Source organism: Balaenoptera physalus (assembly GCF_965194825.1).
Source record: "Balaenoptera physalus genome assembly, chromosome: 18".
NCBI classification, from domain to species: Eukaryota; Metazoa; Chordata; class Mammalia; order Artiodactyla; family Balaenopteridae; genus Balaenoptera; species Balaenoptera physalus.
The window spans coordinates 24,510,433-24,582,521 of record NC_138899.1 but is presented as its reverse complement, the minus strand read 5'-3'; the positions used below and the strand labels follow the sequence as shown (position 1 = coordinate 24,582,521).

Below are 72,089 nucleotides of genomic sequence, written 5' to 3'. Positions count from 1 at the left end.
AGTTGTCAACCTTGAGGGAAGGTTGCTAGTTTTCTGTACTCCCGTATCTGTTAGTCTTTGGCTTTACCCATGCTTAGGGTGAGTGCAAAACTGTGAGCTACTTCTGGTTGTTTCAGAAAACTCAATTTTGTCAAGACCATTTTTCAGGATAAGGGAACAGAGTTCAACTATTGTCAGCCAACAGCCATAGTAGCTGAAACATGGGCACTCCAGCCCAATAAAGGTGATATGGGCAGGGTACCAACCACATTTACTACATAGTATAATGGCTTTATATAACATAATTAGGCTTCAAATAAAGTAATCTTAAGTTGCCTTAGAAATTTATTATATAAGTAGCCTTAACAAACATACATGTGTCAAATTCACCCAGAAGCACACACATGTACTCATGTACACACAAACACGTATATATAGTTCCACTGTAACAGATATGGAATATGAAACATACATATTTAATTTTGACATAAATTTTTTAATACTTTATAATTTGTAAAGCATTTCTAATTAGAAAGGTGACTGATTCATCTTTATTATTTGCCTAGAGATTCTAGATAATGCCTGATTATTTTTTTTCCTCACACATTCCCTGAAGTAAGTTCTGGCAATGAAAAAATTTCAGATACATTAGCATTGCACCCAAGGTTGTGATAATTATTATTCAAAAGAATCTTGTAATATATAAATATTTAAATTTCATACTAAGTATTTCAGTTTTGTGGCTTTTAGCACTCTCTTTAAATTGGTGCTTAATATAGCCTTCTTTGACTTTTCTTCCATTTTAAAAACAAAATAACCAACAATAGTAACCATAAAGAATTCTGCTTTTTAAGCTTTCTTTAAAAGTTCAGCACCCTAGCAGGTGTTGGTGAGTCTTTATAAAGAAACAGAAATAGAAATTAAGGAATAATAACTGACTCCCTCTTTAAGGTACAATAATTCTGTTTCAGTAAAAGTTATTTCCTCTCTTAAGAACTTAGGCAATCTTTTGTCCAAATTAAATATCCGTTTATATTTTCTTATACTAGGACACCTGTTGGCACATAAATTCAAAATGCCAATACACTGCTTTAATTTTGTTTGTCATAGGGAACAGTCCTTTAGTGTTTTTCAGGATGCTGAAGATTATAAGATGCAAAACATTCTATGATCAAAAAGTTAATGGATGTCCAGCAGACAAATTCCTTAAACAGTGGTGAAGGTCACTGAAGATGCCCTTCACTTATGCTGAAGTTGTCAGACTTCCTTTTCATTCAAAGATTTTGTCTTAGTGTGTGGAGATTTTAATTTGGGACGCGAGTTTGAATTACTAAATGAGAAAACTCTATTTGTTGTGACCTAAATGAGATATGTGTGAGAAATTCATTGCTGTTTAACATTTGGGGTAACAGAAGCTTACACATTTCCTCATGCTACTCTGGTTTGTCTTCATTACACCCAGTGACAAAGAGAGACGTCAAATATTGTTACTTTTTCAAGACAAGTAATACTTTACAAGTGTGATTTTGTGCAATCCTCATAATAATCCCTTGAGAAAGGTTTTTTTTAATCTCTGTTATTTAAAACAAGGGCATCCTTTAAGAGAAACATACATTACAAAATAGAAAAATTACTATTCTTGTCCTATGATTTGTATGAGAGCATGGGCACTATGGGCTGATATGAAGATGAATCTTTCAAGCTAGGTAAGTAAGGATAAGTCATCTCTTTCACCTCTTTGAAAGCAATTGAAAAATTGCAAGAGATCTAAAAACCATGCAGAAGTAGAATAAAGGTATAAAAAGAAACATAGATTCTGTTTCAAATACTGTATACTGTAAAGTATGAAAAAACTATAGAAACGAGAAGGAAAAAATGTTACAATTGTCTTGATGAAATAAATTATTGATCTACTGGCATTTCAAAGTAGAAAGCCAATAGCTGTTTATCTACAGAATTACAAAAACACACACTCATTAATATTTAAGTAATGATCTAGGGATACTGAAAAACGTTTAGTTTTTCATCAATCTAATATAATACAGTGGTTAAATATGTTTAATATTGGGCCTTTATGACATTTCATTTTGATGAAAACTGATGATTCATGAAGTTGCAACATGTTTAACAGAAGAGTATTTAACAGAAAGTCAAAACATCTGGCTTCTATTTGTAAATTCCTCATGACCTTTCTGAATATCAGTTTCTTCACCTGTTAAATAAAGAGGCTGGATCAAATTATCTGTAAATTCTTTTTTGGATGAATATATTATGATTCTATGTATGGAAACACTCTGGAACCAAAATATATCTTTAAACAAATGTATTGAAATACTTATAAGGCCTGTATATTGAAATGTAAATTTTCATTAGTATTTTAAAATATATTTTATATTTAGAAAATCTAAGTAATTTTATTTTATTAAAATATATACACAGGGGCTTCCCTGGTGGTGCAGTGGTTAAGAATCTGCCTGACAATACAGGGGACACGGGTTCGAGCCCTGGTCCGGGAAGATCCCACATGCGGCAGAGCAACTAAGTCCGTGAGCCACAACTACTGAGCCTGCACTCTAGAGCCTGCAAGCCACAACTACTGAACCTGCGTGCCACAACTACTGAAGCCCGTGCACCTAGACCCTGTGCTCCACAACAAGAGAAGCCACCACAATGAGAAGCCTGCACACCTCAACAAAGAGTAGCCCCTGCTCGCCCCAACTAGAGAAAGCCCGTGCGCAGCAATGAAGACTCAACACAGCCAAAAATAAATAAATAAAATAAATAAATTAGAAAAAAAAAATATATATATACAGGCACTATAATATTCTTATAAAATACATTTCTCTAATATATAATTAAATATCGATCCCAGAATACATCTAATTTAGACAGCTGTTGTATAAAACATTACTCTATATCTAAAGGACTATTGAGATTTCACACATTCAAAATGAGAATAATTATTAAATAACAAATTCTTATTTTTTTATAATATAGCCCATGATTATTGGATTATAAGGATTTTTAATAAGCACTGAAAATTAAGATCACATTATTTTTAACTATAATTACTGAGAAATTTAATGTCTTTTTAAAGGGATATGTGGCTATTTAAATAAAAAGTAAAACTTTTGTTCACAGTTTTATATTATCATAATATCTTACCTCCTATTCACAGCATATTGTAGCTGTTTGAAAGAGTGACTGAGTGAGTTGTATGCTTTCTTCTTCACAATATGCGTTTGTACCAAGAAACTGTAAAAAATGTGAAATTGTTATAAATACGAGGTAAGTAATTTTGAAGCCTGATCCTCAAACCAGAGTTTCACATTTCGCATTCTCTGGTATATCTATCTGGCTATCAATAGACAGACAGATAGATGATAGATAGATAGAGACACAGATAGATAGAGACATGCCTGGAATGTAATGGTAGTAACTTTGAAATCTGATCATCTTCCAGGGAGGAATACTTTATTTAAATATATGTATATAATGGGACATTATTTTAAAAGGAGTTATTTTCATTGAAAAGTACAGTAGTTTAGAAACATGATCAACAGATTCACTCTTCTTGGAATCACTCTGATTGGAAGGATACACAGAAAACAACTGACTACTTCTCATTTTTATTCCTGAGACCACCAATCTCTTGTCTCTGAGCTCAGGTCCTACTCTAACATTAGTTACTGCCACCAACTATCAACATAAACAGTGTTCAAGCTTCACAACAGAGCTGTCAAATTTCATACTGTTAATCTCTTTGATCATAAAAATCCTTACATTTATCAGTCAAATATATTCCAATGTGTTGACAATGAAAATAATACACAGGCACACCTTGGAGATATTGAAGGTTCAGTACCAAACCATTGCCATAAGGCAAATATTGCAATAAAGCAAGTCGCACAAATTTTGGGGTTCCCAGTGCATATAGAAATTATGTTTACACTATACTGTAGTCTATTAAGTGTGCAATAGCATTATGTTTAAAAAACAATGAACATTCTTTAATTAAAAAATACTTTATTGCTAAAACATGGTAATCATGATCTGAACCTTCAGCAAGGCATAATCTCTTTGCTGGTGGAGGGTCTTGCCTTGATGTTGGTGGCTGCTGACTGATCAGGGTGGTGGCTGCTGAAGGTTGGGGTGGCTGTGGCAGTTTCTTAAAATAAGACAACAATTAAGTCTGCTACACTGATTGACTCTTCTGTTCAAGAACAATTTCTCTGCAGCATGCTGTACGGCTTGGTCACATTTTACCTACAGTAGAACTTCTTTAAAAATTGAAGTCAGTCCTCTTAGAACTTGCTGCAGCAATTCAGTAACAACTTCAGGTTTCACTTCTAATTCAAGTTCTCCTGCTATTTCCACTACATCTGCACATCTGCAGTTACTTCCTATATTGAAGTCCTGAACTCCTCAAAGTCATCCCTGAGGGTTAGAAACAGCTTCTCCCAAACTTCTGTTAATGTTGATATTTTGACCTCTGCTCATGAGTTACAAATGTTCTTAATGGCATCTAAGATGGTGAATACTTTCCAGGAGGTTTTTGATTGACTTTGCCCAGATCCATCAGAGGAATCACTATTTCTGACAGTTATACCCTTAGGAAATGTATTACTTCAATAATATGACTTGAAAATCAAAATTATCACTTGATCCATGGGCTGCAGAATGGATGTTGTGTTTGCAGGCACAAAAACCAACATTATCCTCATTGTTCATCTCCATCACAGCCCTTGAGTGACCGGTTGCCATTGTCAATGAGCAGTAATATTTTGAAAGGCATCTTTTTTCTGAGCAGTAGGTCAGATGATTAAAAGATTCAAGAAACCATGTTGTAAACAGATGTGCTGTCATCCATGCACCCTAATGTTGACTTTAAAAACCCTTCCCTAAAAGTCATTAAGGAGTTCAGGTCTTTTGAGCATTAGCTGCATGGTTTCCTTGCTTGGTGCCCTGCAAACGCCATAATTTCCTTCACCATAACCAGGTATCAGCAGACTGGCTTTGCTGCATGTTAGGCAAGCAAACCTGAGTTCAACTGGTATCTTGCACAGTAAAGACAAAAACCTCAGTTACCTAGGGGTCCTTTCAGCTGAGCGTGTGAACCAAAAAGCATATGATGAGATACATGATAAGAGTGTTTTTACATTTTGTAGATTAAAATCTATTTTGAATGTTTCAAATACTTTCTTTTTCATAAAATATTGTTTGGAATTTGGAAAATTACTAGCTTTTCTTCAGACCAGTGTACACTGGGACAGTCATCTTTAAAAGTTAATTCACTTGAGTCACTTAGAAAAATAATTGGAATTGAAGATGTACACTTTTATATAGTCCATCACATTTCAAATTACAAGCTCTTATGCATCAGAAAACAATGATTGTGCATTAAACCATTATTACCCCCAAGATTTCCTTCTCTGTACTCTCCTACCAACATCCTCACCCTCATATGCTATCTCAGCCAAGAAAGAAGGGGTTACCTGGATAAAATGAATTTACAGCTTTTCATTATAGATATCTGATTGTATTATTGGAGTTGCTCTATGAATCTGAGAACACAACGTGACTTTAGTTGTAAGTCTATTGGAACAGAGAAGAAAGTTCATGCTCATAAATTGAGCAATTCTAGCAACAAGAATCAAATAGCAAGAGACAGTTTTTTTTAGAATATATCTATGACAGGTAATTATCAAAGGAAACTGGGAATCTAACAGCATATAAGAATATGGAGGAAGATACCAGTTAGAAGACTCTAAATTTTTAGAAGTACACTTAAGCCCTTTCCAGCAGTGGGGGAAGGTGGGGGCGATGAAGTGGGAGGGTGGGGTCACCCAAGGACCCTAGATGCCTTTCTAGAGCATGAGCTTGGGCATGAGCTCCAGCTGCAACTGCTTCTCTTTGGGGCGGGGGGTACCAGCAAGTACAAACAGTACCCTCGTCTAACTGTTCCAGGGATGAAGAGGACACAGCATGTCCCCACCCCCATCAGCAGCCTCCCTGCCACTCAGACGCTGCTTGACTCCTCCATCTCCATCTGCTTCCTCCACTCGGAGTCCAGCATGTCCCCGTTCTCCACGTTCTCCCTGTCCGATGGGGAGAAGGAGCCAAAGCCACTGGTGTTTGCCTAGCAGCCTTCAGAAAGCTCTACTTCCAGCTTTGCTGAAGTTTGTTCAAGGACCTTGAGATCACCATGTGTATACACACATTCTGTCAAAGATGCTCCTTGAAGTCAGAGAAGGGTCCTGTGGGCAATGCCAAGCTGATGGTGGTAGAGAACACCAGTGCGGTGGCTGAGCAGATCCGGGAGCTCTTCATTCACTGAAAGCATGGCTGCACCATGGCGGGGATCAGGAAGCCATCTTCTTGGATGTGGACCTCCATGGTGCCTTTCACCATCAAGCTTAGTGCTTAGAAGGACCACAAGGGGAGCTGTGACTACAGCCCCAATGTGCCCCCAACAACCCCAGCTGCCTGCTCTTCCTCAAGATGAACCTGGAGGCTCATCTCAAAGAGTGTGAACACATCAAGTATCCTCATTCCAAGTACTGGCACACGTTCAATGGGAACCAGGACATGTATGAGACACACCTTGGGACATGCCACTTCAAGAGCTTAAAAGAGTTCCTGCAGGCAAGGGAGAAATGCTTCCATGAGATACACGTAGTGCTGGCCTGGAAGGTCCAGGAAAATCACTCTCTTTCTTCCATGCTGGGCAAAGTCTCGGAGAATACTGACAAGCTGATGAAGAGCCTTGAGCTCAAGTTTGATGTCATGGACAAAAAATAGAGCAAGCTCAGCTACGACCTCATGGAGTCCCAGAGGGAGGTATCTAATGTTGAATGACAAGTTGTCCCACACCAGTGCATGGCTGAACATGGGCATCCTAGGATCCTAAGACCCTCAGCAGATTTTCAAGTGCAAAGGAAACTTTCTGGTCCATTAGGGCCCCATCTGCTGTCTCTGTTCTATCCTATGGATGACCTGCTCTTAGGGGCTCCTCTGACCAGACCACCAATACATGGGACACATGTACCACCTTGCATTCAGGGGTGCAATCTCTACAGTGCTCAGAACACTGCACCATCACCAGGTAGGGTGTCCAGAACCTGCAGAAGGTGAACATAATCCAGGCCCACAACAACCCAATGTACATGCTGGTCTGTTTGCATAACATGCTCTTGGGTGGTTTCCTGAAGGCCATAAAGACCTGGGATATTATGGGTACCAAACTGCAGTTGAAGAAGGATCTCACAGGCCTCAACAAGTGGGTGCGGGCAGTGGTGGCTGTTCAAGCAGCTCCTACCAGACAAGCAAGATCTGGGACATTTGGAAGTTTAACTGCATTCATGTCCTGCAGACATCTGGTGGCAGTATCTACTCTATTAATGTGATGAATCACTTCATCGTGTGTGGCACCTATGAGAATCTCATGCATGTGTGGGATGTTGAGTCCAAGAAGCATGTATGGACCTTGACTGGCAGGCCACATGGGCACCGTGTATGCCCTGGTGGTCATCTTGATGTCAGACCAGACCAGAGTCTTCAGCACATGCTACCACCAGTCCCTCAGGGTTTGGAATAGGGACAGCATCATCTACACGCAGATCCTGCTGTATCACCAGGGCAGGGTGACTGTACTGGTTGTGTCCCGGGACCAACTTTTAGGGGCTGTGGGTAGTACTGTGAAGGTTTGGATTTGCTAACAGAGAATCCAGGCTGGGTCTTGGCTTTCTCTCCTGGCTGGCCACTCAGGTGGTCTCAGGGTCTCTGCCTGCCCTGTGAGCACAGGCAGACAACTCAGTCAGCCAGGAAATGTTTGGCCCCATCCTGGCTGCTGCCAGAACAATGCCAGTTCTCTCTCTCTGGGTGCCCAGTCCACTCTCTGTCTCTACCCCAGATGGACTGCAGGCCATTTTACTCATGTTTTCTACTGTTTTTAGACTGTATGTAGATTTGATTAGTTCCTGATTAAAATAAAAGCTGCACAGAATGTGAAAAAAAAAGTAAACTAATCTGGACAAAAGATACGGAGTTGGCTTTAGTTAGACAAAGAGTCTATCAAGGCTGATCAAATTACAAGTTACTGTTTATAAAAATTCTCTCAAGCTGTTTGCCTGGGCATGGAGCAAAATAAAATGAAATAGTTGAGTGGCTGATTTATAGAAGTGATAATTTTACTCGAGAAATCTAAGGTAATTTCTTAGTCTTTAATATAACAAAGATGACTGTTAATTCAATCAGTACATATCAATCTATACATATACAACATACATAAGCAAAATACACATACAAACATGAGAGCAACAAATATACGTACAAAATTATGGTCACTTTTATAAACTTTGGTCCTGTAATGTGGTCACTTTTATAAACTTTGGTCCTGTTATATACATGGTGCATTCATATGTTCTTCAATCATATTCTCTACATAGTATCTTCCAGTAAAAGCATATTACAAATCTAATGTATAGGGGAAAATATACATTTGCTAGGTAGAGACTGATCTGCTAATTATACAGATGAAGACTGCATTTAAAATATCTGTTTATCCCAAAGATGGCATTTGAGCAATTGATAAGTTTGCTGCTCTAGTTGGTGATGTCCATAACCTGACCTAATTAGCACTTTAAAGTTATATCCTGCTAAATCCATCAACATCGGCATTTGTGCTAGCTTAAGCAGTATTTGTGGAATTATTTCTGGGTTATATTTTCTTATGCATGGTTTAAATCTAAGAGCTATCATACAAGTAGTCTCTACACAAAAGTAATTCTGATCAGCTCTCTGCACTTATAAATCCCACACAATTGAGAAAGAAAATGGATGTTGTACAAAAGATTCAAATGACAACAGCTGCAGACAAACTGTGCACCTGGCACATTCCGACTCTCGTTATCACCACACAGTGCAACTGATGATTGGTTTCCTTAATCCTGTGATTGTATTCTGTACAATTTGAATCATTTTCCCATAACTTTTGGACCTCCTACAGGCATCTATGTCCCAAATTTCATCTTTCAATGCATTACATCATAGTATTGTAGCAGTATAGCATGGCACTGTAAATTGATATTTTACGTGCTGCCTCCGTATACATTTAATACTGATAAAAAGAAAACTACTCGTAACAGTAATGGGTGAGACAGGCAAATAAGAATTATTTGGAGGTACAGCAGCCACACTCAGTGTTATAAGTGGCAGTATTTTTTCTGGTTAGTTTCAATTTGACAAATATTTATCACAGCCTGCATTGTGGGCAAAAGCAAAAATGTAATCCCTGTATTCAAGGAGACAAAAATTACACATGAAACATTTAAATATAATTCAGACAGTAATTCTGTGCTAAGATGTTTGGTGCAAACTTTAAGTTTTATATATGTTCTAAAATGATGTAACTAAGGGTATTTATAAGGTAAATTCCCCTGCCCTTATGGTGGCATTCTCTTAGCCAATCACAATAGCTACAATTATTAAGCACTTATCATCTACCATCACTAACATAAACTAATTTAATTGTCCCAACTACTGTGTGAGTCATTTTATATTTTAGACCATCAGGTCACAGACGAAAATATAGATTTGGGGGAGGTTAGATATATCTCATTATTCCCTTCACGAAGTGCAGACAGGATTCAACTGCAGGATTCTATGATTTGGAGTTCATTTTCTTAAGCCTTTCACCATCCTGCCTAATTAGGTCCTAGTACGCACAGTATTTTTCCCCAGCTTTATTGAGATAATATTCAACATTGTGTAACTTTAAGGTGTACAACATGCTGATTTGATACACTTATATATTGCAGTATGATTACTAACTTAGTGTTAGCTAACACCTCCAACAAGTCACATAATTATCGTTTGTTTTCTGTATTGAGAACATTTAAGACCTACTCTCTCAGCAACTTTCAATTATACAGTACAGTATTGCTATCTAAGCTCACAATGCTGTGCATTAGGTCCCCACAACTTACAAGTGGAAGTTTGTACCCTTTCACCAACATCTTCCCATTTCCCCCACGTCAGTCCCTGGTAATCACCACTTTAGTCTCTATGAGTTCGTCTTTTTCACAGTATTTTAAAAAATATTTCTCAGCATTAGTAGACAAATTTTGCAAGTGGGGGGACATCTGTGATGACTAGAGGCGATGTCGTTACTGGCTTCTGATGGGTAGAGGCCAGAGATGCTGCTGATCATCGTACACTGTACAGGATGGCTCCCTACAACCAAGAATTATCCTGCCCAAAATATCAAGAGTGCCAAGGAGATTTTAGCTAGATAATTCTTTGTTGCAGAAGGCTGTCTTGTATGTAATTTGGTTAGCCACACCCAGGCCTTTATACAGTAGAATGCATTAGCATTCTCTCCTCCAGTTCTGACAATAAAAATGTCTGCAGACATTAACAAATATCCCCTGATGGATGAGCAGCTAACACCCCTGCTTGAGAGCCATGCCCTGGATTAATTAGCTCATAGTCAAGTGAGGAAGACAGAGAAATAGCCTTGCCAGATAGTCATGATAGTTCATATAGCTAAAACAGAGGGAGAGAGGGCAGCAGGAAATTAATGTTGCCTAGGTCAATTCATGGAGTCTTCACTATGATGTGACTGTGAAGGGGGTTTTAAGGATAAAAAAAAAAATACCATAGAGAAAAAGAGAAGCCATTCGATTCAATGAGAGAAGACTGTACAAAGTCATAGCAGAGGATGGAAAAATGTGGCAAATGCAGGAAGTGAGGACATGTATCAGATTATATATGTTTGTTCATGAGTTTATTGGTTTGAAGAAAAGGGGTTTTTTTTGACAGTACGGAGTATAACGAGGCAGAGAGAGGCTGAAGACTGAATGAAAAGTCCTGTTGCTGTAGACTAGGCAAGAGATGATAACAATGGGTACAGGTTGCTAATTGTAGAATTAAGAAAGGACAGTTTAGGCAGAAGGAACAACACACAAGGGGATATGATAAAGAGAAATACTGGGGGCACAGCAACTATTCCTTATTCAACAATACATCATGTAATTTATTCCTTGTATTCCAACATGGTTTCTGGATTCAAAGAGGCCATATTTATATTCTGTTTCACTTCCCCAAAAGCAGGGATAAATTCAGAAAGTTAACAATATATGTAATTGTCTTCACTTACATCCTTCCAGACAGCTTCTAAATCATGTAAGTAACATACTGTTGACTTAAAACAAATAAACTGCCAGTTACTTCTCTAGCAAAAGATGGGTTTATTTGAGATGAACAAAGAATTGCAATTTGCGGATTTTCAACCATGGCAAACCATACGCAGATCACTACACAGTGAAAGGAGAACTCTTTTAAAGAGAAGAAAAAGACATTGGGAGGGCTATGGTAAACAGAATCCACTGGAGGAACTGGGAGTTTGAAGAATAGTAGCTTTTTCATTGGCCAAGTTGTGACAGGCTCTCATTGGCTGAGCTTTTGCCAGGCAAGAAGAGAAAGTCTTCTTCCTGTTTGGCTCTACTATTAGTGGTAAAGTGTGAAATCTTCTCCTTCTGGCCTCCCCACTCTATTTTAATTGAAGTTTCTGTTTATTCATTTTTACAATATAATGTAAATACATAAAATAAAACATTCCTTCTCTTTTTTTTCTAAGTAGTGCAAAATATGAGTTTGAATGAGCTCTCCTACACCCCAAATGAATACACAGGTTACTTGTTTCTTACACAGAGCAACCAGCTACAGTTAAGTATTTAAAAGAGCCCTTATCTAGAGGGCCCGATTTCTCTCCCCTGAAAAAAATAATAAATTATGGAACTTTGGACTTCCCTGGTGGCGCAGTGGTTGAGAATCTGCCCGCCAATGCAGGGGACACGGGTTCGAGCCCTGGTCTGGGAAGATCCCACATGCCGTGGAGCAACTGGGCCCGTGAGCCACAACTACTGAGCCTGCGCGTCTGGAGCCTGTGCTCCGCAACAAGAGAGGCCGCGATAGTGAGAGGCCCGCGCACTGCGATGAAGAGTGGCCCCCGCTCGCCGCAACTAGAGAAAGCCCTCGCACAGAAACGAAGACCCAACACAGACAAAAATAAATAAAAATTTATAAAAAAAAATTATGGAACTTTGATAATTAGACAAATTATAAGGCTATTTTTTTAACGTTTTTATTGGAGTATACTTGCTTTACAATGGTGTGTTACTTTCTGCTTTATAACAAAGTGAATCAGTTATACATATGCATATATCCCCATATCTCTTCCCTCTTGCGTCTCCCTCCCTCCCTCCCACCCTCCCTATCCCACCCTTCTAGCTGGTCACAAAGCACTGAGCTGATCTCCCTGTGTTATGTGACTTTATATATATTTCTCTCTATTAACTGCATAACACATGTCTAGGCAGAAAACAAACACAAGACCTGAAAGTCGGAACGCCAGCAAGAAGATTTTCTTTTTCTCTGTATTTTATCTGAGTTAACAGAGTGAGTCCAATAAAACCTTTGAGGCAATCATTCCTGAATTATTATATGCTCCCGACTGCACCCTGGAGACACATACACTGACAGAATACAGGTGGCTGTGGAGTACTTCACTTAATTGGAGCAATGTTACGAACCAACATTAAGCTTTAGTATGACAGAGATTATTTTGGCAATTCAGAAAATCTAAGGTTTTCACTAATGGGTAAGTAAATAACTGTCTGATTCACATTCCTTCTGGTCTTTAGGATGGCTCCAGGCAGAAACGCACATTAAAAGTCTGTCTTAGCAGTTCTCACCTAGCCACCTATCAAACTCCTCTTGGTAGAAAAGCTTTGAAATGTTCTGTTTACAAATGTGCATGATTGGAAATCACTGTGTTAGTTCTCTAAGTATAATGGTTTTTAACCTTATTTGTAGTTATAATATAAAAGGTTCTGTTTAGTTTAAAAGACTTAGGCTTTAGAAGCAGGTAGGTTAAACACTGACTTAGGCTCTAGAAGCAGGTAGGTTAAACACTGAGCTGGCATCAGTATCTGTCTTTCAGCCTCCCCTGTCACCCCTGCTTCTGCCCCTGCCCTCAAGCATAGCATAGGATAGCAGTTTATCACGTATGGCAAAGGTGGGAAGTGATAGAATGCTGAAGAGGTGTTAAAGAAAAGAGACAGGGAAGAAAGAAAGGAGGTTAACTAGACATTACAGAGCTGTTCCTGCTCCCGGGAAGCTAGGTAAAAACCATAGCTCTGGCCCTCCCGCATTCATTCCACGTGGGGAATGCTGCTGATGTCGAGCTTTGTGCTGTGTTCCTGGATTGATGTATTAACCCTACTTCATTTCAGAGCAGGCACAGTATGTTACTGAAGTATGTATTTTCTATTTTACACTTTCTTCTGAATTACAAATTCTCATAAATCACATTTAGAAAGGCAGGTTGTTTATGAAAAAAACAAAATAATACATATTTCTTTCTTCCTGAAATCATGTGAGAGTATAAATGTTTAATGAGTTTTGTAACAACATTAATAATTCATTCTAATATACAGTAGAACCTGCCAAAAAAAAAAAGTTATTTGAGGCTGGATTTGAGAACCAAATATAAAAGCATTTAAGGCTGATCCATGGTCTATCTCTGATCAAGGAAGAAAAGATATCCTCCTACAATGCACCAAAGTTTTATATTTTTCATCCTTTTTAAAAACTGAAATAGCAAATAAAGTTCAATCAGCAAATGCAAAAAGAATGAATTTTTTTTACTTTTATAGGGAATCTGCGATTCCTTCAATACTCCCCCCTTCCCCTAGGCTAAACTATTTTAAATGTTTAGCTAACAACTGTTAATACTATGATCTAGTAACAGGAACCAGGCTCCTTTGAGAAAGAGGTGAATCTAGAACCGGGCAAGAAATATAAAAGATGAGCCATAAACATTATCTGGTGCTGGAAGCAAGGAAGTGTTAAACAAATGATGGCATTATGTCAAAGGGACACATAAGTTAACTGAAAGAGATTCCAATGTCCAAAGTCAGAAAAAAAATTAGCAACAAATAAGTAAAGTATTATTGGATTATAACCCAGAGTATAAAATAAATGTCCACAGGTCCATACTGATGTAAATAAATGATTGAATAAATATATTAATGGAGAGTAATGGACAAATTAACTATGCAGAAAAATTCCAAATAATTTATGTAGATACTTCACCTTCACAGACATCGAGTATAAATCCACACTCTTTAAACGAAGGCTGCACATTGTGATGTCCTTCCAAAGAGGATGGTACTGACACAGGGAGGAAAAGAGTAACTTTACAGTGGAGAAATTTGACAAGCACTATCTCAGCCAGGTGATCAAGTTTAATATGAAGAGTGATAAAGTTAAGTTGATGTATGTACCCCTGGTATGATGTGATGGGAATGGTGCTTTACCCCAGTGGTTTTTTTCCCATACTTCCAGCCCCGGTCGAATCATGAGTGAAACATCAGACAAATCCTAATTAGAGGTTGCCCTACAAAATACCTGACTAGTACTCTGCAAACTGTCCAGGTTACCAAAAACAAGAAAAGTCTGAGAAACTGTCACAGCCAACTGAAACCTAAGGGGACATGATGACACAATGTGGTACCCTGTGTGGAATCCTGGACCTGGAAAAGGACATTAGGTAAAGACTAAGGAAATCTGGATAAATTGCAAACTTTACTTAATGCATCAATATTAGTTCATTAATTATAACAAATGTATCTTACTGATATAAGATGTTAATATTAAGGAAAATGGGTGAGAGGTATATGGAAACTCTGGACCATCTTTGCATTTTTTTCTGAAAATCTAAAATTATTCTGAAATTAAAAGTTTATTAAAAATTAAAATGCAATTAATATTTCAGTTCCTCAGTCATAATAACTGTAATTCACATGCTCAGTATCCACATGTATTCTATTGGATGGCACAGATAGAGAACATAGCCTTCATTGTACAATTGTACAAAGTCTTTTGGGCAGTCTTCTTCTGAGCCATTTTTCAGCTTATTTCTTCTCTCTTTTCACTAACCCAACCTCCATACTAAGGTTTGAAGTTCTAGATGTAGGGGTGAAAATACCAGAAGACATATGCCTGGTCTTCTGTTGCTCTCTCCACACTTCATATAGTCACATTTAATAGTCTTGTTTAAAAGTTTGAAGCATCTGGTCTTGTAATTATTGTCCCAAGATTTTTAAAAAGGTTATTTGATGTACAGCAAATATTATGAAGGAATGATCCCCAAATCCATTTAATTATCTTTCCATTGGTCTCTTAAGAATTTGGTAAATATTGTACTTTTCCAAAAGTTATGAACCCTCTGGGATTTTGCTCACTGGCACAGAACTGCAAATCTTCATCCAGCAGATTCTGTAAAAAATTTTTATCTTGACTACAAGAGTGTTCATGTTTATTATAGAAACACATTTTGTATATCATCTTGAAGTAAAATCTTGAACCATACATAACATAAACACAAATGGCCAGAGGCGTCTTTAATACATACAGTCTGGATGTCATATTTCTAGTGTAACTGAACCACAGAGTTCCCATTTCTTCTGAATATCTATTCTTTGGAGGAAAATATATTTTCACCATTAAGGCAGGAATAAAAGCAAAGAAGTGGGGAAAAAAACACTGCAGAAGTTTATACATTTATTTACTATACATCTAAATCTGTGTAAATCAGAAGAATCTTTAAATTTAAAATGAATTTAATGAAAAAAGTAATTTTGCTACTCTAGGAAATATAGCATTCCCCATTAAAATATCATTGGTAGTAATAACCTGCTCCTTTAAACTATGACCCATCTGCAATAAAATTTTCTATAAGAATAATTCCTAAAATTTCTTCTTTTGTTTCATAGATTTTCACACTGTCACACAACACCTTCTTAATAATTCCAAGAATACACACTGTCGCAGTATCCATTACCTTAGAGCAATTGGGTCTAAAATTAATGTTACCATTATTTCCATATATTTAAGTAAATGGAGTAAAATACTGTAATTCAGTAGTTTATAAAACTTACATCACCAGAACTTCACATGCAGCTATTTTATATTACTTCTGAACCTCCCATTTGCTGAGGGATATAGGCTATTTATGTATCTTGGGAACTAATGATTAAGCTTAACCGAGTCATTACTGTGGCACATTCCCACCTGTGCCTGTCTGGTAAAACTGCAGGGCTTACCTCATAACATGTGTATGGGATTTACTGACAAGCTTCGTAGGAAAGAAATTATGCTAGAGGAAAGCTTGAACACATACAATTTGATCCAGTAACAATGCCTCAGACCTCACAGAGGACACAAGAGTCTTCTTATGAAGTGTTATCTGTCCCACAGAAATACACCCAGCCTAGCTCCATAACAAGGGAACAGATCCTAGAGAAAGGACCATTAATTAAATCAGGAACAGCCATTTCCCTAAAGCTCTCAAATACACTGGTTAGATGAGAACTTGTTTCAGTATTTCTATAATTAAAGAATATTAGGCAAAAAGAGTCAGGACAAAAGTCATTCTTTGTGGACTTCAAGATTCCAGTTCACTGATGGTGGTAGCCATGGGTGATGATGGAAAACAGTGACACTGGCATGTGTGAGAGTGTAGGACTTGGGAAGAGAGGGAAAACACAGCAGTAGTAGCCAGTGGACATGATACAGTAGCTGGTAATATACGTTTCAGGGCTTATATGAAACACACCCTGAGGACATCTCAAAATATTTGGACGAAACTTTGAAATGGGAGGAAGCCCCTATTTCAAATGAATAGCACTCTCAATGTATTATGTGTGTGCTTTTGAGTTAATGAGGAAAACAAAAAACTGGTATATACACATAGGGTAATACAGGATGAATATGTTTTGAACCAAAAAATACTGAAGACATCAAACACCTTATGATGTATCAGAGACAATTTTATAGGATTTTAACATAAAAGTGTTAATTTGTGATTAAACATACATCTTCATTTTCACCATTTATGATTTCTAAAATGAGAGATGGGTACAGGGTTTCAACACAGTTTATACGTTCCACAGGGAGTTTGTTTTGCTACTTTTTTTTATGCGCACTGAGTTAAAGATCAGTTGACTACTTTGTTGTCAGTTCAGTGAAATAAAAGATGAAATCAGCAGCAGGGTCCAATATTCTAAGTTGTCCCATTGTGCCTTTACTTCAAAATGGTCTAAAATGGGATAAAATATATTCCACCTTCTCTTCTTGTTTAGTAAAGATATATGGCTTCCCTGTCAGAGCCTTACAAAGGAAATGGAATCATTGACATAACCTAGTGAGTCTCAACTGGATACAACAATGCTTTAAATTATGTTTTTGGTTTTCTCTCTTATTTTGTATGACTTGGAAACTTTCATTTTTAATTTGTCACCTACATGGGAGGGAGGAAAAATAAAGATTGCTGAAACACTGGGCTTATTTTCATGATCACAATAGACATATTGAGCTGGATCTCTGTATCCCTCCTTCCTTTATATCCTTTACTGTCAGGGATCCTTGCCAAGCCCCAGCTAAACATTTTCAGAGAAGGCAATTAAAAAGCAACTAGTAAGCTTTTCTCTTTCCATGGAAAGAGGAATCTATGAGCAGTATATCAACAGTAGAATGATACAGATCTATTTTAGTGATGATTTATATGTAACAATTGTTGGGAGTGTATAAGAAACAGATCCCAAAATGAATGTGACTTTAGTAGCTGTTCCATTAACCCAAGATTCAAAAAAATCTAGGAGGGAGTCAGTACTGTTTTTCAAGATATTTTCACATTTGAGTTACTTGTTAGAATGTGCAACGAAGCTCTGTCATATAAAGTTTATTTTTTCTTTTTTTGAGGTTACAGGATTATACATAAGCCTCCAAAATGTTATTTGTTTTCTTCTTTGGAGGTAGGTAACGTAAAAATAAGAAAATATATTCATTTAATTTTTAATATGAAGACTTAAGGACTTACTCCTGTCATTCACTAGCAGTATGGTTATAAGAAAGTCATTTTACCTACCGGAACTTACTTTAATTTCATCTAGTGAAAATTAATGCACATATCAGTTTTTATCACTAAAGTGAGCATCAAGTTAACTTTGTAAACAACAGTGCTTATAATATATAAAGATTAATAGCAGAGCTGACACACTGGCTTCAAAGAGAACACCTCCAAATATGTTTTCTTTTGCCTGTGCAAGGTTATACAAACTATAAAATTGCTTCTATTTTCAGTTCCAGTATGTAAAGAGCTTGGAAGTCATTATTCCCACATAGGTCACAGAGCAAACTACCCACTCTGAAATTTGGAGAGACAGATGAATACAGAGAGTCACAGATGAGATATGCTCAGGTAGAACGGAAGCCATTGGAGCCATAAACTGGTAGAAGCACTTAAATGGTAATGCTGATGAAATGCCGGAGGCTGAGTGTGGACTAGTATGAAAATGAGAAATGTATGAGGACTCGGTCTTGGTGGGGGAGGAGCTCACACTTCCTTGGGCTTTGCCTCTTGCAATTCATAGTGAAGAACTGAGAACGAGCCACTCATGGTTCTGTCTGGCAGGGGAGTAAAAGAGTGGTCCTTGTCATGCATGTCCACGTCCTTCTAAATAACAAAAGCCTACTCTTCAGGAGGGAAAATCTTTACCAGAGACTTTTCCAACAGATGTATAAGGGTATTTCTCCCACTGCAACCCCAGTTAGTCTTCATATATCACCAAGAGGTGGGAAAGGGGGAAAGCTATACAATAAGAAAAATGTGTGAAGCCCAGAGACACATGCCCACCAAAGACTGATTTAATTGGAAGATACTAAAATAATCCTCTACTTCCAAACACTTATCAATATACCAACAGGACTCCAGGATAATCATAGTGAATTATAGCTGAAAGAGCGGCAGGAGGCAGACTCAAAGTGAGAAGGAGTACTTAGGATAGGCCAAAGTCAAGAGTGGAGACAAAAATGAGGATACTAGAGAAATTTGAAGTCTCTGACACTTATCACTACAGCAAGTACAAAAAGAACAAAACTCAACTCCTAGCCAGATTAACATAAATCCCCACATTAGAGTTCTATTTACCACAGTTCCTATTCCCTGACACAGCATGTCTGGCTTTTAAGAAAAAAAGTTACAATGCATACTAAAAGGCAATATGAAACACAAACACAGTCTTTAGATGCAAAGCAAGCATCAGAACCAGCCTCAGATGTGACACAGATGTTGTAATTATCAGACAGGGAATTTAAAATAATTACAATAAATATGCTAAGGTTTCTATAAACCTTATAGAAACCTCTATGAAGTAGATAATATGCAAATAAGTACTGTAAGCTGAGAAATTGACATTCTAATAAAGATTCAAAAGAACAAGTTAGAATTCAAAAATACTATAATTGAAATGAAAAATGTCTTTGAAGGGCTCATTAGCGGACTTAACAAGGCTGAGGAAAGTATCAGTACACTTGAAGTCAAGGTCAGTAGAAACTTCCCAAATTGAAATGTGAAGAGAAAAAGAATAGTTTTTCAAAAAGAACAGAACAGCAAATAACTTGGAGACAGCTTCAAAACGTGTAACAAATGCATAACTGGAATACCAGAAAGGAAAAAAGGAGAAAGGTACAACAGCAACATTGCCGTAATATCGACCCGGTGCTTTCCAACGTTAATGACAGATATCAAGCCACAGATCCAGGATGCTCAGTAAACATAAAGAATAAATACCAAAAAAACAACAATAAGACTACACCTAGACATATACTCAAGCTACAGAAAACCATATATAAAGGAAATCTTAAAAAAAAATTAGAGGGAAAAAAATCTTAACTATAGATGAACATGGTAAGACTGATAGCCTACTTCTCATTAGAAACCATGAAAGCAACAAGAAAATGGAATGAAATGTTTAAAGTGTTGAAAGACAAAAAGAAAAACACTAATTTAGCATGCCACAACTTTATTTCTCTTTCTTCAAAATGAAAGAGAAATAAAGACTTTATCAGACAAACAAAAACTGAGTTAATTCATTGCTAGGAGGTCTGCCTTGCCAGAAACAGTAAAATATTATATTCAGGTAGAAGGGTTATAATATAGGTTAGGAATTTGTATCTATATATGAAAGCAAAGACATCAGAGAATAAATAAATTAAGGTAAAATAAATTCATTTTTTCTTATTCACAAATAATGTAAACTATAACTGTTTAAAGTAATACTAATAGCAATACTGCTCTGGATTCTTAGAGTAAATGGTGAAATAAATGACAGAAAATTTCATAGGAGATGAGGGGAAGTAATTGTGAATACTCTGCTATAAAGTATCTGCACTACATTTGAGGCAGAAAACAATTATTAGAAAATGGACTTAGAGTTGTGAGAAATATATATGATATACTCTATGTTAACTACTAAAATGTACTAAAGGAACTAAGGTTGATATGCTAAGAAAGGAGATGAAATTAATATAAAATTCTCAATTAAAGCCAGATAAAACAGAAAAAACACTGCATATGTAGAAAACAGCTACAAATATGGTTGACATTAATCCATATGTGTCAATAATCACTTTCACGGTAATGGTCTAAATACACCAATTAAAAGACAGACATTGTCAGACTGAGTAAATATCAAGATCAAACTATATGCTGTTTACAGGAAATCAAATTTAAATAAAATAGGTTGAAAATAAATGATGGATAAAGGTATACCATGTAAACACTAACCCAAAGAAAATAAGAGAATTAATTTCTGACAAAGGTGACTTCAGAATAAGGAAGACTGTCAGGAGTAAGGAGAGGCATTACTTCATGATAAAGTTATCTATTCTCTAAAAAGATATAGCAAACCTAGTTGACTAAATACCTATATTAGTCTCTGTCTTTCAAATTACCACAAACTTGGTAAAATAAAACAAGAGAAATTTATTTTATCATAGTTCCAGAGGCCAGAAGTCTAAAATCAAGGTGTCATCAGGGCTGTTCTTCCTCTGGATGCTTTTAGGGGAGAATCCATTCCTTGCCTCTTTCAGCTTTTGATGGCTGCCAGCATTCCTTGACTTGTGGATGCATAACTCAACCTCAGCTTCCAGGGTCACATTTTCTACACTTCTTTTCTGTGTCCTCCTCTTCTGTCTGTCCCAAACCTCCCTTTGCCCTTCTCTTATAAGGAAGTATCATTTAATTTGGGGCTCACATGAATATGCTAGGATTGTCTCCTTATCTCAAGATCCTTAACTATTTCACATCTACATAAACACCCTTTTTCCAAATAAGATAATATTCACAGGCTCTAAGATTTTAACATGGATATCTTTTGGAAGATCATTTTAAAAAACTTTAATACTCTTCATTTTTGAAAGCAGTTTAGGTTAAAAAAGTATTGCATAGGAAGTACAGAAGTTTTCATATACCCCCCTCTACCCACACACAGTTTCCTCTCTTAGTGTGATGCATCTATCACAATTAATGAGCCAATACTGATGTATTATTATTAAGTATACCATTTACATTAGAGTACACTCTGTACTGTAAAATTCTATGGATTTTGCCAAATACCTAATATCATATATATAATACATCAATGTCATACAGAATAAATTCAGTGCTCTAAAAATGATCGGTGCTCAATCTCTCCTCTAAAAATCCTGGGAACCACTAATCTTTTTACTGTCTCTAAAGTTTTGCCTTTTCCAGCATGCCATATAGTTGAAATCATACATTATGTAGCATTTTTATACTGTTTTTCACTCAGCAATATGTATGTAAGTTTCACTTAAATATTTTCTAATTATAGATTATTAAACGTCTTAGACTATTAAAATATTGTATAATCTAAACCTTTTGCTAAGTCTTACAGACATGATATATCAAGTTTATATTAAAATAATAAGCAATAATCGTTTTATTTGAATAGAAGAATTCCTTTATTGGGTGTAACTTCAATATTTCACACAGGTAGTTATATGGCTAAAACTTTTGTGTTAGTGCCCAATGATTTTCTATTATTTTCCTAAAAATACAATTTTGTCTGGCCTAAGATGTGGATATTAATGGCTAGAATAATTCTGTTTAATATAATTACATTCTGCAGAAGCAGAATAGCCTATAATGAGAAAAAGTTTAAATTTGAAATGTGATGACCTGACTGTAGACAATTTTTACAGTCTATGGTTTCAAACAAACCTACTGTCAGAAGACTCTCATTTTATTTAAGTGTTTCAGTTTGACTCGATAACTATCCAGTAGAGCAAATTTATAATACTTTTATCTCTAGGGGCATTATTTCTGCATTGGAAACACAGTAGCTGTTTATTCAGGAGGAAAAAAATTTCTTTATTCACAGTTTTTGAAAGAGAACTAAAAGTTGAGTACTTTTCTAGTCAATATTCTTTCTGTAACTCACTTTGGAGAAGAGAAATGATTTAGTATTTTGGTTAGGTTCATAATCAAAGTAAATATGTTCATCTTAAAATTATCCAATTAATTACAGTAATGTAGGAACATCTAATCAAATTAATTTACACTGAAAAATGATTGAATGACCTAGCCAACTATTTACAAAACTTGTATGTAACACTGATTAAATGACAGACATTTATTTTACTCTGTATTGTTTATTTCCCTGCTGTTTACTTACAAATATTCCAGACGTAATAACACCAGAAAGATTGATTGTTTTATCAGGTTTGTATTTATTTAAATCAAAGTTCAATAAAATGTATGTCTAGAAGAGAAGGGAACTTAAAAAAATTAATTCCATTCCTAAGTATTTTTAACTTTCCTTCTTGTTTCCTGGGATTAAAATCTACTCTAAGCTAACTTTTGCTATGGGTATGTTTTATATTTAATATTTCTGCTCCATTTTCCCTTTTGCTTCAAGTGGATTAGATCTCCAGTACTATTATGCTGTGATAAGTAATTCTAAATCTTTAAAGATCTGCCCTATAGTTTTGTTATTTCATAGTACTATTTATCTACCTGACTTCCCATCATCTTCATTACCAATTCCCCAGTGCAGTTAATGTCATGTTACTATGGGGTGGGGAGGATTAAATATGAGCTACTATTAGCTATTAAGTTCTTCTCAGAGATATTTGTCTATTTCGAAGTGATTTACTTGTTAATCTATAGGGGTTTCTGATGCTATCAATTTTACAAATTGAAAAACATAGTGGGAGACCTTCAAGATGGCAGAAGAGTAAGATGTGGAGATCACCTTGCTCCCCACAAATACATCAGAAATACATCTACATGTGGAACAACTCCTACAGAACACCTACTGAACGCTGCCAGAAGACCTCAGACTTCCCCAAATGCAAGAAACTATCCACGCATATGGGTAGGGCAAAAGAAAAAAGAAAAAACAAGAGGCAAAAGAATAGGGATGGGACCTGCCCCTCTGGGAGGGAGCTGTGAAGGAGAAAAGTTTCCACACACTAGGAAGCCCCTTCGCGGGCGGAGACTGCGGGTGGCAGAGGGGGGAAGCTTCGGAGCCCCGGAGGAGAGCGCAGCAACAGGGGTGCGGAGGGCAAAGCGGAGCGATTCCGCACAGAGGAGCACTCACCAGCCCGAGAGGCTTCTCTGCTCACCCGCCGGGGCGGGCAGGGGCTGGGAGCTGAGACTCGGGCTTCGGAGGTCGGATCCCAGGGTGAGGACTGGGGTTGGCTGCGTGAACACAGCCTGAAGGGGGCTAGTGTGCCACAGCTAGCCGGGAGGGTGTCTGGGAAAAAGTCTGGAGCTGCCTAAGAGGCGAGAGACCATTGGTTTGGGGTGCGCGAGGAGAGGGGATTCAGAGCACCGCCTAAACGAGCTCCAGAGATGGGCGCAAGCTGCGGCTGTCAGAGAGGACACCACAGACGGGCATGAAACGCTAAGGCTGCTGCTGCTGCCACCAAGAAGCCTGTGTGAGAGCACAGGTCACTCTCCACACCTCCCTTCCTGGGAGCCAGTGCAGCCCGCCACTGCCAGGGTCCCGTGATCCAGGGACAACTTCCCCGGGAGAACGCACTGCGTGCCTCAGGCTGGTGCAACGTCACGCCAGCCGCTGCCAATGCAGGCTCGCCCCGCATCCATACCCCTCCCTCCCCCCCGGCCTGAGTGAGCCAGAGCGCCTGAATCAGCTGCTCCTTTAACCCCGTTCTGTCTGAGCAAAGAACAGATGCCCTCAGGCGACCTACACTCAGAGGTGGGTCCAAATCCAAAGCTGAACCCTGGGAGCTGTGCGAACAAAGAAGAAAAAGGGAAATCCCTCCCAGCAGCCTCAGGAGCAGCGGATTAAGTCTCCACCATCAACTTGATGTACCTGCATCTGTGGAATACCCGAATAGACAACGAATCATTTCAAAATTGAGGTGGTGGACTTTGGGAGCAACAATATGTATATATTTTTCCTTTTTCTCTTCTTTTGAGTGTGTATATGTATGCTTCCTTGTGTGATTTTGTCTGTATAGCTTTGCTTTTACCATTTGTCCTAGGGTTCTGTCTGTCACTTTTTTTTTTTTAGTATAGTTTTTAGTGCTTGTTAACATTCGTGGATTTGTTTTTTGGTTTGGATGCTCTCTTCTTTCTTTCTTTCTTTTTATTTCTCTCTTTTTATTACTTTTTAATTTTTTTAATTTTTAATAATTATTTTTTACTATTTATTTTATTTAATTCTTTCTTTCTATCTTTTTTTCTCCCTTTACTTCTGAGCCATGTGGCTGACAAGGTCTTGGTGTTCCGGCCAGCTATCAGGCCTGAGCCTCTGCAGTGGGAGAGCCGAATTCAGGACACTGGTCCACCAGAGACCTCCCGGGCCCACATAATATCAATCAGCTAGAGCTCTCCCAGAGATCTTCATCTCAACGCTAAGACCCAGCTCCACTCAACGACCAGCAAGCTACAGTGCTGGACACCCTATGCCAAAAAACTAGCAAGACAGGGACACAACCCCATCCATTAGCAGAGAGGCTGCCTAAAATCATAATAAGGTCACTGACACCCCAAAAGACATCACCAGACATGGTCCTGCCCACCAGAAGGACAAAATCCAGCCTCATCCACCAGAACACAGGCAGTAGTCCCCTCCACCAGGAAGCCTACACAACCCACTGAACCAACCTTAGCCACTGGGGACAGACACCAAAAAAAATGGGAACTACGAACCTGCAGCCTGCGAAAAGGAGACCCCAAACACGGTAAGTTAAGAAAAATGACAAGACAGAGAAACACACAGCAGATGAAGGAGCAAGGTAAAAACCCACCAGACCAAACAAATGAAGAGGAAATAGGCAGTCTACCTAAAAAAGAATTCAGAGTAATGATAGTAAAGATGATCCAAAATCTTGGAAATAGAATGCAGAAAATACAAGAAACGTTTCAAAAGGACCTGGAAGAACTAAAGAGCAAACAAACAATGATGAACAACACAATAAATGAAACTCAAAATTCTCTAGAAGGAATCAATAGCAGAATAACTGAGGCAGAAGAATGGATAAGTGATCTGGAAGATAAAACAGTGGAAATAACTGCCACAGAGCAGAATAAAGAAAAAAGAATGAAAAGAATTAGGGACAGTCTCAGAGACCTCTGGGACAACGTTAAATGCACCAACATTCGAATTATAGGGGTCCCAGAAGAAGAGAAAAAGAAAGGGATTGAGAAAATATTTGAAGAGATTATAGTTGAACACTTCCCTAATATGAGAAAGGACATAGTTAATCAAGTCCAGGAAGTGCAGAGAGCCCCATACAGGTTAAATCCAAGGAGAAACAAGCCAAGACACATATTAATCAAACTATCAAAAATTAAATACTATGAAAAAATGTTAAAAGCGCAAGGGAAAAACAACAAATAACATACAAGGGAATCCCCATAGGTTAACAGCTTAACTTTCAGCAGAAACTCTGCAAGTTAGAAGGGATGGCAGGACATATTTAAAGTGATGAAAGGGAAAAATTTACAACCCAGATTACTCTACCCAGCAAGGATCTCATTCAGATTCAATGGAGAAATCAAAACCTTTACAGACAAGCAAAATCTAACAGAATTCATCACCACCAAACAAGCTACAACCAATGCTAAAGGAACTTCTCTAGGCAGGAAACACAAGAGAAGGAAAAGAGCTACAATAACAAACCCAAAACAATTAAGAAAATGGTAATAGGAACGTACATATTGATAATTACCTTAAATGTAAATGGATTAAATGCTCCCACCAAAAGACACAGACTGACTGAATGGATACAAAAACAAGACCCATATATATGCTGTCTACAAGAGACCCATTTCAGACCAAGGGACACATACAGACTGAAAGTGAGGGGATGGAAAAAGATATTTCATGCAAATGGAAATCAAAAGAAAGCTGGAGTAGCAATTCTCATATCAGACAAAATAGAGTTTAAAATAAAGACTATTACAATAGACAAAGAAGGACACGACAGAATGATCAAGGGAGCAATCCAAGAAGAAGATATAACAGTGGTAAATATTTATGCACCCAACATAGGAGCACCACAATACATAAGGCAAATGCTAAAAGCCATAAAAGGGGAAATTGACAGTAACACAATCATAGTTGGGGATTTTAACACCACACTTTCACCAATGGACGGATCATCCAAAATGAAAATAAATAAGGAAACATAAGCTTTAAATGATGCATTAAACAAAATGGACTTAATTGATATTTATAGGACATTCCATCCAAAAACAACAGAATACAGTTTCTTCTCAAGTGCTCATGGAACATTCTCCAGGATAGATCCTATCTTGGGTCACAAATCAAGCCTTGGTAAATTTAAGAAAACTGAAATGGTATCAGGTATCTTTTCCAACCACAATGCTATGAGATTAGATATCAATTACAGGAAAAAAACTGTAAAAATTACAAACACATGGAGGCTAAACAATACACTACTAAATAACTAAGAGATCACTGAAGAAATTAAAGAGGAAATCAAAAAATACCTAGAAACACATGACAATGGAGACACGACGACCCAAAACCTATGGGATGCAGCAAAAGCAGTTCTAAGAGGGAAGTTTATAGCAATACAATCCTACTTCAAGAAACAACAAATATCTGAAATAAACAACTTAACCTTACACCTAAAGCAATTAGAGAAAGATGAACAAAAAAATCCCAAAGTTAGCAGAAGGAAAGAAATCATAAAGATCTGATCAGAAATAAATGAAAAAGAAATGAAGGAAAGAATAGCAAAGATCAATAAAAGTAAAAGCTGGTTCTTTGAGAAGATAAACAAAATTGATAAACCATTAGCTAGACACATCAAGAAAAAAAGGGAGAACACTGAAATCAATAGATTTAGAAATGAAAAAGAAGTAACAACTGCCACTGCAGAAATACAAAGGATCATGAGAGATTACTACATGCAACTATATGCCAAAAACTGGACAACCTGGAAGAAATGGACAAATTCTTAGAAAAGCACAACTTTCTAAGACTGAACCAGGAAGAAATAGAAAATATAAACAGACAAATCACAAGTACTGAAATTGAGACTGTGATTAAAAATCTTCCAACAAACAAAAGCCCAGGTCCAGATGGCTTCACAGCCGAATTCTATCAAACATTTAGAGAAGAGCTAACACCTATCCTTCTCAAACTCTTCCAAAATATGGCAGAGGGAGGAACACTCCCAAATTCATTCTACGCGGCCACCATCACCCTGATACCAAAACCAGACAAAGATGTCACAAAGAAAGAAAACTACAGAAAGAAAACCATATCACTGATGAACACAGATGCAAAAATCCTCAACAAAATACTAGCAAACAGATCCAACAGCACATTAAAATGATCATACACCATGATCAAGTGGGGTTTATCCCAGGAAAGCAAGGATTCTTCAATATATGCAAATCAATCAATGTGATACAACATATTAACAAACTGAAGTAGAAAAACCATATGATCATCTCAATAGATCCAGAAAAAGCTTTTGACAAAATTCAACCACATTTATGATAAAAACCCTCCAGAAAGTAGGCATAGAGGGAGCTGGCCTCAACATAATAAAGGCCATATATGACAAACCCACAACCAATATAGTTCTCAATGGTGAAAAACTGAAATCATTTCCACTAAGATCAGGAACAAGACAAGGTTGCCCACTCTCACCACTATTATTCAACAGTTTTGGAAGTTTTAGCCACAGCAATCAGAGAAGAAAAAAAATAAAAGGAATCCAAATCCGAAAAGAAGAAGTAAAGCTGTCACTGTTTGCAGATGACATGATACTATACACAGAGAATCCTAAACATGGTATCAGAAAACTATTAGAGCTAATCAGTGAATTTGTTAAAGTAGCAGGATACAAAATTAATGCACAGAAATCTCTTGCTTTCCTATACAGTAATGATGAAAAATCTGAAAGAGAAATTAAGGAAACACTCCCATTTACCATTGCAACAAAAAGAATAAAATGCCTAGGAATAAACCTACCTAAGCAGACAAAACACCTGTATGCAGAACACTATAAGACACTGATTAAAGAAATTAAAGATTATACAAACAGATGGAGAGGTATATCATGTTCTTGGATTGGAAGAATCATTATTGTGAAAATGACTATACTACCCAAAGCAATCTACACATTCAATGCAACTCTTATCAAACTACCAATGGCATTTTTCACAGAACTAGAACAAAAAATTCTACAATTTGTAGGGAAAGACAAAAGACCTCGAATAGCCAAAGCAATCTTGAGAAAGAAAAATGGAGCTGGAGGAATCAGGCTCCCTGACTTCAGTCTATACAACAAAGATACAGTAATCAAGACAGTATGGTACTGGCACAGAAACAGAAATATAGATCAATGGAACAGGATAGAAAGCCCAGAGATAAACCCACGCACCTATGGTCAACTCATTTTTGATAAAGGAGGCAAGAATATACAATGGAGAAAAGACAGCCTCTTCAGTAAGTGTTGCTGGGAAAACTGGACAGCTACATGTAAAAGAATGAAATTAGAACACTCCCTAACACCATATACAAATATAAACTCAAAAGGATTAAAGACCTAAATGTAAGGCCAGACAGTATCAAACTCTTAGAGGAAAACATAGGTAGAACACTCTATGACATAAATCACAGCAAGATCCTTTTTGACTCAGCTCCTAGAGAAATGGAAATAAAAACAAAAATTAAAAAATGGGACCTAATGAAACTTAAAATCTTTTGCACAGCAAAGGAAACCATAAACAAGATGAGAAGACAACCCTCAGAATGGGAGAAAATATTTGCAAATGAAGCAAATGACAAAGCATTAATCTCCAAAATTTACAAGCAGGTCATGGAGCTCAATATCAAAAAAACAAACAACCCAATCCAAAAATGGGCAGAAGACCTAAATAGACATTTCTCCAAAGAAGATATACAGATTGCCAACAAACACATGAAAGAATGCTCAACATCACTGATTATTAGAGAAATGTAAATCAAAACTACAATGAGGTATCACCTCACACCAGTCAGAATGGCCATCATCTGAAATCTACAAACAATAAATGCTGGAGAGGGTGTGGAGAAAAGGCAACCCTCTTGCACTGTTGGTGGGAATGTAAATTGATACAGCCACTATGGAGAACTATATGGCGGTGCCTTAAAAAACTAAAAATAGAACTACCATATGATCCAACAATCCCACTACTGTGCATATACCCCGAGAAAACCATAATTCAAAAAGAGTCATGTACCACAATGTTCACTGCAGCTCTATTTACAATAGCCAGGACATGGAAGCAAACCTAAGTGTCCATTGCCAGATGAATGGAGAAAGAAGATGTGGCACATATATACAATGGAATATTACTCAGCCATAAAAAAGAAACGAAATTGAGTTATTTGTAGTGAAGTGGATGGACATAGAGTCTGTCATACAGAGTGAATTAAATCAGAAAGAGAAAAATAAATACTGTATGCTAACACATATATATGGACTCTAATAAAAAAAAATGGTTTTGAAGAACCTAAGGGCAGGACAGGAAAAAAGATGCAGATGTAGAGAATGGACTTGAGGACACAGGGAGATGTGAGGGTAAGCTGGGACGAAGTGAGAGAGTGGCATGGACTTATATATACTATCAAATGTAAAATAGATAGCTATTGGGAAGCAGCAGCATAGCACAGGGAGATCAGCTCCGTGCTTTGTGTCCACCTAGAGGGGTGGGATAGGGAGGGTGGGAGGCAGATGCAAGAGGGAGGAAATATGGGGATATATGTCTATGTATAGCTTATTCACTTTGTTATAAAGAAGAAACTAACACACCATTGTAAAGCAATTATACTCCAAAAAAGGTGTTTTAAAAAAAAGAAAAGAAAAGGAAATCAAAGTATAGTGAAATTTTTCAAGCAGTCATTATTTGAGATTTGGAAAATAACGGGTAATGAATGCTGAGTCAGATAATTTTGCCACAGCTTAGTATTGTAGATTCTGCAAAATTTTCCAAGATTTTTATACAACAAGTCTCTTTTGAGTCTGATTTCCTACTATTCATTACTTGAAATGTTTGTCTGAAAGATAAATAGTTTTTGTCTCGGCTTTTCATCAGTATATCTATGCTCTGGCAGAAGAATAATTAGAATGAACTGTAGTCTTTCTTAAAATATACTTCATTTATAGGACAACATAAAAGTAAATCAAGGACAGATACATTGAAGGTCATAACTATAAATAGTCACAATTTTAAATTGGTTAAATGAGTATACTTAATTTCATTATATACTAAAATAAATTCAAATTTCATATGTATAATATTCATAGTTACAAATAATTTATTAAGGGCAAGAAAATACCTGCTATTTAATATAACAGTCAAGTGGGATTCTATTTCCACCCAGGATGTTGAAATCTGAGAAATGCTGCCCTACTACAACAATGAGCAAAAAATGTAACTTTCACAAACTTTTTTTTTTTTTTTGCAAGTAATCAGAGATCTGAGGTTTCAGGGCAACTAGGAGGCCTGATATTCAAGAGGGGACAGATGTCTCTAAGGCGAGACAAAATGTGGTAGAGCACTGAAGCAAAAAAGAGCTGTCAAATAAGTACAATGTAATGGAAAACAGAGACAACATGCATGAATAGATGGAGGATTTCAGCACAGAGATGGAAACTATAAGAGAGCCAAAATAAAAGACTATAAATTTAAAAGTACACGTATCAGATATGAAGAATTCTTTCAATGGACTCATCAATTGAAGAAACACGCATCTAAGGAGAAATTTAGTGAATGATAGGTCAGTAAAAAATTACCAAAATGAAAACTCATAAAGAAAAAACAAGTGAAACAAAAACAGAACATTTTAGGTTGTGGGACAAAATTAAAAGATTTAATATACATGTAATTGAAGCCTCAGAATAAAAATAAACTGAATAAGGAAAAATATATATTTAAAAAGACATTGGGTAATCAACAATTTTCTTAAAATATAGAAAGATATTAGCCACAGACCCCTAAAATTTAAAAAATCCCAAATGAGTCTAAAAGAAATGCAAAAACAAAGCAAAACATACATGTAAACACACACCTCAACACATCATGTTCAAACCATCACATTAAACTAGTGAAAACTGAAGATAAAGAGAAAATCTTGAAGGTAGTAGTGGGGGAAAAAAATGATACATTATATACAGAGAAAAAGACAGAAATTATAGCACAAACTAAGCAAACTAGGCAATAGAGCGGTATTTTGAAAGCACTGAAAGGTAAAAAACATCAACTGAGGAATCTATACCCAAGGAATTTATTTTTCAAAAAATTAAACAGAGCAAAGCATTTTTTGACAAATAAATGTTGAGTAAACTCATTGACTGAAGAATTATGCCACAAAAATGATAAAGGTAATTCTTTAGGAAGATTTATGATACCAGAAACTTGGATTTACACAAAGAAATGAAGAGATCTGAATACACGTAAAATGAGTTAAATATAATAGCCACTTACTATAGCCACTGTTATTAACTGAATAAAACTCATTCTTGGCAAATGAGATTAAAACAATGGAAGATAAAATATGAAAATAAGATCTTACTGGGTACGAGTAATTGAATCATACAAGTAAGATTTATTTTAGATCTCACATTCAATTTTATTCCTATGTTGCCTAAATATTTTTTTATTGTTTCAGATTTTAAAAGTTCATGTGGAATTTTAAAAGGTTAGATTGGAAAGTCTAAATTAATGTTACCATACTGCAATTCACTTGCATAAAGTTTGAAAACCAAAGTTTTACTCAAAGTAAAATTAGAAAATATCAAAATATGTATTCGGCTTATACATGTAAATATTAATATATATATATATATATCTTTGAGCTATAAGAAATACCTTAAAATTTGAAGTAGATTATCCTTTGGCCTAGATTAATTTATTATTCTTAATCATTAATATACTGAGTTCCAAAGCTCCATATTTTAGGATTTTCTTTCAATAAAATTATAGTATGCAGAATTTTATTTGAAATAAGAACAATCCATTATTTTGTTGGTAGGGAAGGAAATGTGTTTTGTCCCCTGATGTACTATAGCATTATATATTCAATAAATATGATACAGCTTTTAAAAGCTTTGGGAAACACTATAGTATTCTTTAATTGTTTCATTTTTTTACATTGCACATTGTAATAGTACCTAAAACAATAGATTTGTTCTAGTACTGAGAAAAATATGTATTTTCATAAACTGTTCAAATTCACATAATTATATAAGTATCACACGATGTTTTTTAAGTGACTATGTTTGAAATTGTTTGACAGTTCACAACTCTATTAACTACAATTAAAATAACTTTTGTTTTTATTTGAGCAAGTGTTGACTGACCTCTTCAGTATCTGTCCCTGTTATTTCCACCCACAAAGGAATTTCAAAGCTCCATCTTCGCTTCTCTTTTCTCAACTGGTATCTACCTCCAAAGTTCTGGTTTAGAGCATTCTATTCAACATTCTTCATTAAATCCTAAATCCAAACATTCTTTCCTATTGCAAAATTCTGAGGTTCTAATTTCAGGCAGGTAGGAGAATACTCTCACAAATGATGACTACAAAATCCAAGAGTAAAACAATTTCAGGAATTCCTTGGACCTGCCTATCTTAATAACATCAACAACAAAACAAATGGGAAGGATGATAGCAGAGGGTAGAGATGGCTGAGCAAATTCTAGCTGTCAGCTCAGTGTTGGGAGCTAGTCTCCACTGATTTTTAGTGTGTCTGCACTTTGCTTACCCTGAAGCTGATTAAGAGAAAGTAGTGGTCTGCTTTAGTTTTTGTATTAAGACACCAGAATTTGATTCATTAAGATATATCCCAAGATATATGGAACAGAAGGGGAAAAAAAGGTCCAGACGTGAGAATATGTTGACATTTCTGGGCATTCAGGCCAACTATTACGTGATATGTAATGTATGTATACATAAAGACTAGTAGAATTTCATGAAACATATAAAACTGTGAGAATTATAGAGATCTTTTACAATTTAAATTAGGCATTAATTTAATTTTGAGGACTATACAAGTCAGGATAGACTCTCCTATTTGCCCAAATACTGTATGTGAAAAGATATTTTAAATGATCTATTTTATAGCTTCTTATTGTACATTGACATTTAAAATAGTTTAACATTATCAAATAAAAATATTTTAAAGAATAAATGTGTGCAAACTTCTTCAAATAAAATTATCCCAACATAAACAGAATTTATTATGAATAAGATACGTGAAATCAGAAAGGCATAAACTATCAACCTCATTTTAAAGCCAAAGCTTGACTTTCCTCATGCATAAGATATTTATTTCAACTTTCAGATTGTAAAACTGATTACACCTTAATTTATGTATGTGAAACACTCTCCCCCTCCAAAAAAGACTCGAAGTGTAGGTAATAGTTGAGAAGACTAGACACATAACAAGGTGTAAAAACTTCGTATTTCTTAACTGAAATCATAGCAATTAAATTATAATTAGGATGTGAAGACAGTAATGGCTAGATTCATTTATTCATGACTAAAAAGTAACAATTGACCTCAAGATAAGGTAACATGTATCTCACTGACAGATTTTACTTAAGCTCATTTATATTTTTACTTGCAAATCAACCTACTATATAAATAGGAACTCACCAACAAAAGACTCTACAATGTGTTAACTGCAATATAACAGGCACTCCCATTCGTGCCACACCTCCCCACATCTCCCCCATCCCAAATTTCCTTCACTATAGTTTCTGTAGAAGCTTTAGCAATCTCCTCTCATGTCTCCTGGAGTCTCTGGACAACCCTTCGTGCCTAAAGCTGTCCATGGACTTGTGATGCAAAAAACTGCCTTCCTCAGTCCCACGCTATATGCCATTAGACTGGTAATTACTGTTTTAGAGTTCTCTGTTCTTATGGCCTGCCTTTCCTCCTGTGCAAAATGTCTGATTTACTGTTCTGGATCTGGGAGTGGAGACAGAGGCCTACTTCTTTTGAAGTGACACTCCTAGAAAAGTGAGACACTAAGGGTGGTAGGCTCTTGTCTTCTTGGCTTGCCTCCTGGATTGGAGGTTGCCCTGTGAGCAAGCTGGTGTGATTGCAATGAGGTCCCCAATATCCTTATCCTGGGTAAAGACTTAGCTCTACAGGTAGGAACTGGTAGTAGAAGGAATCCTACAAGCTCCTGGCTGCCCTCACCTATAACTTATCCTCTGCAACACATAACTGGGTGAAGTGAGAAATGCTAGCAGCCTGCCCCTCCCATGGAGATACCTTAGTCTTGGACTGTAAGTTGGGTGGAGAAGCAGCTCTGTTCTTGGCTATACCCACCCAGAGTGAAGCTTCCATCAGGCTGAGCTAGGAGAGGGAAAAGAAGGAGCACGCTGTGGTTCACATGCCACTCTTCTTACTGAGTTTTAATAAATGTTTTTAAAATAAAGCTTTCTTTTATTTTCTGTATGCTCTTAGGTCAATTTCCAGAGATTTTCTAGGATTGCATTTTAAGAATAATTTTCACCAGTTATGCTTGTTTCCCTGTAGTTCTTCACGAAACCATATTGAAAGTAAAACTTTCCCATGCAAACCTTTCATGATGATAAAGTTATATTAAAGGTATACAAACCATACTATGCTTCTTTGATTAAAAAATACACATGCAAAAAAATGTTACGTGCCTTTTAAAAATATTTTGCACATATTGTTTTATATAAAACTGACTTATTTATTATTCTTTTACTTGGGATTTAAAATATTAATTTATTTCATAGTCCATTTTAATCCTTATTATTTTGCTCCTTAACATATATCCGAATATTTTTTTTCTTAATAAGTAACTGAAACTCAGGAAAATTAGGACGCATTCCCACATTCACAGAGCATGAGTGGCCAAGCCAAGGCTCAATCCCCATGCTGTAAGAATTGAAATCAATTGTTCTTTGTTGTTATGCTCTAATGAGTTTATAAATCAAGTTAATGTGATTAATAAAAAGTAACCAAACTAGTAATTCAAATGTGTATTTGCCAGTTTCCAATAGAGATCATCTTATTTTCTCAAAAAGTGTGAGACTCTGTCACCTGTGATAGGACTGATTTGGACTCACTGATATGGTATGAAGATTCTTTTCTAAGTTGAAAAGATCAGAACAAACAGAAGCTACAAAAATAAAACAAAAACAAAACAAAAAGCCACACACACACACACACACACACACACACACACACACACACAACTTGATCTAAATTTCTTTTGCTGACTTAAGCAAAGCTGCCCCCAAATAAAGCCACCACAATTCTCCTTTCCTGGAGGTTTACAGCCAAGAGAGACCACTCACACCTGGATGAGAACTTACATAAACAAAACCTTATCAAAACTTTCCTTACCTTTCACTTGTTTCCACCTCTTGTTTCTCATTAGTTTTCCATCATTTGCTTTCTCTGAAGGTCCTAACTCCCCTTCTTCTTATGATGATGTATAAACCCTTAACTCTAGCTGTTCTTGGAGCCACTTCTTATGTGCTCCCAAGAATATGAATAAGCTGTGCCTTTTCTCCTGTTAATCTGTCTTTTGTCAGCTTATTCTCAGGCCCTGAAACATTTAACCTACGTTGGTAGAGGGAAAAGTTATTTTTCCTTCCAACACCTGTTCTGCAAACTATACTGCTAGACCACTGTGATCACATTTCAATTTAGATCCTCTGGGTATAGGTCCTCAAAATCTACTAGACAGCAATTGTTCAGACCGGAGAACTATGAGAAAAGTAATTTGACCTGGAACTGAAAATTAGTTACTAAGAATAGGATCCTGATTTTATAGCAGTCAAATGCACTTAGAGATGGCTCAGGATGCGTTAAAAAAGAAGGGAAAGAACAAGAATAAATAGTAATCCAAGTGCTAGGGCTGAAGAACAGACTAACACTTTGAAAGGAAGCAAAACAGTGAAAATAATAGAAAGATGAATTTGTGCTTCAAATCAAAGCCAAGTTAATCAAATGACGAAAAAAAGAACCTCACTAAAATTTTGTCACCAAAGATATGATGCACTTTTTTAAAGTGTGGTAAACAAGTATCTAAAACTCCGTTGAAAAATTTAGGGGATATTGATGCCTTCCCCAGATTTCTGTGAGTTTCTAGCATCTGGTGGGTTATGCCCTCATGATAAATAATTGGTGCAAACTCTTTCTTATGCTGAATTAGTTCAGTTTACAGATTATTATGCAATTTCTTATACGCTGCCTCTATACTGTAACATAGTCTGACAGGTACCAGATCCCTTTGTCTAACTTTTAAAACCACCACAAAATAGCGTACTGAGAGGAGCCATGCATGTGGCATAAATAAAGCTTCCAAGTGACACAATTTTACATTGTAATATTTCAAACAGTTTAAAGATGCATTAAGATTACATGTGTGAAAAAAAAAAAGATTACATGTGTGCCTGAAAGTCACCTAAAGGACCCCATTACCTCACATTTTCACAAGCCGTTATGCATCAATCTTTCCTAGACTTATTTTCTCTTTCTCCCCTCTCCACAACAACAATCTCCTCCCCAGTGGAAATAATATACATCTCTACCTTTAAAATATGCAAAGAATATCTATGCCTTTTTGTGATTATGCCCTTCTTTATTTAACCCCTATGGCATATCAAGGAACTGTTCTAAACCAAAATAAATTCTAGTATTATAAGAATACTGTAATCAAGTGCCAGCTGTGTAGAGCTGTGTGTGTGTATGCACAGGCTTATACATTGACAGTATTTTTACATAAAATTAAAATAGATTAAGATTTTAAAGTAACTATATACAACCTTTAAAGGTACTGGCCTCCTGATATGGCCAATACCTAGTTTATTGTATTATATCCAAGTTTACCTATTATTCCTCTTGCGCTCATCCTTCTTCAGCATTCTACCAATTGCCTGAATATAGTTTGCCTAAAATAGTTCACCGTGAATCATTCTGTTTCCTGAGCTATAATGTTTCCTAACCCAATTCTATTCTTACCAAAACTAACCTTGTCTTCGACACCATGTTAAATACCCTAATATTTGAGTGCATTCTGCTTTGTATAATACATTTTTTCAAAGTTTTAAGTCAAAAAGGAAGTACCTAAGCAAAAAAATCCTTACAGGTTGAAACAGTTTCTCTGGATCTGAAGATAAAATGATGTGCTATAAATGGTTTCACTTTGAGCTGATAAAGAAATAAAAATTAAACAAATAGCTTTGATATTCTAATCAATCCAATTGAAGATAAGTCCATAAGACTAACTTTTTTACTACACTCTTGATCTATATCACAGGTGACAGATTTCTGTCTTGTGGTTCTCTCCCATTCGATTAAAGAAATAACAATGATTAAAATATTAAATTGTTTTGCTTGGGTTGTCTTAAAGCACTTGCAATGAAATAATATTATTTGGGTATAAAATTGTATTACTTTTTCAATTTTACTTCTTCAAGTTGAAAAATACATATGTACCTATCTTCCTTCATAAAACCACTTATGTGCTCTGAAAGAACTGATTTGAGAGAAATCAGTTCTACTTAATTTTATTCCATAACAAATGGTTGCTCCAATAAAGAAGTGACTCTGCTTTCTGTTTAAAACACAAATTTAGCCTCTCTACAACATTTTATTAGAAAGAGATACTCTTCTCTATCTAATCACCTGTATTAAAAGAAATCTTGATGGTAACAATGCAGTTGTCAGTTTTTATCCCTTACCATGTGTCATTCAATAAAAGTGAAATGCAATGGCTGTTTAATAATTTTAAAAGTCAGGACTGGAGTTGAAAGGAAACATAAAAAGAAATTTCAAAAATTTTGAGGATTTGGTTCTAGATATTTTCTTCTTAGTAGCCTAAAGAGGCTCCCTTGAAATTTTAATGAAGATCTGACCAGTATAGTTTTATATTTGTGTGTAATAGAAATGTCAGAGATGAATTATGGGTTATGATTCCTAACAATTTTTCATCTGAAGTTCTGATTAGCTTTACAAATACTTACCTATACATTTTATATTGTTTAATGTTTTATCTACTTTCTTTCCCAGTGAAAACTAAAATATTTTAATAAAAATAACTTATTTGATAATTAACCTCCTATACTTGAAGAAAATAATTAATTTCAACAACATTTTACTCTACCATGTGATCCACACAATATATAGGAAAACAAAAAAACATCTGCCTTGATATCACCAAGACATAAGTGAGCAAATTTTTTTTTTAACAACTGATTATCAATTTATTAAAAATGTTGATTTAAGCATCTGCAATGGTGACTTCAACCTCGACTCCTGGCTCAGTACTGATATCAGGAAGTGATCTGCTTGACAATCTCAGAAGGATTCTGCAGGTTAATGAGTCGCTTGTGGATCCTCATCTGGAAACGATCCCAAGTCTTAGAACCTTCACTACAAGGAGTTTTCCTTCTAGTTATTCTCAGAGTCTTTGTAGGCATCCGAACCGGTCCTTTCACTTTGAGATTCTTTACCTTCGCGCCTCTGATCAGGTCAGCACATACCTTCTCCAAAGACTTCACGTTGAGGCTGGTGAGGGTGATTCTAACCTGGTGAATTGCCACCTCGGGCTCCACGGGAGTCTTTCCGGTGTCTTTAAAAGCCATGGCTGCGGCGCGGCTTCCGGACCGACTTGCTACTCGGCGAGAGCGAAGAGCGGTGAGTCAGGAGCAGGAACCGGTGGCCCGAGGCTCCGCTGCAGCGGGGACCGCGTCTTCCTCCAAGAGTGTCAGCAAGCAAATTTTGTAGTTCAAGTTATCTTGGTAATGCCTTAGGCATAAATTAAGATATCCAGTATTGCAAGGAAGAGTCTATAAGATTTCACATCATTATATATAAATGGGCGATAATAAAAGCGATATTTTCTTATAATCATAATATGGTAATATAGTATTGCCTTGGTAGATACAAACACAAGTGTGTATATTTTGTTTTTATATATCATGAACCTATTTACTCATATTTCTTGTACTGTTTCATATTCATCGTAATTTTGAAGGTTCACCTTAACTCTCACTTTAAATCGGTCTGCCCATTAAAATCTCTCACTCAATTCTTTATTTTCCTTTATATTTTATCACAATTTAAGTTTTCCTCATATTTAAATAATTTTAGTGTGTTTTTCTACCAATATAGTTTAAGTTTCATGAAGTACAGATTACATACATTGTGTCACCATGTTACAGGATCTCAATATTGGTATATAGATGAGTATCTAAATAACTGTATTTCTCAATTGTTTGTTTTCATTTTTTTTTTTTTTTTAAAGAGAGTGGTTGCTTGAGGATAAACAGCTAGTTTTTTTTTTTAATTAATTAATTAATTAATGGCTGTGTTGGGTCTTCGTTTCTGTGCAAGGGCTTTCTCCAGTTGTGGCAAGCAGGGGCCACTCTTCATCGCGGTGCGTGGGCCTCCCACCATCGCGGCCTCTCTTGTTGCGGAGAACAGGCTCCAGACGCGCAGGCTCAGTAATTGTGGCTCACGGGCCCAGCTGTTCCGCGGCATGTGGGATCCTCCCAGACCAGGGCCCGAACCCGTGTCCCCTGCATTGGCAGGCAGACTCCCAACCACTGCGCCACCAGGGAAGCCCCTGTTTTCATTTTTGATACAATATTCATGCATTTAGGATTTTCAGGGTTTAATTTTTTTCTCTCAATATGATGCAAGATGTTATGAGATAAATGAAATTTTACAATTCATATTTGTTTTGTTCTACTTGTTTTCTCATCTGTTAAGTGTTACAGATGTGTTTTTCTGTGGCACTAAATTAATTTGCATAAAGTTGCTATATCAAATTGCATCTACATGCTACAATAAAAATTGCAGTTAATTTGTTCTTTGTTGATACACTTAAAGAAAACATTAGTTATGAACAAAGCAAAAATGTGTTTACCTCATTAACACACAAAGAAAAAAAGGTTTGACCATTTGAAGTTATCTTGTCATTGTAAAAAATGTGTTTAGTGAAGATATGTCCATTTCTTTCTCTTTTTAAAAAATTTTCCATGCCTGTTTTCCTCAAATTGCTTCACTTAAGATTTCAGTTTGCTCTATCCTAAAAATATAAACTCTGGGTACCATCTTAGGACTATTGACTATTATTTCCACAGGAATAGTCTGAAAATCTGACCATACAAACTTACATTAAGCAAATGTGATACAAATTCTAACTTATAACATTTTAAGTGTTGCCCCCCTGCAACATGCACACACTCACAGAGAAACATACATATGACGTATGAAAATAAAATCTGAAGGAGAAAATTAAACTAATTGCACAACAAAAGAAATCTGGACTATTTAATCTTTATGTATCATTGTACCTGAAAATATTTATTTACTACTATTTTAGTCTTATCTTTGTGAAGACCATTAAAGCCAAGAATAGAAGAAATAAAAAAGGAAAGAAAGAAAGAAAGAATGAAAGAGAGAGAGAAATAAAGGGAAAGGAAGGAAGGAGTAGAGAGGGAGAGAGGGAAAGAGAGAGAGAAGAAAAGTAGGTAAAGCTGAGGAAGCCAATACTGAGAGACAATTCTTTATGGGTACCTGAGGTTTCCTGACATTTTGCAGAGACTTTGACTGCCTTTGTTCCAGACTATGTTTTCAAAGGTATTTGTTTAGCAATCGGCCTAAGAAGACAGAAACAATGTCTCCCTTTGTAGCAGGCATGCTTGCCTCCCTTATAAAAGATTTCAGTTTCCTAAAGTCAGGGTGCCTTTCATAAAATGCAAACTCTTGCATTCTCAGGCATCTATATGGACCTATTTGGGTTATTCCCATGAGCCTTAGTTGCAAAGTGGACTGAGGAAATACTCTGATGTTCATGCTGCTTATATTGCCATTAGCCATAAAGTTCTATGTCTATGACTCATGTCTCCTGTATTCTGCCAGCATTTCTAAAATTGTGGCAAATTATGTGCCAGCTTTTAAGCAGAGCAAAGTCACAGATCTCTCATAGTTCTTGACGATTTTAGAATGAGGATAGCATGCTGACATAGATCTATTTCTGGAAAAGGAAGAATATAGGCTTTCTGTATATTGATTAATGGGATGTGCAGAAATTTCATGGGAAATTAGTGAACATGTTGTCCAAAATGCTATGATCTACTGGGTAATAAATGATCTTCTGCTCTATTTCTGGTTAATGTGGAAGAATTTGGGATAATACTGCATGCTGTATACCTGATAATGGTTCAAAGACAGGTGACCAAATGTTGTCCTAATTGTTGTTAACACTTCTCTGAGATTAGTTCTTGCTAATCTGGCCTCAGGTCTGCCCTATTGTAACAAGTTGTATTAATTTCCATTCTGAGTAGCCAGAAGGTTCTAACCCATTTCAGAGAGCAATTATACATTCATCCATATCATGGAATTGCTGAGTGATAACTATGGGATGGTTGTGGGAGGATATCTAGAAGCTTTCACAGGTGTTTTCCATGAGAGGTGCAGGGGCTAGGGAGGGCCATCTCCTACTGTTTTTAATAGAGTTATCATTAAGGTTATATAAAAGGACAATCAAATCATGGTCTAAACTGACTCATGGTAGATGACAAACCGTATATTTAAATGTAAGGTTCTTGCAAAACTTTTGGAGAACTGTGACACATAATTTTGTTTTGAGAGAAAAGATATAGGAGTGTCTCTCTAAGATAGAGTGTCATGAGTGCCTTCCCTCTCTAGTACCTAATGGGCTCTTGTATAATTGTAACTTTATACCCATTGCAAAGGCAGTCTGTGGACTGAAACAAGATATCTGCAAACCATATATCTGATAAGGACCTAATTTCCAAAATATAATGAACTCCTACAACTCAATAGCAAAACAAACCAAATAACCCAATCAAGACATGGGTAAAGGTCTTGAACAGACATTTCTCCAAAGACATATAAATGGCCAACAGGTAAAGGGAAAAGGTGCTCAAATTCATCAATCAAGGGAAATGCAAATTTCATCAAGGGAAATGCAAATGAAAACCACAATGAGATATCACCTCACACCTGTCAGGATGAATATTATCCAAGAAACAAACAAAAAATAATAATTGTTGGTGAAGATGTGAAGAAATTGGAATCCATGTATGCTGTTGGTGGAAGGTTGTCATTGCTATTTTTTAAATTAAATTATAGTAATAGAATTCCTACCATCCTGATAGAAACTAGTTCATTCAATGTTTATCTCTCTCCCACTATTTATAGGAGTTCCCAAAGGGATGCCTTACCTGTCCATATAAAACAGTCTGTTAACAGAAGTTGCTGTGCAAGGTCACTGCTCTTTCTCTATACATGCCCAGTGCCTGCCAAACTGCTGATGAACACTGTAGTCACTTTCCACAACGTGAAGATGCTGACATTCACCTAAAAACAAACAAACACCTTACATCTGGATATTCTCATCATGTGGAGTAGTAATTGCCAGGTTGATTTTGGAAGTGAGAAGGATTTTCATTTTAAAATATAAATTATGAATTAGTAATGCTTGCATCAGACTTTTCTATCTCAAAAACCTCCTTTCATCTATTTGAGAAAATTCTAAACCCTCTCATCTACTAATTTGGAAAGTGAACTAAGTTCTAAGGCCTAACACTGATAGATGTCATATTATATGCAACCTTCTCTTTTATTCTCCCCCATATACTCTCTTCATAACTTTAATTTCCTCTATTATTAGTACAAAATTAAATATGTCATGGATATCAATTGATATAAACTGAGACTAAGGTGAAGTTGTAACAAGGGCAAAGGAAGTATATATACACTAATCATCTACTTCGTATAATATACTCAACCTCTCATATTTTAGTGGAGAGCTTAAAGAGAAACTTAAGGTAGAATTCTATCATGTTACTACTTTAATTATATTAACAAATGTTAGATTAAGAGGAAAAGTGAAGGAGAAAGAGAATGATCACTGTCATATGTAACTCTGTCCACTGTAGTCAAGGACAGCTTTTCTTGAAAATAAGTTATGTGAGAGATGTGAACTTAAAGTTTTTTTGCTTGTTTGTTTTGTCAAAAGCCACTCTCTTTTAACTTTCGTACAGAACCAATTATTACTTCAATGTATAAAGACATATATTTACAATGTAGTCCATCAAAAAGGCAGCAGTGATCAAGCCAAAAAGGTGATCTATTTCATAAATGAATTAAAAATTGCTTGCTTTAAAATACTTTAGAGATGTTCTGAATGCAGTGTATTTTTTCCTAAGAATTCTAAAGGAAAATTTAAATGATTTTCACTGTTAGTGCTGATTTTGCATTTCACCACATAATAGGCAACTCAATTGTGTATACAACAGATGAGGAATAAACTTAACTAAGAAAGCAAAAGACTTGTATACCAAAAGCTATAAAATATTGATAAAAGAAATTAAAGACACATAAAAATGGAAAAATATTTATATTCGTGGACTGGAAGACTTAGTATTGTTAAAATATCAATACTGCCCAAAGACGTCTACAGATTTAATGCTGAAGGCATCATGCAACCTGATTTCAAAGTATAGTCTACAGTAATCAAAACAGTATTCGTACTGGCATGAAAACAGATACATAAAACAATGGGACTGGACCATTATCTTTCACCACACTCACACACACACACACACACACACACAAAACAATACAAAATGGATTAAAGACTTAAGTATAGACCCGAAACTGTAAAACTACAAGAAGAAAACAAATCCAACAGTGTATAAAAATAATTATACACCAAGACACTGTGGGATTTATCCCAGGTATGCAAGGCTGGCTCAATATTCAAAAACCAACTAATGTAATGTTTCACATCAACACACTGAAAAGAAAAATCACATGATCATATCAATAGATGCAGAAACAGCATTTGACAAAATCCAACACTAAATGTGATAAAAACTTCTGGTAAAATAGCAATAGAGAGAAATTTCCTCAACTTAATGAAAAATATCAACAAAAACACTTATTACCTAGCATCATACTTAATTATGAGAAACTTGAAGCTTTCCTATTAAGAGCAGGTACAAGAAAAGAAGGTCTCCTCTCACCACTCCCTTTCAACAACATACAGGAAGTTCAAGCTAATCCAATAAGACAAGAAAAAGAAATAAAATGTATACCGATTGGGAAGGAAGACATAAAAGTGTCTTTGTTCACAGATGACATGACTGTCTATGCAAAAAATCCAAAAGAATTGACAAAAAAATCCTAGAACTAATAAGAAATTATAGTAAGTTGCAGTATACATGGTTAATATACAAAGTTTGTCACTTTCCTATGTACCAATAATGAACAAGTGAAATTTAAAATTAAAAATGCAATACCATTTATAGTAGCACCTGCAAAAATGAAATACTTAGGTAAAAATCTAGCAAAATATATACAAGATGTATATGAGGAAAACTATAAAACTGGGATGAAAGGAGTCAAAGAGGAACTAAATAAGTGGAGAGAAATTCCATGCTCATGGATAGTTAAGATTCATGTCAATATTGTCAAAATGTCAGTTCTTCCTAACTTGATCTATAGATTTAATACAATTAAAATCAAAACCCCAATAAGTTATTTGTGGATAGAAACAAATTGTTTCTTACATTGAAATGGAGAGGCAAAAACCCCCAGAATAGCTAACATAATATTGAAGGAGAAGAACAAAGTTGGAGGACTAACACTACTTGACTTCTTCATGACTTACTATAAAGCTACAGTAATCAGAACAGTGTGGTACTGGCAAGAGAATAGATCAGTGGAACATAACAGAGAACTCAGAAATAGACTCATGTAAATATAGTCAACTGACCTTTGACAGAGCGGCAATGACAAATACAATGGAGCAAAGATAGTCTTTTCAACAAAAGTGCTGGAACAACCAGTACATGCACCATTGGTGTGACTGCAAAATGGTAGAGCTTCTACAGAAAACATTTTAAAAAATTTCTCAAAAAATTAAAAACAGAACTACTACATGATCCAGTAATCACACCTCTGGGTAATTTAAATGAGGTTCTCAAGGAGATATTAGTACTCCCATGTTCACTGCAGCACTATTCACAATTGCCAAGGTAAGAAAGGAACCTGAATGTTCATTAGTAGATGAATGGATAAAGAAATATAATGTGTATGTATGTGTGTATATATATATATAAACACACACATACACAAACACAATGGAATCTTATTCAGCTTTAAAAACAAAGGAACTTCTGTGATACATGACAACATGGATGAAACTTGAAGACATTATTCTAACTGAAATAAATTAGACACAGAAAGACAAAAACTGCATGATTCCACATACATGAGGTATCTTAAATAGTCAAATTCATAGAATCAAAGAATGCTAGAGTGGTTGCCAGGGGTTGGAGGAAGGAGGAAATGAGGAGTTACTAGTCAATGGGTAGAAAGTTTCAGTTAAATAAGATGAATAAATCCTAGAGATCTGCTGTACAACATTACACCTGTCATCAACAATACTGTATTGTACACTTAAACATTTTTTAAGACAGTAGATTTCATATTAAGTGTTTTCACTAAAATTAAAAAAAAAAACAGATGAGAGTGTAACTGTCCTTCTCTAGGACACTTCTTTCTCTCAGTAGTCAGAGAAGCACTACTTCACACTTACAGGATTTGGTGGAACACAATTTATAAAACACTGTTTGTTCTAAGGCCAGTTGTGATTATCGATGATGATTTTTGTAATCATTAGTTCAGATGAGTGCTTCTCACCATTTAATATGCATTCAAATCACCTGGGGATCCTGATAAAATGTACATTTAGATTAAGTAAGTCTGGGTGGGTGCTGAGATTCTACATATAATGAGCTCTCAGGGTACTAATGAGGACCACACTGAGAGAAACAAGGGTCTTTATCATTTAGATCAAAATTCCTTTGTTTTACATAAACATTATAACATTTTTTGGGTCAACCCCCATTTATATCACTAAATTACAATAGATTGTATTTTTACTTAAGGTACTTTTATACTTATCATTCCTTAAGCACATTAAGAACTGAATATTGGGGTAAGGCAGTCTGGCGTGTATGTGCTGGCAATCATTAGAGAACACTGTCTATAATACAAAGAAAGCTCTAGATAATATCTATAAAGAAGATTAATGATGGTCTACAAAGAATATGCTGTAATTATCACACATTAGTTGATTTATATGAGAATACACTTAAATACTGACTTGTATTACTAATTTTCAGAAAAAGGGAAAAAATGATACATTAAGTCAATATTAAATATTTCTCATCACTTGAATGTTGAAAATATGGTACTGCCACCTCTTGGTAAGAGGTATAGTAGCAAGATAAGGGCTGTTTAAATGATTAAAATTTTTTAAAGTAATATATTTTCATTGTTTTATGTACTCATAGTTGATGACATCAGATTTAAGTCAGTTCTCTAGAGATAAATCAAGAATTTAGACTCACTTGTGAGTATCTTTCCTTGTGTTGACGTATTTTGGTAAACAGTTCCTTAGTGTAAAATATTTTGCTAACCTGTTCCTCTTTATTCTGATGTCACTAACACAAAAGATAATGGGAACTTATTTATTCAGTAAAAAGTAGTATCAGTACTCATTTTCATTATGAGCAAATTGAGACTATTTTCTTCTTTTCCCTTCACATAAAATTGAGTCATTTGGGGTCAATCTGGATAGCAAATGAAAGAAGAAAGAAATAACCAGTCACATTATTCTTAAAAGAGATGAGACTTTACTACTTGGTAACATCCTAGGATTCAGTAATCTTTTAATATGATATTCATATGACTTCATGGACTAATTCATCAATTTAGTTAGGCAAAACAAAACAAAAATCAGTTAAGTTTTTTTGTCTTTTTCAGAACATGAATTGCAATTAAAACTGTCTACCAAAGGTGGAAAAGCCAAAGCATTGGCTATTGTAGGAACGTTGAGTCTCTGATACTCAAAACATATTTGTTTGAATAGTGGATGAGAAATAAAATGGAAAGATTATACCCTTGGTACAAACTGATACCATATGCAAATTTAGGGGGGAGTTGCCAGATCTTATTTTTTTAGAGAAATATAGCCATTTAATTTTTATGTAAAATTTTCTGTTTTGTAAATGATATGTTCCTGTTTTCTTTTTTTTAAACCTATAGGCTACTGGTTTGCAACCTACCATATAAAATACAGAATCTTAAAACAGGATGTTTTGTTAGAGATCATGTCTTCCTTCTAACAATTTTACAAATGAATATCCTAAAATCAAATTGATTTGACCATGGTGTCGGTCAAAGTTCCTGGATTAGAAGGTAAATCTAATGATCTTTAGTATGATATCCATTGATAAAGTATACTGAAAAACACTTCAAGGCTACCCTTACAGTACAAACTTTAAAATAAAATCTAATTAGATTATATCAGTTTTCTTCCTTTATCATATCCCATAATACTGTACCTAGTATACATTATAGAACACAGGTTATGTACACATCTATTCATGAATTCTTCAAAAGATTTTACAAACTTTCTTCTTTTCCTTAGATGTTTTTCATTATTCATGTCATATAGTGAATGACGGTGTTTGTTGAATATATTAAAATACTATAACATATTGATAATATTAACATATCAATTCTTTGTTTATTTCTTACGAGGAACTCAATGTGTATTACGAAACTAGCACATTAATCTTGCATTATCTCTTTGAAGTAATGGAAAACCAGTATTATTTGACACATAATTTGACTTACAGATACAAGAGAGAAGCTGAAGTATATTTTCCAAGTAACAAATAGAAAGCTAGTGATAAAGTGATTACACTTGGTGATAGTTAATTTAATGCAGCAAATTCACTGGACCATGGGGTGCCCAGATGTTTGGTCAAATATTATTCTGGGGTTTCTGTGATTGTGTTTTGGGATGTGATTAACGTTTAAATAGGTAGACTGAGAAAAACAGATTGCTCTCTTCAATGTGGATGGGGCTCATCCAATCAGGTGAAGGCCAGAACAGAATAGTCCCCTGACCCTCCCCCCCAGTAACAGTGAATTCTGCCCCAATGGCCTTATACTCTTGGTTCTGTTTCTCTGGAGAACACTGAACAAGACCTGCTTCTTAAAAACTGTGCCTTTTAACGGAATGAGTGATGTCTCACGTAATTTTAATTGTATTTTTTATAAGGTTGTGGTTAATACCACCTCAACCATTTATTCTTCCAATAAAAATATGGTGAGTGGTTATGATCACTGAAAGATACTGTTACCTGATTAATACTCTTCAACTTTCCAAGTAAATATTAATGAACAGTCAAAAGGGGTGTAAAATTCAAATAATTGTAGGGAATTTGGAATATGATCAGAAACACTGAGAAATTTCCACCTTTCTTACATTACAGCAAATTCTCTGGTAAAACACTGGACCACAGTGGGAAAGACAGTATATTAACATCTAGTCACTCCTTTGAATTTTCCTCAATTTAAACAATTGTTTCCTCAATTTAAACAATTGTTTAAATTCCTTAAGAAGTTTTCAAGTATCCTTTAAACTTCTTAAGGAATTTAAACAATTGTTTCTCAAAATACTCCCTTGTCTCTCTATCTGTAACCTATTGCTCTTACTGAATTGAGCACTCATAACCAGGTACTTTAAAAATAATGCTTTTTCTTTAAAAAGAGATGTATTCATCAGATGTCACGAACTTAGAAGGCAAAAGAGGAAGTGCTTGAATCATCAGCTGGCCACCTACTCTATACTACAATACATTTACAACCAGAGATTTTCCCTCTGGACAGGTTTGGCTAGTGACAGATAAGATGGCAGTGACCAATTTGGTCAATAATCCTTGCTTGATATCTGTTTTCAGTTTTTTATTCTTAGGTGGGCAGTTATTGTAATAGAATTGGACAACAAAAGACCATACGTGCAGGAAATATGCATTTTTCCAACATTTTCATATCCTTGCTAGAGCTTAGTCATGTCCATATCAACTGATACAAAATGTATTATTGAATAATCTCTTTTATATGTTAAACCAAAACATACTTAGTATTTGTACTATAGTTGACTTTATTTTCTGAGAAGTGTTAATCATAATTATATTAATAATATTGTGTAGGAAATTTTCCATTATGTGATTGCTTTCCCTTATCTCTAAGGTGATTATAATCAGAATTCACACACAATGGACCATATTTATGAATTGAACATCTTCTGAGAAGGGTCAGGGGAGGTTGCTACCTTGCTATCACTCTACCTTCATGCTTTTAGTCCTGAGTTTCTTTCCAAAATAGCTAGAATCACTTTACCTCCAACTTTATTCCATAGCTGTTTCCTACTGTACATTCACTATAGATTATTACTACCTATGACATGATATGGTGGGAGACAGAAGTGGAAAGCAGTGGGTCTATATAAATGAATAGGTGCACATATTACAAGAAAGTTAATAAACTCAGTATACTCTGAAGGTTATTATATTTTGTTCATTCTCAGGAGACAGAAAACCACAAATACCTTTAGAATATTTAAAATAAACTACATGCTTCCATGTAAGAAGACCACGCATCAGGATCAAAGATCCTTACAGAGACTTGCACAGCTACAGATGTATATTAGTAAATATTCAAATTTAGGTAAAAGTTTGTGTACATCAATGTCCTACAGCTTACGGTTTAAAAGGAGGAATTAATATTAAACAGTTAGAAAATGTGGGGAAGCAAAAGCAATCTGTAGATGTTCACAAGATAAAACATATCTCTAATCATTCAAAAATATATCAACAGATAATCAAAAACAACAGTCTATGAAAAACGTATTCAACTTCAAAGAATGCCAGTTGAACATGTAAGACATAGAAGATAACATTCTTCAAAAATCCCCACTACAGACTGTGATTCAAATAGCAAACTGACCTTAGACAGATAACACTTGCCCCATTCCAAAAGCCAATTTTAAATATTCAATGCAACAATAAAAATAGTAAAAAAGTCTAACAACATCCACATTGCAGAGCCTTTTGCCATTTGCATACCCAGTCATTTGTAGAAAAATTTTGATATAAGCAAGAAAAGACAAGATGAAAATAAAAACACACTAATAAAACAGGGAAAGAAGCCCACATGGAAGAAAAATGCTCAAAGGGCAACACATGGAAAGCACTAGGATCCCCCCCAAAGATAAATAAACATGAGCAAGAAGAAAAGATGGGTTGTTGGTATTGATAACATATCTCAATCCTATGTTAGTGCAATAGAGTAATTGGCCATAGTAGTCCGTCCCACGGTATTCTGTAGTAACAATCTTAAAATCTCATGGCTTAGCACTGCAAAAGTTTATTTCTCACTCAGACTAGGAGTATATCATGTTGGTAGCATGTTTAGCTCATTATGGTTATTCTGGGATCCCAGCTGATATAGCTTCATCTTAATATTCGCTTTCAAGATCACCTTGGCAGAAGAAAAAGAATATGATAATTTATTTTCAGGCTTTGAAAAATTCCAGTGGAAACGACACATGTCACTTCTGCTAACATTTCACTGAACAAAGTAATCATACTATTGTGCTCTATTTTATACCCTACGCTATTCTGTTTTTCTGTATTCCACCTTAGTTTGGAGTTAAGTTTCCAAATACACTTGTAGAACAGACATTATAGCAGTGGTCAGAGTGTTTGTTTTACATAACAATTGTCTCAGAGTATTTTAAGGCATATTTTAGAACCTGTTTTAGTTAAGTCTGAGTGTTGCCTGCAGACTGCACGTCTAAAAAGCACCACAGGTGGTATTTATGTAGGTGGTCTGGGTACCAAACTTTGAGTGAATGAAAAAACAAGTGACTAACCTTTAATGATATCTCAGAGATCCCATCCTCTTTGTCTCTCCTCACTTGCTCTACTTGCAGGGAGAAAGCCAGATAGGAATCAAGACAGAAAATTTCTGCATGGTAACGTTAATTGAAGCTTTTAAACAAAGGGGCTAAGGGGAGAAAACTTTTTGTTATTGGGACTCCTAAAACCCCTGTGAGTATTGCTAGATGACCTTCTCCCTTTCTAAAAATTCTTTTCTCTCTTTGCTCTGAAAAGCTTTCAAGAAAATGGAATCTTATCCATCAAGAGTAGTTTCCTCTCCTACTTGTGAAGACTCAATGTTAGCAGGATGGAAGAGGAGATGAAGGAACTACTAGGAAGGTCAGTTAGCATGATTCTATAATAGGCAAAACATGTTTTTCAAACTTCTTGACGTTCTACATTATCTCAAAAGACACTGGTAAGGGATTAGGATCAAACTGCAAGCTCAGTATAAATAGCATCCATTCACTGATTTTTTTTTCTCATAACAAATAATGCAAATAACCTCAGAAGCTTAAACTGGTATGTTAGTTTAGTCTATTCAGGATGGTATGATAAAACTCTATAGACTGGGTGTCTTATAAATAACAGAAATTTATTTCTCACAGTTCTAGAGCCTGGAAGTCCAAGATCAAGGCACTGGCAGATCTACTGTCTGGTGGGAGCCCACTTCCTGGTTCACAGACTGCTCTCTTTTCACTATATCTTCACACTGAGGAAGGGACAAGGGAGCTCTCTGTGATCTCTTTCATAAGGGCACTAATTTCACTCTTAAGAGTTCTACCCTCATGACCTATCACTTCCCAAAGTCCCCACCTTCTAATACCATTCACACTGGGTTTAGGAATTAACATGGATTTGGGGGGAACTGAAACATTCCATCTATAGCAACCGGTAGAAGTCTGACCATGCCAGATTTGTGAATGAGAATTCTCGGCTTTGAGATTCTAGTCATATTCATCTTAACTAAAATGCCTTCTTATTGATTTATAATTTAAGGGGCTCCACTATATTTTTATTCTTGTTTTCCTTCTCTTCTTAAAAAAAAAAATCACCTATTTTAATTTCTCTGCAAGAGGGTCATCTTTCTGTCCATTCTCCAGCTAGTTATCTAGCTTTCCACCACATTATTAAATCAACTGTCTTTACATATTTTCTTTCCACTTCTTTCTATAGCAATCTATAGTCCTACCTCTCCTAGGCTTTTATCAAGCTCTTTGTCCTTAGTTGGTTAATTTTTTCCTACTGAACTGTTTATTTTCTCATATTTTTAGGTGTTTAAAGCATTCCCATTGTACTACTATCTTAATGAGTACTTTTGGATTTTTTACATAGGCATATTTTACACTAAACTTATATAAAATTATATTTACATCAGTATCATGTTCCATACTGAATACATCTTTGATGCACATTTTACTCTACAATACTGTAAGAAATTAGTCATCTCCAAATATCAAGTATGAGTTTTTTCACACAACTGAATGAAAAGAAACTGTTGGTCTATTTGCTCCTTCATCCATGCTTCTCTAACCCACTGTATTCATCATACATTTACCTGTTTGTCTAACAATCATTCATTGACCACTCACAATGCTAGGTGCTGAATAGATAGAGTAAAATAATATGAGTTATGCAAGCAGTTCAGAATTACTAAAGTTTAACTTTCTTTTTTTAAAATTTTTATTGAAGTATAGTTGATTTAAAACATCATGTTAGTTTCAGGTGTACAACATAGCTACTCAACATTTTTATAGCTTATCCTCCATTTAAAATCACCACAAAATAATGGTTATATTTCACTGTACTCCTCCCCCCTGTAGCCTGTCCATTTTATGCACAGTAGTTTGTACCTCTCAATTAAATTTAAACACTATTTAGAGAATAGCACATAGGGTTTAGGAGATGAAATGATAAGTGACTGAAAAGTAGTTACAGCCTAGAATAGAAATGTTCTTAATTTCTCAGTAATGAGCTTATTATCCCCAAAGTATTTTAACATTGAACTACTTCAAAGAGACACCATGATCATATCTGAATTTTAATAAAAATCACCCTAGTAACTCTATGAAAAATAGGTTCAAGAGGATTAAATCAAGATAGAAAATAAATTGAGAAAAATATTAATTAACCATGATAGAAATTATGAGCTCCTGAACAAAGAAGTAGAAATGATTCACGTAAGTTTATAAATTCGAAGGGAGCAAGAAATGACCCAGATTGGTAACAAATTGGATGAGGAATGCAGAAAGAATAAGGACTCTTAGTGGCATGCCTCCCAATTCTCTAGTTCCTCAGACTGCATAGCTTAAGTCATAAGAGTGAAATGAAGAAAAAGAACTGAATACACACATTTCAGGCTGTGTGAGATAATGTACTAGGAATTCTGTGTGTACGTGTATGTGGGTATATATATGTTATCATATCTATTACTCATAGAGCTGCAACAGCTACCTAATGAGCCTCTCTTCCCCCCTTCCCAAAGGTGGCATGGGGCGGAGGGACGGGAAGGCACGTTTATGGATCACTGGTATGGTGAAAAATGGTACTAAGATGCTTCTGAAAATATATTCTCTGTGGTGTTGGGGGAAGCCATCCACAGAGAGGACTGTCACCTCAGAATGCACAACAATCACCTGAGAGCCAGGTAAGGAGCCTCACTTGTGGCAATCTTTTGTGAAGCCATTAAAGCAAGTGTTGGGGGGACTGCAGAAAATCAACTGCTTTTGGAACTAGGAGCTGGCGAATCTATCTTCTGTCAACAGCTGGGACTGGAAGAAGTCACACCGTACCTCAGCCCATAACTGAAGAAACATCCACAAGCAGGAGCTTAGCACAGAACTAACTGTACTATGGCGGATTCTAGCATTGGAGGAAGCTTTGCCCTTGAGGAGACTGGCAATTGAGACAAAATGGAGAGCAGAGAAGAAAAGCCTTTTTCCCCTCCAGTGTCCTTCCAGTACCCTCTACCAACAATATTAACATTGTGCCAGCGTCCATATGAAAAATACGGACAAAGGGTGACCCTGACTGAGGATGCAGTGCTGGAGTTGTCCACATTTAGGCAGTACCAGAATGTCAGGCAAACATATATGTAAACCAGGCTCGAGAGTCTTTTTAATCCTTAGTCAATTAGTCATAAGAAACACTCCAGGAAGCCATAGACATGGATTGTGGGAGAGGAGACTATACAACAGCAATTGGTATTGAAAATGTCTGGTTACCTGCTCATGCAACTTGTAACTTCTGGACCTGCTTGAGCTTTGTCATAATTTGTTTTACTTTATATATTTGTTTATTATTTAGTCTAACCACCTTTTAGCAGCTTGTTGCATTCCAAGCTTCCAAGTCAGTTTTCCAAGAGCTCCAGAAGGAGGCTTTCCAGCAAGTTTCCACAGCACCCCCATGCCAGTTTCCCAGTGAGTTCCAACTCTCACCTCACCTCAGCCAGCTTTTCAGTAAGTGTTTTTGACATTATGTGCTTATTTACTACTTGCCAGCTCCTGGCCTACAACATTATAGATAACTTCTTTGCCATCCAGTAAAAGATGTTCTCCTATTCTCTTATGAGATCCAAATTTCAGACTTGGGGGTAGAGGTCTTCCAAATTTGTTCCTTCCTTTGTACTCATCCTCAGTCATGGAGACTGTGTTTTTTCTCAATGACCACTACTCTTGTATATTTAAGAGTTTCTTTATTTCTTAATATTAACCTGTTTTAAAGTAGATAATACATATTTAAACTTTCAGTGTTCAAATTATTATGTGGTTATTTCATGATTGGACCCTAAATGATACATCATCTTTTCCCTTGAGGTCCTTTATCCTCTCTAGAATTTCCTGTAACATACCAAATTGTTACTGAATACCAAATATATAGCAGGAACTGTGTCCAGTGTTGTTGAGAGATCAGTAATAGTTTTCCTCCTCTTTTTGTGTCAAGTATAGTGATAGTGGTGGTGGTGGTAAAGGAGGAGGAGAAAAACAAGGAGAAGGAGAAGAAGAAGAAGAGGAAGGAGAAGGAGGAGAAGGAGAAGAAGGAGAAGGAGAAGGAGAAGAAGGAGAAGGAGAAGAAGAAGAAGGAGAAGGAGAAGAAGAAGACAAAAAAGAAGGAGGAGAAGGAGAAAAGAAGAAAAAGAAGAAGGAGAAGAAGAAGAAAATAACATTGTGTGACAAGAGGAATTACTATACACTTTATAGTGAGGAGATAAACTCCTAAGGTGTTAATATTAACTAGACTTGGAAACTCTATTATCATATAGATATCTGGAAGGAAAGCTATTATGAATCACCCTTTAACCAAAAAAACAAAAACCTTCTGAGTTTACTGCTTTTTAAAATCTGAAATCAGAAGACTTCTGTCTAAACCAATAAGCTATGTAAGATTCAAGAGTATTGTTTAATTTTATTTAGAATTGTGTCCCAGCAGCTGCACATCTAGGTGTAGACCATTCTTATCCAACAAGACATTGCTTTTGGTTTGCCATAATTTGGAGAAATTTTGATCCATTAGAAACCCTTCTGTGCTCCCTGTAGATAATATATATTTTTACCTCTACACCTTTCCCAGACATCAGAGTATATTTCCCCCCATCTGATTGTCTGGAGAAGTTCAATAATAACTAGCAAATATGCTCTTTCATATTACTGAATAAGATAAAGTATACACTAACTGGGGCTAATTGATGGGAGGAGATACATGAGGGAAAGTCATTATTTGGTCATGGAACCAAAACATCAGTTTTTTCAGATCGCAGTGGTTAAAGAGCAGATGGTCAACCAGTGCCTGAGATGATCAGGGACAATGGATAGCAGCTGAAGATATTAGCAGGGGCTTCTGTCTGATACTCTACTCTGGCCCACCTTCACTGACATAGTCTACTGAAACTGGATTACCCACCATAAACCAGCTTAATGAGAGATTCTACACATTCCATTAATTTAGGTGAATTCTCCATATACATTTACATTCATTAAGCTAAACTAGAATCCTAGAGAGTTTGGAGTTAACTAATTTAACCCATATAAAAGTATTACTGTAGCTATCATTTAGAATTTGGGCTACAACCCAGGTTTCATTGACTCCAAGGGCTATACTCTTTCTACTGCATTTCATTTGTAAAATAAGATTTGCAAGTATAATAGTGGGGATGGAATTAACAAATGCATGAATACCTTCATCCAAGAAGGGGCAGAGAAGAGGAAGGAGAGTATACAGATGACTTGGAAGTAGAGAGACGTGTTTGGAGAGACTCTATCATGTGTACTCGTAAAGTACTTGAAAGCTCAAGATTGAATCAGACAGATTTAGAGTGCACAAGATTCTCTAGCCATGGGATCTAGAGAATGTTACTTAACTTCTTTAAATAGAATTACTAAACTTCTTTCAGCTTAAATTTATGTAAGGTGAGGATAATAACAATAACTATTTAATAAGGACATTGTAAGAATTATGTCATTGCTTCCTAACTTTTACTTTACTGCACACAGAGAAGATGATAATATGTTTATGTCCCAATGGGTAAAACACAGAAGCCTGCTCAGGTTGCTTCAGGTTCCTAACTGTCACCTCAAAGGCTGAAAATAACATTAACATAGAATACCTAGAACTTTCTATGACACCTTAATTGAGAAGGCATTATTTAGATAAAGAATGCATAGGCATATTACTATGTTTCAACACAGTAGGTTATCAGTGAATAATAGCTACTATTATAGAAAATTTTTCCCTGTGATTAAGTGGGTCAAAATTTTCTGCTTCATGTTAATATTCAGGATACTATAAAGTGTATTCAGTAAAGTGAAGAATTCCTCTCTCTTTGGAAGATCACATCAAACCCCATATTTATTGAGTTTAACTTAGGACAAACACATCCCTCAGGTACATTCAATTTTCAGTGACAATCTAAGTCCCAGTAATTTAGGTATTGGCATGATACCTGAATTCATCTTTGGGATACGTGGTCCTAGAAAAAAATTTTTTCCGTAAACATTTTCTCATCTTATTTCTTCATTTTGACTCCTATAATGATTTTTGATGATGAAACAACTAGAGCAGCAATATATCTTCCCTCCTTTTTTTTTTTTCCTTTTTAATATATTTTCTATATATTTTTCTTTTTTCCTGCAGGAGTTCAGGATTTCTGCATGCTTTTAAAGAATTCTGAAACTCTCAATGCATCTGATGAAAGCTGTGTGTGTGTGTGTGTGTGTGTGTGTATTCTCTTCAGTTTTTTTTCTTTATAAAATGTTGAATGCATTAAGCAGACACCATGGTAACATAGTTGTCGAAAACTTCTGTTCTGACAATTTAACGAGCTTTAATACTTCTCTTAGTAAATCTTCTCTTCATCTTGATGTTCATCATTTATTTTAAAATGATGTTAAATATGATTCTATGATTCTCACATATTACACATTGGGATGATTATGGTAGATAAAATTGGTAAGGCAGATAAGGAAATGGAGGGTCATATAAGTATTGAGTAATATGCTTTTCGTTAGATCACTAAATGTTGATTATTACATACAGGATTAATCCTTGGATGGATAACCTTTCAATTCACACACAGCCCCCCAAATTAAATGTTCTACTTAATTCAAGTTCATCTCAATACTGTATTGAGATGAATACTGTAATCTCATGTAATTCTCACAATTACTTTATATGGCTTGAATTTATCTCATATGTTACTTGTCTGTTTGCAACATAAATTTAATAATCTATTTCCTCCACAAACAACACTTAAATAATACCAATCTAAAATAGCATCACTCAATTTATTACACCACTTATAAAAACTAACATTTCATTTATCTTCAACTATAATGACTAATGAATCCATGAATCTCTTTTCCTTCCTCAATAAAAATAAGAAATTTTTAATTTTTAAGATTGCTATTTATTCATTTTCCCAGGAGTGGCAGGCTCCCTCCTGCACATTTGATAAAACACTTTTGTGAAATACAAAAACCTTCATGTCATGAAAAAAAATCTATAGAGACTTCATATTATCAGCATTTTAAAAGCAATTCCATAATAACCAGCAGCTATTTCTGTTTAAAAAAGAAGGAAGATTGAAATACAGTAAATTAAAAGATTGATTGCAAGGTAAATCCCTGTTTGGGGAAATTAGTAGAGCAAATGCTTAAACTTGCTTTCAAAAGAAGATAAGGAAATGGAATGTTGGCACATGAATATAGACTTCTGCAACAAAAAGCTAATTGGTGTATCTTGAAAGCATCAGAAAACAGAAAACTCCACAAGTTAGGACTACTGACTAAATAATGCTTCTAGTTCTCTTTCCTAGAAAATAACAGACTTTTTCTTCCATGTGATGCTCTGATATCTGAATAATTTCTGTAAGGAAATCTCTCTACAAAATGATTATCTGAGTGTTAATTTTTTTTTCTTAACTTGAATGTTTCCATATTTCCTTCAAAAAGGTATATGTACTTGCCTTAGTAAAACCAAATAGTTTGAAGATTGTAAAAATCCAGAAGCACTGAATTTCTCTTCATGATTGTAATTCAGTCCTAAATATAAATATCAAATCCTTTTTTATTAATCAGACTTTGTAGGCATTGGCTGTTTTGAAATCTGGAGAGAATGGGCCTTATCTAGGGACTATCTGAAAAAAGTTCCCTTTGCAGTTGATGTGCACATTTGGTTTAGCAGATGTTCTTTGTTGAGTCACAAATGACTTAAATCCTAGCACTGCCTAACATTCTTCTTTCTTTCAGTCACTCTTTTCACAGCCTGGGTTAATACTAATAGATGCTTCAGAAGAAGTAAATAGATGGAGAGAAACTGATTAATGTTTAAAAATAAGACTGCTTGGGGCCTCATTATTTTATGTACAAACTAAAAATATTAGCACATGTATTTAAAATAAAGTATAAATCCAAACAGTTTAAGATTAAAGATTTAAAAGCAATTAATTCAAATCATTTTTTGTTATTTAGTTATGAGACTTTAGTTATATAATTTTTTGACATAAATTGATAAGAAGGTATTAAGTCACTTCCAAATGACAGTTATAAAAATTTCAAATATTCAAAATAAAGAATGAAAAAACAATAACAATAAATGCAAACTCCACATAGAGTAAACACACAGTAAGGGCCAATATATTATTATTTAGGTAGTAACTACTCAATAGTAACTACTATGAACTGAATTGTATCTCCTCAAATTCATATGGTGAAGTCCTACCTCTCCACCCATGTGACTGTATCGAGAGGTAGGACTTTTAGGAGGTAATTACATAAGGTTAAATGAGGTAATAAGAGGGAACCCTAATCTGATAGGAGTGTGTCCTCTTATAAGAAGAGGACAAGAGCCATCTCTCCCTCCCTGTGCCATGGGAGGTCACAGTGAAAAGTTAGCCTTCTGCAAACCAGGAAGAGAGCCCTAACCAAAACCCAACCATGCTGACCCCAGATCTCAGACTTAACAGCCTCTGTAACTGAGAAAAAATAAATTTCTATTGATTAGGCCATCTAATCTATGGTATTTTGTTATGGCAATCAGAGCTGACTAACATAATGACAAATAAATTATTTAAATACTCATCAAGTACAGTACATAGTTATTAAAATCTTGTATAAAATAAATATTACCTTATTCAGATTGATATTTTTAATATACCATGTCATGTGAAAAAGAAAAGAAATATCACTCTTTTAAAAATAATTCCTGCATATTATCTTCAAAGTTTTATTTAAATGATGGCTTTTCTGAAACATATATAAACATTGTTGTTTATCTATAGGTATCAAGAAAAAATTGCTAATTACAATATCAATGATTTGTCATGAAATATGGGGAAGGAATAAAGGAAGTTGAATTTCTCTACAGAATGAAAGAATAAAATATGAACCCCTAGGAAGGAAATTAAACAAGGATTCACAATGGAACTAACCTGAGAAGCCAAGAGAGACCAAGGTATTGGCAAGATAAATGGCAGATATCTGTTCTCTATATAGTGGTCAAGGAATTAGCTAAGCTTCTTGTTTGATTTTAAAGAAAGTGAGGATTATAATAGTAGGTCAAGAAGAAATAGTCACATAACTCACCAATGAGAGTACTACTGGGGAACATGAGAAATTAAGTTCCTGTGAATATTTAAGAAAAAAATCATTGAAGACAGTCTTGACTTTCATAATCCTCAGAATTCTGGGTGTGATACAAAGTTATATTTATCACCAAAAAATCGGAAAGCCCAAATGCTATCTAGGATACATGTTAAGTTATCCATTAAACATTCAAAATATATTTTTTTGAATCCAATAAAAAATTCTGTCTTTGCTGCTGAGTATATAAAGCATATACACATACATGCATTGAATTGTATGGTCTTGACTATCAACAGAACCTATATCTTCTCAACAGTGTGCCTTGAATAATTTATATAACCTAAGAAGATCAGAGAAATCACCTAAATAAATAAATTATATGGTTCTCTTCTATACTGGTGAAGGGATTGGAAGAAGATTAATATAGCGGCTGTAGTAGCTCATGTCAGTCAGTAAGCAGAAAATTCTCATCAGAATACCACCTCAATTTCCTCTACATTACTAAAACCCCAGAAGTGAACACTAGTGAAAAATCATAGTAATATATGCTGGGAGGCTAGGATTCAATTGGGAAGCATTAAATAGAACAATGCCGTCATGAATATGTTCTAAAAGTCATAAATGAACCAGTCAAAATTGATAGTTCTAGTGCCTTAAACATAACATTATAATAAATTAACACATTTTTCACCCAGAGTACTCATTTCAAGATCTAATCTATTTAAAATATATGACTTTATGTATACATATATAATAATCCCATTTTAAAACATATTGAATCTAGGAAACATTTATCAAGCACTAACTATAACAACTGCCTTTGATCCAAAACCTTAACACTTATTAAACCAATTTAATTTAACATCATACCCATAATGGCAAGAAAGCAATGAAGTTGTATGAACCTTTCCTTCCTACAGATAGCAATTATAAAAACTGAATACAATATGAAAAATAATTAAATACAACCATACAGTATCTAAATAAGACAGAAATTGGAGCTTCTAACAAAACTGCCAAATCTATATAGAATTCAATATTTAATATATACCTCATATTTTTTTTAAAAAATTTATTTTATATTGGAGTATAGTTGATTTACAATGTTGTATTAGTTTCAGGTATACAGCAAATTGATTCAGTTATACATATACATGTATCTATTCTTTTCCAGATTCTTTTATACCTCATATTAATATATAGGGTGACTAGACCAAAAAAAAAAGATATGCAAGATATGAATGACAATGCCGGCATCATAACCTAATTGATATATATGAGACATTATACTTAACAACTACAGGTTAAACATTATTTCCAGCACATATGGAGTGTTCCCAAAAATAGACCACATATTGATTCATAAAACAAATCTCAATAGATATTAAAAAAGGGTTTCTTTCAAACTATGTTCCCTGATCAGAACATAAACTAGAAATAAAAAAATACACATAGAAGAGCCCCAAATATATAGATATTAAATAGCTCATTTCTAAACAGCACATGTATCAACATATAACACAAAAGGGAATTACACAGTATTTTGAGTCAAATGATATTATAAGTCTAGCATATCAAACTATATGTGAAACTGCTAAAGAAATGTTTAAAGGGCAATTTTTACATTAAATGTAAATATCAGAAAAGAAGAAATGTCTGAAATCAATGCTGTAAACCTACAACCATAGGAGAGTAGTAGAAGAACAGCAAACAAAAAATATCCTAAGTAGAAGAAAGGATATTATAAAGAGCAGAAACCAACAAAATAGAAAACAGGCAAAAATACAGAATATAGAGCTGCCCCATATAATTCAGAACACTCAGTTAAATTTGGATTTCAGATAAAATACATTTTTAAGTATGTCGCAAATATTACATGGAACATAATTATGCATGCAAAATATTCATTATCACTCTGATTTCAAATTTAATTGGGTTCTTGTATTTTTATTTGTTAAATCTGACAACCTTAAGATAAAAATCAATAACACTAAAAGTTTTTTTTGAAAAAAATCAAAACTGATAAACCTCATAATCTATTGATCAAGAAAAAGGAGGCAAGTGACAAATCGCCATTACTAGCAATTATAGAGGGTATACTACTCAAGATCTTTCAGATATTAAGATAATAAAAAGAGGTCATTATAAATAACACCAATTACATGAAATGAAAAAGTTACTTGGAAGTTGCATATTACTGAAAGTGACAAAATAAAATATAGATACTCTTATAAGAAGAGGCCAGATAGCGTGCTCTCTGCCATATGAGGACACAGAGAGACGGCTGCCATCCTTAAACCAGGAAGAGGGCCCTCCCCAAGAACCTGACCACAGTGGCCAGATCTTGGATTTCTAGCCTCTAAGACTGTGAGAAATAAATATTTCTTGTTTAAGCTACCCAGTCTGTGGTAATTTGTTACAGCTGCCTGAACTGACTAAGATACTTACCATTTCCATCATGATTGTCTAACTTGTGGCTTCAGGGACTTGGAGTGTGGAGAGCAAAATAATCGATTCCTTTTTATCCCTGTAGCTCCTTCCTGTTAAAATTAAATTCCGTCCAGGCCCTGCTGACTTATGTGGTTCTAGGTGTGAGTCCTTCACAGTCTCTTCTGTGGCCCTTTTGCTGCAAGGCTCCAGGAAGTGAGATTTCCCTTCTGGCTCAAATTCTTCCATAGCTGCTAAGGTTTCCTCCAAATTAGAAGCCCTTTTTGGTAGGGTAACTACAAAACAGTTCAGGTCTTGCTAGCATTTTCTCCTTGACCCAAAATAAACTCACAGAAAATATGCCCCAGACTTGAAAACAGAAATTCAGGCTGCCACATCTGTACCTCTCTCTAAATCTATCCATCTATCTGCCTATCCATCTCTCTGTCTACTGCTGAGGTAGCAGGAGGAACAGCCTATTCATTCACTATTTCAGCCATCATCCTATCAGGGTCTGAATGGTCTTTTCCCATCTTGCAGGCATCTTCGACCTCACTCAGATCTCTGGAGACCATTTCATTTAACTTAGGCAAGGAACAGGGGTTGGGTGTAGCATGCTGGATATACCATTCCTTTCCCTATGGCATGGGAAGAAATGACTTCATACCATGGCTACTAAGCTTCCACCAGGTAGAAAACTCTAATGCTTCTGTGTCTCGCTTCCTGTGCGGAGAATAAGCTTAAGGGGTAATAATTCATGCTCTTGTACCAATTCAATATTATTCTCCAATTTATACATATATAGACATACTTGTGCATCTTCATCTGATTATAGTAAACAACACAAAATATGCATCAAGTTGCAGAGTCTTAAGTGTTTAAATGCATGAGTAGTGCATTATAATGTTTTTGTTTTGTATTTTTTCATATTTTCTTTTCATTTTCAGAATTTTACAAATTCTCTACAATTATCACATAATAGTTTAGAATCAGAAAAACAGTAAATAAAATGCAAGCACAATTTATTTACCCATTGTTAAATAAATTATTTAGCATATTGCCTCTCAATTATGATTTTAAGATATATTGGATTCCATAATTAAATTTATATTATACTTGTATATAATTAATTATAATATCATATATACTTTTTACTCTCCAAATGGATACAAATAATATATGGTGGTCTTAAATCATGTAATTAGAAAGAATATGTCCACTAGTTTTATCAGAAAGACTTTCACAGTCTAAGTGGCTTTTAGAGTAATTTACAGATGAAATTTTTACTTAAAAAAAATACATTTCACAATTTAATCACAGATTAATACTTAGCAAAATGTCTTGTAAACACATCATGTTAAACTAATTTTTATTCCATGACTAAAAAAGTTAAAGTGTGTTTTGTTAATAAACATAGTAATAATGAGTAATGCTAGCTGTTCAGTGGTTCAAAGTATTCCCGAAAATTTACAATCAATTTGAATTCAAATGAAAGAACATCAAGAAAATGATGGCAAACTTAGTTTCAGTGGCACAATAAAATAATATTCTCTTTGTCTAATTTCAGATCACATGTCAAAATTATATATAACTCTACTCATTTTCTTACTCCTTATAATAAAATTTGCGGCATTGATGAATACAGAATTCAACCATTAAGATCTGACAGTTCCCAGGACAGATTATTCAGACTGCTTTTTTAACACATTAACTTTGATCTTTTGTTATTATTCTTTTTTTATGCATTTTTTTCAAGGATTTTTCTTCCTGCAAATTTCTTCTACTGCATTTCTCTCAGCTGAATATCTAAGTTTTTCCTTCCTTTAACCTAGTACAACCCATTGTTTTCAAAATGTCATGTACAATTAAAATTACCAAGAAGCATAATCCAGGCAATAAAAGGAATTGAATGCTCAGGAACATTGAAAAGATGGACAAAAATCCAAAAATCTGGTAGCATATATCCTGCTTAGTTTAATGGCCTTTGGTTTTCCCTTGTTTTTCCTTAACAATACAGGCTTTATGCCAAACATATATATTGTTGACATCATGAAAATAATTTCAACTTTATTCTACATCAATATCAATAAATGCTTTAAATAAAATGGTAACTCCTTTAGAGGTATATTATAAAGTTTATATTAATTTATAATTGTGATTATGTTTCCTATTGGACAAAAGAATGTCCAAAGAAATCCAAAAGAAAATTAACAATACATGTTAATAAATAATAAAATATATGGGTATTGATTCATAAGAATATTTTAAGGAAAATAATAATGTAAAATATAAAAATAGTGTCAAGATGCTCTTTTATACAAAAATCTAAATGCCATTGATTTTTTTCCCTTTTCCAAAGTAGTGTAATTGTATCCAAGTATATAATCTAATTATTGAGGAAAATAAATTTTGATGCCTCTTTCTGATAAAGCCAAGATGCTTGATAAGTCTCACTGCCATGAGTAACTAAATGGAGGTGAATTTTTCCACATAACGATAATGAAATTTGACTTACTGAGGCACCTATGAATTCAGAAAGAAAATGAAGTACCTACAAATATATGGTGAAAAAAAAAAAAAAGCAATATTTAGTGGTAATCTGATACCAAAGAGGTACGACCATCAACAAAGTCTTAACTTTATTTTGCTGAAAGTCTTATCATACCATGTATTTCTCCTCCATACTCAACATCTTGAGACAAATATGACATATAGAAGATTTTTGTTGATGTGATTTGTTTAGGGAAATGGAGAAACTGAGTATCTTCGTGGCTCTGGAAGATGAAAGCAGCTGTAAAAGAGTTCAGCTAGAGATTGGTAATTTAATGAAAAGAGCAAATTAGAGCTAGATGTGACAGATTAAATGTAAACATTCTCAGAGATTTTGATATGCAGGAGATATATATTTTCCAACAAGAGTGGAATTTAGGCTGAAGTGAAGATATTCAAGAAACACTGAGGTTATCTGTGTTGCAGGCTCAAACATTCAGTGACCATAAAATAAGTAACAAAGAATAGAGGCAATACAATGAAATGATAATAATGAAACCAGAATTTAAATGCATACATTCAGAGTGAACAATTCCAGTATATGTGAAAAGGAAAATTAAAAGCACCCTATGTATATATACATATACACAGACACACACACACACACACACACACACACACACACACACACACACACACACCTCTTTCACTTTCTTAGTACAGTACAGTATGCCAAAAACAGTAGCTTGATAATGGTCTATTTCTTCCATAAAATTTTAATTTGACTGTTACCCAGATTGCTCTTCTCAAGGACAACTAGTCTATGTATACTTAATTTGAAAGAGTACCATTTAGATTCATGACCAAAACATCTCTTTCTGAGAGACCATTAAGTATATTTTTAATATTTCTAATCCATACTAGCCAAGAGAGATCTGGACACCATCCACCATTTAGTAAATGCAAAAGAACAGTTTGGATTGACCCTTAAATATCTGTTGTCCAGGTTACACGGCCAACAATGTTACCAAAATGAGAAATAATGCTTCTTTCAGTTCAGAATTGGTTATATTTCAAGTTTACTTCAATATTAAATTGAGGGAAGTTATGTTAAAAGTCTGTCCTATTTGGGGCATTTGTTCCATTGTTATTTTCCATAAATCTTGAAGTCACATTGACCTTATTCAGTGTCTAAGAAGGAACTCTCCAAGAGTCATCTTTGAATAGCTTTCTCTTCTTTTTGAGTATCTAGTGTTACTTATTAGGTTTTAGAAAGCTCTTCTTGTCTGCAAATATCCTTTCCTTTCTTTTTGTGGATAATACTTTAAATTCTTTTTATTATCCTCTATCTGATATTAAGTATTAGTGTGAAGCCAAAAAAATTGAGTGATTAACTTTCATCAGAAATTAAAGTAGGCTTCAACATTAAGTTCCACATGTGAACTGAAAAATATCTCCAGTGAGTTCTAACAAATAACTAAGCCTTGTGCCCACAATGTGCCTTGAATGATTTGTTTTCCAAAGTAGCTGTGAAAATTTTATTTCTGAGTCTAAGCTTTTCTGGCTCAATTTTAAATTGTATTTTCTATTTTATTATTTATATTGGAAATACTTTTGATTTAGTTCATAATCTTCCTGCAAAAGATACACTGTACATTTGTACTTCTTCATACATTATACATAACAATAAGCAAAATTTACAGCAGTGTAAGCAAAAGAATAGTTAGCTTTACTGCAATATACAAAATTCAGCCAATTCAGCAAAAGCCTTGAAACTCTAGTGGAAACATTTTTACAGGCTGCATATGTGTTAAAATAAGATCTTCAAATATATGTGCATATACATTTTTTTTCCTTCAGAGAAAACTGAATGGTTTAATAAATTGAAAGTGGCAAGTAGAAACACAGTGCTTCTGTTTTGCAGTAATGGTATTTAGTATGGCAGCTCCAAGTCTAAGCTTCCACAGCATTTGCTAAAGGAAAACACTACTAATTTCATGGTTCCATATAAGGACTGGAGCTATTTCAGTTGAGTGTATAGTTGTCATACAAGGAAATTACTGAACAACAGACTAGTCTAAGAAAGCCTTATGGTTCCCTCAGCTTGTCTAAACTTTAGATAGGTTTCTTCCTGACAGTAGTCCCCCGACCTTCCTTTCTTAGAGCATACATTTTAGAAAACTTGCAATTGTAAATTATTTGTCCACTCTTTATAGGTGTAAATCTTCTCACAACCTCTTGCCAGATTTATAAACACAGGCATATCTTTCTCAAGGATTTGGGAACCATCTCTTTGAAATCTAATCATCAAGAAAGCCCGTCCATCACCCAATTTCTAAGGGAGGGTAGGAGTCAAATTTAGATAAGTACCAGTAAGCAAACACAGACGGCATAAGCACAGTGACCAACCTCCCTCTCCCCTAACATCCTACTGTACTTTTCCATGAGCTCATCCCAGTGTAAAAATCCTCCTGCCTTTTGTGTTAGTAGAGTTGAGTTCAATCTCTCTGCCCTACTGCAAAAGTATCAAATAAATTCTTCACTGCCTGTTTAACTCCATCCAGTGAAATTTTTCTTTAACAAGTCTTTGTTCAAAATCTCTATGTATAATAATCTGTGAGGAGTCTATTTCTATAAAACCTTAACTTCAGGAATGGTCTAGTCAGATTATATTTGAGTGTGATAATCTGGGGCTTTCCTAATTGCCTAAGCAATTAGTAATGATTAGGAACATTTTTTTCATTTATTTAAATATTTTATTTTCAACAGCCCTTGCCAGTCATTCCTTGGTTTTATTCTCCGACCAGAACAACAACAAAAGACATCTACAGTATAGCCAGCACTTGTATTCTGAAATATCATTCCACATGTAACAACTGTCTTGGGCTCCCTCCTTGGCAAATTTATGACAAGGGCTAGACTTCTGTCAGTTCTCAGCACAAAAGCCCCATTCAGATGTCCTTGGTCCTCTTTGCTCTTAAAGGGAGAAAGAGTCTCTAAAAAAGTGTAATTTAGTTTCAACAAGTTTTAGATCTTATACTTATTTGGGGTCATATATACTGATGAGAATTTTATGTAAGCTCTAAAAATTGTTCTCTGAAAAACGAGCCTATACCTAGACAACTGAAATTCTGTTTAAATTTCAGGTGGTTGATGGAGCCCCTGGGCTGGGAAATACATGTTACCTAACACAATTCCACTTCCAACAGCAACTCCTCTCCATCCTGAATTAATGGAGTAGTGTAGCTACTCTCTGCCCCAACACTGGCTCCTGTTCTCTCTGCTGTTACTGCTTCATATTCCTCAACTTCTCATGTAACCGAAGATGTTATTTCTATACTAATCTGCTTAAAACCTCTCCTATAAATTCAGAGATAGTTTACCTGTAATCTTATATTCCCAAGTCAATGACATTTTCAACCAAAAGTGAGTTAAATTATACTTGGAATTACTAGAACTGTTGCTTTAAAAAACCTTCACCAGGTTTTTATCTCTACTTTAACTGAGTTCATTCTCAAATGGTCATTAAGTATTTTCTAATATCTTTTCTATGATTATCTTCTCTATTAAACCGTTTTTCCTCATATTCACTACCTCTTAAAGAATCTGCCAAGAGTTGCTTTATTCACATAGCTAGAATACTACTATTCCATAAAAAAAACTGCTATTTTGTCTTTACCTTCTGCATTTAGTAAATTACTATCAACATTACCAAAAGATCCTCATCAAATTCCCACAAATTGTGTGGCCCAACAGTTTCTTTTCTCTTATCATCAAACCTGTCAGAGAGTTTGCTAAGTTCTTGCCTAAGTATTATATTTCAATCTCGTTAATCTTCGGCCAAGTGGTCACCTTTTATCCACAGATTCATTTCTAGGGATTTAAGACAGATCGCTAGAGAACTGACTGACAAAACTGATTATGAGCATTCTGTGATAATGGTTATCTTATCCCTGGACTCAGGAAGAGAAAATATGTTCAGTGAATCCATTGGTTCAGAACTGACATCTATCTTCGTTTCCTTGCTCTTGTTTTATGTTAGTACGTATCTTTGCAATTTAAAAATGTCTCTAGTCATGTTTCCTGAAAAGCATTTTTAAAACTCCACAGTCCAATTGATCTAAATGGGAAAATTTCTCTCCTTACTTGCATCATACTGGAAGATCAACTTATTCCAAAATAGAGAGATTGACAGCAAGTTCTGTTTTCTTTTATATTCCAGAAATTTAACAGAAAGTGTAAACAGGTATTAAAATGACATTTAAATATTTTATATTGGTAGCCTTAAATAATCATAAATCATGCTGCATTTTCTACTGCATTCTTGACAGAGACACACAGAAGATTCACAAATCCAGAACAACTTTTGCTTTCTATACTATGGAGGACAAACTTCAAGGTGATCCACATGATCCCTGTCTCCTGGTCTTCACACTACTGTATAAATCTTCCCCTTGAGTGTGGGAAGACATATGACTTGCTTTAACCAATGGCAAAGGTGATAAGATGCATATGATTACATTTACACGATTACAGATGATTGCTAAGATTGTGGTACCCATCTGGTTAGCATCTCTCTCTCTCTCTCTTCCTTTCGCTCTTTCACTTGCTTCCTATCTCCCTCTTCCTCTCTCTTTCTCTTACTGGTTTTGAACTAGGAAGCTGCCACGTGTCTTATAGCTACAAGGAAATAAATTATGCCAACAATGTGAGAGAACTCAGAGGTGGACTTTTCATCACTAAAGCCTCCAAGTGAGAATGAAGCCCAGCTAATGCCTTGATTGCAGCCTTGTGAGTCCTCAAGGAGATAACGCAGTTAAGTCTCTCCTGGACTATGGAAACTGTGAAATAATAAATGTGTTGTGTTAAGCAGTTACAATTACCATAATTTATTACACAGCAATGGAAAATGAATACACCTATAAATGCTACTTTTTTTTGTCACTGTTGTTTTTCGATTTCACTTACTAACATCATCATACATTCATGTGGGCTTAAAACATGTCACTCTAATTTCTTCTCTTCTACCATTACCACCAATACACAGTCATTCTATAGATACTATTTATTACATCTCAGTGAGATTACTCCCTTGACTATCCAATCAAGTAATATAACATTTCCAGAACCCAGAAATTTTCCTTATGCAGATTTCTCTTCTAGAAAAACACTAATATAATTTCAATGACCATAGACTATCTTTGCTTCCAGAACTTCAAAACAATGGAATTCTACATTATGTACTCTTTTGTGTTTGATTTCTTTCTCTCAGCATGTTTTCAAGATTTACCTATATTTGCAGTTCGTTTTTTAATTTTACTCATTCACTCACTGATGTATTTTTTTTGTTATTCACAGTTTTAGACTAATACAGATAAAGCTTTTTTGAACATTCATGCATTTGTGTTTTTGTTGACGATTGTGTTTTCATTACTCTTGGCCTCATATCTAGGAATAAGATTGATGAATCATATGTTAAATGTACGCTTAACATTATAAAAAACTGACAAAGTGATTTCCTAATATGGTGTAATATTTTACACGACAATCAGAAATGAATAAAATTTCCAGTTAAACTGATCATTGTCAGAACTTGATATTGTTATTGGATTTGATTTTAACATCCTGGTGGGATACCCTATCTTGCTGCACACAGATTTTATTTTGAGGGTCATATATAAACTTCTAGTAAATCTACACTGCATATCTTTCTAGTTCTCCTTTCTAGTAGCCAAATACATTCATTCGTGGTCCAACCACACATTCTATACATGATTTCAATATTTGGTTTTATTATGTCTTTGACTGATTTATTTTCTTTCCATATGATTGCCTAATTTTCATCTTCCTGTCAAATGCAAATGAATTATCAAATAGCAAGTCCACGTTTCTTGCGAATTCTTCCTTTGTTGACCAAATAAAAATAAATAACTCCATCAGAGTCTTAAAGCAGTAATTTTTAAAGTATCATACCAAGATCTGCAGCATAAGCATAATTTGAGACCATGTTAGAAATTCAAATTGAGAACTCTGAGGGTGGGGCCAATCAATCTAATTTAAACAATTCCTCCAGATAATTCCAATGCTTGTTAAAGTTTGACAGCCTTTTTTTATAAAATTACTACCTGATATTTTGTATGGCAGTTTATGAATCTGTTTTATTCAATAGACAATGAGCTTATTAAAACTAGGGACTACAGTTATTCATTTTTGTACCTCTCATAACACCAAGGACGAAGCTTTGTACAGCATAGAGAATCAATGATTGCTTGCTGAATTAAATCATACTGAAAGGTGAAACAAATTATTTTTTTCGCTTTATCGAGTACTGAATAAATGAAGTTTGTTTTAAAATCGATGTCTTTTGCTTAAACTTTATTCTTAGTTAATCCCTCAAAGTAAATGCAATCAGGAATATCAAAAGACATGTTTACTTTTGATATTTAACCGAGACATTTTAAAACTAGAAATTTCCTCTCTTTTTTATCTTTACTCATTAAGTCTGACTCTTTCAGAAGGGGAGGTATCTATATTCAGAGACAGTAAATATTAAAAAAAAAGAATTTTACTTTCTAAAAAGCAATTTTATGTCCTTTTCTTTTGAAGGCAATTGCTGTCTCCTCCTTGGAATAATTCTTTTAGTTAATCAGGGTTGTGGTGTTATTATATTCATCCTCTTCGTTGTTGTTGATTAGTTGGTTGGTTTTCAGAAGGAATCCAATTTATCTGATTATTTACATAGGAGGAATAATTGGTATACCCTGACTTCACCGAAGGCTCAAGTGTATACTCTTTAACAATTCTCTTAGCCATAAAAAAGAATGAAATAATGCCATTTGCAGCAATATGGATGG

At 35.1% G+C, this 72,089-nt stretch overlaps 1 pseudogene across 1 annotated transcript; it reads right to left on the bottom strand.

The window, feature by feature from the left end:
• Positions 1 to 36,920: 36,920 nt before the first annotated feature.
• Positions 36,921 to 39,131, bottom strand: LOC309647395 (small ribosomal subunit protein uS10 pseudogene; annotated as a pseudogene). The gene has a single exon. The product of its transcript is annotated as a small ribosomal subunit protein uS10 pseudogene (transcript).
• Positions 39,132 to 72,089: the final 32,958 nt, after the last annotated feature.